Source organism: Camelus ferus, chromosome 11 (assembly GCF_009834535.1).
Source record: "Camelus ferus isolate YT-003-E chromosome 11, BCGSAC_Cfer_1.0, whole genome shotgun sequence".
NCBI classification, from domain to species: Eukaryota; Metazoa; Chordata; class Mammalia; order Artiodactyla; family Camelidae; genus Camelus; species Camelus ferus.
In genome coordinates, this window is record NC_045706.1 from 73,080,248 (window position 1) to 73,151,754 (window position 71,507).

Below are 71,507 nucleotides of genomic sequence, written 5' to 3' on the forward strand. Positions count from 1 at the left end.
TGATGTTTAAATTCTTTCATTTGTCCATGAACTTGAAAAAGTGATCTTCAAATTTTCATGCTCAGTAGACAGTACTGGTTTGTCCATCTGCCCTTGCTCCTGGTTAACCAAAGAACATTGTTTATTAACTTTAATTTTGAAAAGTGACTTTCACATAAAGCAATAGATACACAGTTATGAAAACTCTTAATATATATATAGCAAAGATTCACAAAAATTCAATTTCACAATAAATTCTAAAAATTGCGATTCTGCCCATATCTTTGTTTCCCCAGGGTCCATTCCATCATCTTTCAAATGTCTCTGTACCTGAAAAATTTTAAACACAAATTTAAAACTCCAAGTTTGACAGAACAGATTGACACAATGGAAGTAATTCAAGTTTCATAGAAAGACACACAAAGAGAAATAATAACATAATAAATATATAGAAATAAAGAAAATTTATAGCAAGGGAAAAAGGAAATAAGAAGGAAAAGTCCAGCCAGGGAGGAAAAGTCACCTTCAGTCTCAATGCACTGAAGTATTTTCCAACATTAAAATGTAAATTTCACTCTACACTCTGAGCTTCCTGGCAGCCAAAGGGAAAAGGGAGATGTGGCCAGTCATGGCATTCACACTGACATAAGAGAAACCGCTGTGGGAGAGCCTTGACTCTCCTTGTGAACCCCATCAGAGGATTCCACTCAGGGGCCGGCCAAGTCTACCGAGGGAGATAATGAGTTACAGGACACTTTGAATCTGCTTTTGTTTTCCTCCCATATACGTTTCAGACTAGGAATGAATGAACTTGAGAAAGACGGAGCAGGGGTCCCAGAGGCTCTGTGAGCAAACTTCAGAAAGTAAGTGATCCAAAAAGATTAATTTTATTAAGCCTTGAGGAAATTTGTGTTTAGCGCGTTTTAAAACTGAGGTTAGAAAAACGGCAACGCTTAATCCAAAGGACTAGAGCAAGAATAATGAGGAAGATGAATGAGAGAACAGGGTAGCAAGGTTGGCTTAACATTCCCTTTGAACTCTGCCTTTGCCCCTCCCCCAGCGGCTCCACCTGCCAGGAGGCAGCTTCAACCCTGGGTCTGGACATGCGCGGACCTGCGCCCACATGCTGCCTCCAGGGCATCTTCTCTGGTGGTAACAGCAGACAGGCTTATCTTAGACTACCCTCCTGGTGAAAACACTGGAGAACGTGGACAGGATAGTTTTGTTTCAGTCTAGCTGAAGCCGTCCAAAAATTACCAATGTGGTGAGAAAGTAAGGAGCTGCGATTCCAGAAAGAAGGCATGAGCAGAGAGACAAGTCTCAGCCTCTTGTCTCCTTGGCATTGTCAGTTCCCAAGCAGTGGCTGAGAAGTTGAGTAGAACTTCCAGGATTCTTATGGAGCTGGGGTGACAAAAAAGGAATTCAGGGTCCAGCAAGGGGGGAGGGCCAAGGTAAATACCTCAGACTCTCAATTAAGAGTCCCACAAAGGGCCATCCAGAAGGAGACCAGCCTGCAGGAAGCCCAAATCATCTTTAAGGAGCTCATTCCTTGACTGGAGCAACATGATGTAAAACAAAGCGATACCTTTCTAAATAAGCCATGAGTCAGCATAGAAATCACAATGGAAGTTAGAAAATAGTTTAATGAAAAGCTAATATAACTCAAACATAGCAAAACTCAGGGGATGCACCCAAAGCATGCTTAAGAGAAATTTATAGCCTGAAATGCATCATTAGAAAAGAAGGGTGAAGCAACAATGAACCAAGTTTCTGTCTTAAGATTTCAGTGAAAGAACAGCGAATGAAACCCTAAGATAATACAAGGATGGAAACAGTCGCAGCAGGAAGCAATGAAGTAGAAAACAATAACACAACAAAGAAAGCCAACAAAGCCAAAAGTTGTCTTTTAAAAAAACTAATAAAATTGATAAACTCCTGACAAAACTGATTTCTTCATAAAAGGATGAAGCACAAATAACCAACATTAGGAATGAAAAAGAAGACACACGGCGGCCTACAGCTATTAAATAAGAGGCTGTTCTGAACCAATTTATAGTCTTGTATCTGTTAAATAAATGAAATCCGTGATGAGAAATCTTTCCACAAAGAAAACCCCAGGACTAGATGGCTTCACCAGCGCTTCCTTCTAAATACTTAAGGACGAAATAACATTAATCTTACACAAACTCTTCTAGAGAATAGCAAATGGGTGACCCCTCAACTCATGTTTGAGAGCAATATTACCTTAATATCAAAACCTGACTGGGAAAGAAAATTGCAGACCATAACTTTCTACTGAACGTGGTTGCGAACCCTACACAAGGTATTATTAAACTGGATCCAACAATATATATAAAAAGGGTAAAACTTCACAACCAAGATAGGTTTTATTTCAGGAAGGCAAAATTATCTCAATGTTCAGAAGTCAATTAACATAATTTACCCTACTAATAGAATAAAGAAGAAAATCATTGATTAACTCAGTAGATTCAGAAAAAAATCGTTTGATCAAAGTAAACTCCTAGTGATAGTAAAAGGGAAAAAAGAAGTCTCTTAGGAAACTAGAAATAGAAGGGCAATACCTTAATACAATGGTGTAGCTACAAAAATATCTCTAGTATATGTCATATTTAATGCCCAAAATATTGATACCTTTCCCTCCAATACTAGGAATAAAAGAAGGATGGTCCCTGTCTTCATCTCTATTCATTATTGTACTGGAGGTTCTAGCCTTTGCAATAAAGCAAGACAAAGAAATAAAATTTTAAAAATTGGAAAGAAAAAATAAAACACTGACATCATTTGCAGACCACAAGATTACATATGTAGAAAATACAAAATAATTTGTAGAAATGCTGTCAGAATTAATAAGTAAATCAAAATAGGTTGTTGGATAAAAAATGTCAACTCTTGCTTGATTTACATGCTAATTCTGACAGTTTTTCTACAAATTATTTTGTATTTTCTACATATGCAATCATGTAGTCTGTATCTTTATATAACAGAAACAGCAGAATCTAAAAAGGAAACATTTTAAATTAGACTACATTAAAATTTGGACCTTCTTTTCATCAAAAAACAAAATTAAGAGTGAGAAGGGAAACCACAGAGTAGATATTTTCAATCATGTAAGTGACAAAGTACTCATACCCTGAAAATATAAAAAACTCCCATGTATCACCAAGAAAGACAGGCACCCCAATTTAAAAATGGGCAAAAGACTTGAACAGGCCAATAGACATCCAAATGACAAACAACACTTGCAAATGTATTCAATTTAATTAGTCATCAGGGAAATGCAGACTAAAGTATGTTCACCAGAATGACAAAAATAAAAAAGACCAACAATATCAAGTATTGGTGAGAATGTGGATCCCCCCCCCCCCCAGCCTCTCATAACTGTTTGTTAGGAGTTTGAACTGGTGCAGCCACTTTGCAAAAGTATTTACCAATATCTGTTAAAGCTGAACATCTACATACCCTATGACTCAGCAGTTCCATTCCCTGGTGCTTACCACACAGAAATGGCATATACAGGAATCTTCCGAGCAGCCTTATTTGTAATAGGCCCAAATTTGCATCTACCCAATGACCGGCAGCAGAGGAATGTATAAATAAATTGTGGTAGAGTTCTACTAAGGAAATTTTTACAGCATTAAAAATGAGGAGTTGGGGAGGGTATAGCTCAAGTGGTAGAGGGCGTGCTTAGCACACAGAAGGTCCTGGGTTCAATCCCCAGTCCCTCCTCTAAAAATAAATAATGAAGTAAACCTAATTACCTCCCGCCTAAAAATATTTTAAAGATAAATAAAAATGAGGAAATTACTTGTATCCTTAACCACATTAGATCAACTTTACAGACATAATACTGAGTGGGGAAAAAAGACAGATAGAAAGAATGTATGATGTACAATTCCATTTTCACAAAATGAACTGATTAGCAATCCAATCTTTGGAGACAAAAATGGTTGCCACTGGGGAAGAGGTGATTATTGAAGAGGGCGTGGAAGCATTTCTCCAATGCTTGTTTTGGGTGACGGTTGCATAGACGAGTTCCCATTTGTGATTATCCACTGAGTAGCACATTATAGTTTCTCTATGGACATTATGCTTCAGTCTTACAAAGTTTATTCCCTGGCTGTGTGACAGTGGCGAGTTACTTAACTCTGTCGAGCTTCTGTCCACCTCTGTGAAATGGGTGTAAAAGCAAGCACTCAAAGGACTGCTCTGAAATACAAGGGAAAGGATGCAGGCAAAAAGGCAGCAGAGGACGGGCTGGGTGAACGGTAGCTACTTTGTTATCGCCCTGCGGGATTTCAGTCACTTCACTGTTTGCTTCTGGGATTATCTGGGCTTGGCTGCTCGCAGCCAGCAGCCAGCTCCCTTCCTGGGCACATGAGTCAGCAGCAAGTCTGGGATTTTCTGAAGCTTCCAGGGCTACCATCCCGAACTGTTTAGAGCCCCTCGGGGGCGGTGTCGAGATGGGGGTGGAGTTTAAGCTTCTGTCCTCCCAGACCAGCTCAGACCTCTGGCTTCTCCACAGGAAGCCCAGAGCCGGGCCTCCAGGGAGCCCCAAGACAGGGAAATGTGGTCACTGGATCTGGAGGAAACCCATGGAGCTGGGACTTTAAGGAAAGAGGAAGGGAGTGCAGGCAGCAGACCTTGCAGACTGTCGGTCCCCAAGAAGGGAGAAAGAAGAATCCAAGAAAAACCCTACCTTGACTTTGGGTGACAGGGGGTGCACAGGGACTGGCTCGCTGAAGCACCCTGATAACATCATGTGTACGGTGATGGCGTCCAAAGGAGCACACAGAGCCCACTCACCCTGGGTACCAACAGGGATCTGCAGACTCAGCTGTTTTCTGGACGGCGTGGGAAATCCTGGAATACGGACGGCAACTGCATTTCACCAATTCACATTTTCTTGAAAGTTCACATTCTCTTGGTTCTTGCCTTTTTGGGGTGCGGACACCCCTCCTCTGAGACCTAGCTTTGTCAAGTTGCTTCTTCACTTAAAGAGACAGCCCCTCCCAACCCAGAGTTTACCTAAATTTTCCCTGATTATGAAAAAAATCACTGGGGGTTCTGCTACAGGTGCCGATTCCTTGGGCTCAACCCAGACCCACTGAATCAGATCTTCAAGGAGGGAGAGCCCAGGACTCTGCAGTTGTAACAATAACCCCAAGGGATGCTGATAAACATTCAAATTGGGAAGACCATCCTCCAGCTGGGTGATTCCTTTAAAATTCCTAAGAACTTTTTCTGGTAAGTCTTCCCACGTGGGATCCCCTCCTCTTTTACCCAGGTTTCTCTCTTTCTGTGGCATAAGCTCTTCTAACGGCAGCTCTAAGCTCTGTCCGCCCCAGGTTATCAACCAAGCCTTCCTTTCTGTTCAGGTCCAGAGCCTGGAAGTGTGTAGCTGTGCACCGTGCCTAAGTTCCCGTGATGCTGAGATCACGTCCCCTACCACAGCTTCATGCCCCTACCTGGGGGAGATCTAGCTAAATGATGGACTACCTAATTCAAACTAAAATGGATTTTTTTGGAGAATTTTGGGATGATTGATAACACCATGAAGTAACTCAAAGGCAGCCTGCAAAATTGCTGTGAACTTTCAAAATAGTATTTTGAGAGTTACAAACACTAACCTTGCTCTAAAATAACATTATATGCCAGGTAAGAGTCCTTCTCCTGGTCAGTATTTCTCAATAGTCATTTGTCCAGGAGCTACTGCTCAGAATTCTGAGTTAGAATATCCAAGTCTTAGATAAGTTCTAGTATCGATGGACCGTGGGAGATGGCTGTGTCTAATGGGGTTTATCCATCGTTCAGATGCACTGGTGAGAGTGGTTTACCTGCTTTCCGGAGTTCTTATCATCCAGTGGGGCCAGAGAAAGGGCCCAGCACACAGATGAGAAAGGTTTAATTAAATGAAGGAATAAATGAAGGGGCAAGCGAGTGAGTGAATAAATAGTGCGACACTGCGAAAGAGTTTTATTAAGAATAACTAAGAACAAATCTTAGATCTTAAAAAAAAAAAAAAAAAAACCCATAGGGTCTGAGGCTGAGAGTCTCTGAAGTGGTGCCTAATTTGGAGCTGGGGTCCTGCCAGGAGAGCGCTCCCGCCAGGGTCTGTGCGGACCCTCTGTGCGATCTGCTGGCTGCCCGAGAAGACACGCCATCCATCCCTGCTTGGAATTCTACTTCTTTTGTCTCTCGGCACATTGTTGCATTGGGGCTGCCAGGGAGCAGGATTTGGTGACAGCTTTCAGGTTTGATGTGCCAACGGGAACGTTTGGCTGAGCATGGGGTTTCCGTGGTGGAGCTGGCCCATGGCCTTGAATTTCTTCCGGTTTCAGTGGGCCCACTGGATTACCCAAATGGCCTCTTGCAAATGGTGTCTCATAAATGAGAATGCACGCATGTGTGAGTGTGCACAGACGCACGTGTAGAGAAGACGGTCCTCCAACACCCAACCTCTTGGATGCTCGGCCTTGAAATGGACAGTAAATCATCCTCATCACCATCTGCAAACATGCCCTGAGCATCCATTAGTTGCAAAGTCCCATTCTGTATAGCAGTGGGATGTGGCACCTCCCACGGCCTTCAGACATTCACGGTCTCAGTTAGGCAGATGAAATATACTTGCATGGTTAGTCAGCTCTATCCGGTGGACATCAGTCAGGTTTCCTGGTTGCATGCCTTAGAAACCAACTCTGGATAACGTAAGCAGAAATGGAATTATTGAGAAGGTTAAAGGACCAGGCTTAGTACATGGGTTTAAGACAAGGAATCCAGGAAGCAGAAATGACTTTCTGTGATGACTTTATGCCCTCAGCGGGCACGGGTGGCCATCTCTGCCACCGCTGGCCACTCTCAATTCTAATCTCATCATCTTTGCATCGTTGGTTTATTCACTGCATAGACAACTTAGTTGGAGGCTGGCACTGTTCTAGACCTCACGATTCAGGCATGAATCCAAAAGATAACACTCAGAGCTCGTGTCCCAGTGGGGTCATCTCTCAGCCTTGACCACCTGCTTTTGCTCAGGCTGCTCTGTGTCCCACAGTGAGTCCCTGCAACCTAGGAAGAGGATGGAGATACTGACAGCTTGAAAATGACAGTTTTCTGCTATACCGTATATTCCGATGGAAGTCTAGATCATGGCTGTCGAGGTGTTCAGAAGAGGTCAGACTCTCTCCCAAGGTCAAACGCACAGGGTGGCCATGCATCTAGAATGAGCCTTGGAGAAGTTAGTTATCTGGGGGGAAGCGGTGTGTCTAGGGCCCAGTTGGGAAAGTGTGTGCCAACCTCACTGTATTAGAAGAATTTCATGGAGTGTGACGGTAAGAAAGATCTAGAACCAAGTAAATGCCCATCCTTGAGGGACTGGGAAGGAGAGTGTTTTGCCAGCAGCTGCTTGAGCTCCTGCAGTTGGAAGAGCAGTTCTAAGTAGACATGAAGGAACTATTCAGTCGCTTCCTCCTCTCAAGGAAGGAGCAGGAACTAGCCAGTGTGAGCCTCTGTTGGACGCGGAGACCAAACTGGAGCCAAATGACCATCATGGCAGTGACAGTGACAGTGGAGATTCTGGACTCTGAGAGCAGGAATTAGTCTGCAGAGGAATTCTTTGCCCTTCAACAAGAAAGGGACAGAATACCACCAGAAACAGAGAGGCGGGAGCCAGAAAGTTTAATTACAGCTTTGTGCCAATTTGTTCCTCTGCAAAATGGAGATACTAGGCTCTTTCCTGCCAGAAGCAAATGGATGTTGATAATAAACTGAGATAAGAGTAACATCGTGAAAGGGACACAGGATATGGACAGACGTGGGAGGTGCTGGTGCCTCCAAGATTTACTCGCCGTGTGACCTTGGGCAAGCTGCTTAATTGTTCTGAATCTGTTTGCCCACCAATAAAATGAAGCTAGTAATTCTTGACAGGTGTGTAACGAGCAAACAAGGAAGGTGCTGTACGCGAGAGCCCTTGGATAAGGAGAAAGTGCACTGCCAGTGGAAGGAGCTGTAATTATCAGCCTTGAATAAATGCATGTGGCCGTGATCGGGAAAGTGCCATGAAGGGTTCTGAAGACGTTCATTAAAGAGCTGATTCCCACCGTTCCTCCCCCTGCCCGGCGCGTAAGCTGCCGGCCTGCCCTGCATGGGCCTGCTAAGACCTCGCTCACTTCCAGAACAAGCCAGCGGCCAGAGGGCACGGGGACCCCGTGAGCCCACATGCTCCCCGGGCGGGCATCGCAGTGATAAATCTCGTGTACTGACCCAGGAAAAAGCCCTGACAACAAAGCCCCAATTTATTATCTTAATAAATCACGAATTGTTCCTGCAGCAAATTCCTAAGACTCTGCAAAGCGTCACAGTCCCTGGGAAGAAAAGGGGGGGCCTGGCTGGACCAGAGCGGAGCTGTGCCCCCGGGCCCTGGCCGAGGCAGAGTGCACCCGGCTGCCCCCCGGGAAACCGTGCCTACGAAACGCAGGTGTCTGGAGGGCCTGGGCTGCTTTCCTCCATAATCTAAAAGCCTTCCCTGTGTGCTGCTAACACCCGGGCTCCTTCCTCCCCAGACTGGCTCAGTGGGTTGGAGAGAGTGCTAAGGGGTATTTGGGTACCAGCACATCTTTAGCGAATAGCAACTATTTAGTGTATCATTTAGCGGCTTAATTTTTTTTAACATCATCCATTCTCCTCTATTCCTGCAAAGGACTGCCTGCATAGCCCATATTTAATGCTTAAATTAAAGTGAATTAAAATGAATCCTCTTGGGGGAATTGCACAGCTCCCTCTTGAGATAAGTGGAAACACCCCAGGGTGATATAAAATTGAGGTTGGGAATTGCTGAGTTGGAGTGCTGTGCTAATGAGGTGAAGGTCAGCGGTTCAGTCCCCATGTGACGGAAGCAGTTAATTTCACTCCGCCTCATGGCCTCAGATTCCACCCTTAACCCTGGCCATCTGCCTCCAAGATGAACCACTGGTCACCAGCAGGACAGAGCCACGCAAATCCATCAGCCCTGTAGAAAGACAACCCAAAGCATGACCCATGGATAGTGTTCCAGGATCTTTAATTTTGCAGATGAGAGCTCTGTTCCATTATTACTCTGTGTGAGAGTAAACACATAGAAATACAGAAGGGTCCAATGAGTCAGATGTCAGGGGGTCCATGATCTCTGAGGCATCACCCTACATTCCCAAGAGATTAGCTAACCTGTTGGAGAGACAGCTTAATAAGTGTGATGTGTATTTGCTGGTCACATAGGCAATGTCTGTTCATCCTGAAGAGGGGGAGAAGGGATGGGGGTCTCCACGAACAGAAACTGATACGAACATCACTCCTGTTTAGTTTGGAATAGACGATACCGTTTAGGGACAACAGATTGCCCGCCTCTCAATTTTATTTTTCCTTAGCTAATAGTAACACTAGCTTGCCTTCCCTGAACACACTAACTGATGGCATGAAAAAGAGCCCAACTGCTCAGCTGGATGAGGAAAGGGCATTCATCCCAGAGAAATGAAAACTTCTGTTCACACAGAAACCTGTCCATGAAGGTCCGTGAGCAGCTTTCTTTGTGACGCTCCCGACCTGGAAGCAACCCGGATGTCCTTCAGCAGGTGCCACTGTCCCTCTGTCTCGTGGCGTCCCACTCAGCCATAAAAAAGGCACAGACTCTTGACACAGAGAGCAACTCGGTCGAATCTGCCGGCAATTGTGCCGAGGGAGAGAGTCAAGGTTACATGCCGCAAGATTCCTTTTTTCTTAAATTCTTGACATGACAAAATTGCAGACGTGGAGGGCAGGTTAGCTGTTGTCAGGAGTTCAGGATGTGGGATGGCGGGGGTGAGGGGTGAGTAAAAGGAAGTAAGTGTGGCCGTAAAAGACCAGCGTGAGAGACCTCTGCAGGGTGGAAGGTTCGATGTCTTGACCGTCTCAGTGTCAGTATCCCCGTGTGACATTGTACAATAGTTCTGTAGACGTTACCAATAGGGGAACGTGAGTAAAAGAGACACAGATCTCTCTGTGTTATTTCTTACCACTGTGTGTGAATGTGTAAGAACCTCAAAATGAAAAGTTTAGTTTTTAAACCAGTCACCCTTCAGCTGTCTATGGTGGCGGGAGATGTGGTGCACACAGAGGTTCAAATCTGTTCGAACCCCAGGATCCGACCTTACTCTCATCCTCACGATGTGCCCCCTCTTGCCCTCCTCAGACGGAACCCACGTGTACCTAGGAGCAGGCAGGCTGCGCCAGGAGCTGCACCGGAGCGGCCGCACTCCAGACGGGAGGGCTGTGGCTGCCCTGAGAGTATGGATTTAGGGCAAGGAGAGGTAACGTGGTGCCGAGGCCCAGCGGGGAGATCAGAGGGCCGGACTGACTAGGGATGGAGCAGCAAACAAGGAAATAATCAGGCATCTAAAAGTACTTTTCACCAATAATGAGGCTGGAAACCTCACTGGGGGCCAGGCCACGGCTTGGCCACACAACAAGGATGGCATTAAGGTCCCAGTAGGCAAGAGGGACACTGATGTATCTCCTCCTTTGTTCAACAAATATTTAGTGAGAAACTCCCAGGAGCCAGGCATCGAGGCAGGTGACCAGGACGCACACCTGGTCCCTGGAGCTCACTGTCTAATAGAGGAGACAGGCTCGCGAGAGCACTCTGAGTTACCTCAGACCACGCAGCCAGTCCACGGCCAAGGCTGACAGCTTTCCTCCCCTGCGAGGTTCACTTCCGCTCAACCCGCCTCTTGTTCCAACCACTGTGCTTCGGAGATTCCTCCTCCAGGGCCGTGCGCTGTGCTGAATGGTGATTTTCTAGTACAGGTCAAATCCCAGGGCAGGTGAACTCCATTCGTTATCTGTAAACCCTAACTGGCAAAAGAAAGAAATCAGAGGGTGACAATTCTCTTAAAAAGAGGCCAGGTTTGCGAAAGTCTTCCCTGAAGGTCCTCTAGGGCAATTACAACGTAACAGCCCCAGGAGAACTCCTTTTCCACCCCACGTCCAGGCAGGCACCTGCCGCGGGGCAGGAAGGACATCACCTCGAGACCCCGAAGGGAGCCCTGCAGAGCCTGGGGTACGCCCAGCAGTTTAGAGAAACCGAGTGTTAAGTAACCAGACTGTGACTGGAGCTTGTGATCTGTTTGTTTGTTTTAGTTTTCAGCCTCTGTCGTCGGTCAAATACTGAGGGACCAAGCAGCACACGGTATGCTGGGGCTGCTTGGAGCTGGGCTGACTCTCAGTCCTCATCTTACGTGACCTCCTGGCATCATCTGACCCAGCTGACTAGTCTCTCCTCCTGAAACAGCTCCTGCCCCTCCTCCCCCTCCCCCTCCTCCTCCTGGCCACAGCACACCTGTCTGGTTTCCCTCCAGCGCCAACGATCTCACCCAGAGTCATGATTGTAAATACCTTTCTTACACTGATGGTACCAAAGTCCTATCCCCAGCCCAGATCTCTCCCCTCAGCTCCGGCCTCAGAGATCCAACCATCCCGAACATCCGACTGGCATCTCCACCGTCGCGTTTCCAAAAGAGAACTCCTGACTCTCTCTCCCACGTACGGCTTCCCCAGTCACCCCGTCTTAGGGACCGGCGGCTGCGTTTTCCCAGGGTGGTTGGGTCTCTGAGTAAGTCAGACGGAGAAAGAAAACTACCATATGATGTCACTTATATGTGGAATCTAAAAAAATGGCACAAATGAACTTATTTACAAAACTGAGACAGACTCACAGACATAGAAAACAAACTCATGGTTGCCAAGGTGGTGGGGAGAGGGGGTGGGAAGGGATAAATTGGGAGTTCAAGATTTGCAGATACAAACTACTCTATATAAAATAGATAAATAACAAGGTCCTACTGTAGAGCACAGGGAACTATATTCAATACCTTTGAGTAACCTATGATGAAAAAGAATCTGAAAAAGAATATATGTATGTGTATGTATGACTGAAACACTATGCTGTCACCAGAAATTGACACAACGTTGTAAACTGACTATAACTCAATTTAAAAAATGCAAAAAAAAAATTGAAACGCCAGCCCAGTAGATCTCAGCACCCTCTTGACCCAGTAGACTTCAAGATCGGTGTTTACTACTGTCGTGGGAGGGATCCAAGTGAGGGTGGAGCCCCGTGACCACTCGAGCACCAAGGGCTGAGCGTCTCCAAGTCAGGGCCTTGTCCCACTGGCCACCGCCTGGCAGCGAGGTAAGCTGGTCCACAGTGGGATGCAGACCATGAGGACTGACTCCACGTGGGCCTCTCTGGACCAACCCAGCAACTGAAGGGAGCCTAAACAAAGAGCGGGGGAGCTCCTGGAGGGGCTCGCCTCCCCAGGTGAATGGGAGGCGCCCAGTGCCTCCTGGCCTTTCCTGGACACAACATCCTTCCCTTGGGCCTCCTTGGGGGGAGCTTCCTGCCTGGTGGCCGAGGAATGTGGTTCAGGATGGTGAAGTAAGGCTGGTGGGGGGGTGCCCACCCCACATTCCTTGGCGCTGCTCCAGAACAGGCTTCCACCCCTGCCCTTCTCAGCAGCCATGTCCCCGGGGGCCAAGGGCTTCCCTCCCATGGGTGCCCAGGGGAGTGACCCACCGGGAGGGTGTGGAAGAGGGACCTTCAGTGGGTCCCCTGTAAATACTTGAGCAAGAAGTGCTGTCAAGAGGCCGTAGCCAGGGGCCAACTTCCCTCAGAGCCAGAGCTCTAGAGAGCTTTTGTCTGACGAGGGTGTTTCCCCCACAGTGGCGGAGATGCCAGCCGCTCGACAAGATTCCACTTGATAAGGCAGGGCTGGCGAGAGTAGGTGCAGGGGAGCTCGGGGTTTCTGGCTGGCAGGTGGCAAGTGGCAGCCTGCAGAAGCTTCTGGCACCCAGGCCTGCCTTCCTACTGCCGAGCTCAAGCGACTCGGCTCCTAGAGGAGGCCCCCATGAGCACATCCAGAGAGCACGTGTCCGGCCCCACAGCACTGCAAGGGGAGAGATCCCTGTGCTCAGCAGGCGCTGGCTTAACCTCGGCTTTCCCGGGTGGCCCCTAAAAACGGTGGGCCCTCCCAGGCGCCAACTTGCACTCAGGGCCTGCTCTGGGGGCCATGAGGCGGAAAACCTCAGGTGTGGATGTGTTGCGGGGAGGGCGGGAGGAGGAACCCCCATCACTCTCTCTTCCACAGATCTATCATCGGCATCTTCCCGAGAGCCCGGGTGTGATTGTAAGTGGGTGGCGCCCAGATCTGAGCGGCTGTTGAGGTTGGAGGGGTAGTTATCACACCTCTGAGGCTCACCTGCAAGGACGGGAGTGAGGATGTCGGTGATGTAATGGGGGGTGCTGTTGTGAGGACGGAGGAAGAGGTGGCGTGTGTCCATCTTCTAGCCAGTCGGCCACATAGGAAACACTCAAGAAATGGTCCCCGCTGTCCTCGCTGGTTTGAGGAGAAAAGGGAGGAGGCGGGAAGCCATGTCCCCAATGGTCCAGAGCCCTGAAGTGTGGGGAGGCTTCGCTCTCGCTGCCCCACCCCCAGTGTCTTCTCCTCTTCGTTTACCAGACTCCGAGCTCCTTCCAGGCCCCTCGGTGCTCTCCTGCGCTCCTCAGAGTTTGCTGAGTCTCACTTCTTGCTTCCATGATAACACTCCAGGGTTTGTATTCTGAGCATTTGCATTCGCCTCTCCCGCCCATCACCAACACCTGGGTGCAGGGATTCTGCCGTGTTCAGTGTCATGTCCCCAGCTCTGTCCCTTTCCCTGCGCCGAGATGCCCAGTGAGCACAAATCTAGCCCTGGGCTCCAGCTCCACTTCAGAAAGTGCCTGCGGCCCCAACAGCCAGGACAAGGCTCACCCGTGTCTTGTGATGGCAGTGGAAATGGGGCAGTGGTCCCTTCTCCCATCCCTGCAGAGTGTTGATGCGACCACCATTCATCAGGCGGAACGCGAACGGCGTGCAGGGAGCCAGGAGATGGATGGGAGGGCGCTCTGCATTAACGGCAGAACGACTGCAAACGTCGTCATCCCCCCTTCAAGCTCAGAGCCAGGCTTAGCCCTCATCACGTTTCCTCCAGGAACAAATGGCAGCCTCCCACCGTTAAGACAACGGTGAACACCAGGAGAGCTCCAATCAGGTCGCCTCCTGGTGCAGAGAGAGTTTCTGTCATTGGAGCTGGAACCGAGAGAAGGTGTGTCCAGTCCTCATTTCGACTGTGCGCCCAGGGGGCTTTGCCCGACCGCCGGATCTGATTCAGGTCCCTGTTGCTCTCTCTGCCAGCATTCCCCAGAGTGCACTGTCGTGGCCTCATCACATCATCTATGTACACTTTGTACAAGTATCTGTTCAGCATTCACTTCTCCTCTGTTCTACAGGTGCGAAGGCAGTGATGAATCCAAAGGGCGGATACAATCAACAACGTACACAATCAGCTCTCAGTGTTCTCATCCAGCAGGCAGTTCTTGCGTGTCCTCCACCTGCAGCGTGCTCCTCCAGATGTCAGCCAGCCAAGACAAGTGATGGATGGATAGTTTGTTAAATTAATACAAGACACTGAGCCGGGCTGCATGACTGTATTAGTTTCTCACTGCTGCTGTGACAAAGCGCCACCAACTCCGTGGCTTAAAACAAGAGAAATGTATTTGCCGGAAGTGGAAAACCCATCTCACAGGGCAAAGAGTAAGGTGTCAGCAGGACTGTTTGCTCCTGGGGGCCATTTCCATGCCTTTTCCAGCTTCTAAAGGCTGCTTGCCTTTCCTGGCCTCTTGCCCCTTCCTCCATCCCCCAAGCCAGAGTGGAATATCTTCAGACCCCTCCGTTTCTTTCCTTTTATTCCAACTAAAAAAAAAAAAAAAAAAGTTGTTATGGGGAGGTAATTAGGTATTTATTTATTATTTTTAATGGAGGGGCTGGGGATTGAACCCAGGACCTCGTGCATGCTAGGCACCTGCTCTGCCGCTGAGCTATATATACCCTCCCCCCAAATCCCTCTGTTTCTGACCTTGCTCCGATGGTCGCATCTCCCTCTCTGACCTCGACCCACCTGCCTCCCTCTTATAAGGACCCTTATGATGACGCTGGACCCACTCATATAATCCAGAATCATCTCACTTCAAAATCCTCAACTTAGTCACATCTGCCAACTCCCCCTTGCCGTGTAAGCTAACATTCACAGGCCCCCGGGATCAGGATGTGAACAGCTTCGAGGGAGCACTGTTCAGCCTGCCGCAGTGAGCTAGGTGACACGCATCTGGAAATCTTTGAAGGAAGGAGGTTTCCTAAATCGCAGCAGTCTCTCCGAACTTCAAGATGCTTTTTATAAAGTACACATCCTCTGCTTTGAAATCACATCTTCCTTACTCAGATTGGAGGGGATGTTTTCTCATCAGCTCCGTGTGTTTGTGAAACATGCACAGGCTGTGACCACCCGTGTAGGAGCAAGGGGACCGCCTCCCGTGCTGGACTGAATTGTGTCCCCCTGCAAAAGATACATCGAAGTCCTCACGCCAGTACCTGGGAAGAGGGCGCTATTTGGAAATACGGTCTCTGCAGGTGTAATCAAGTTGACGCGATCCTAATGGACCGGGTGGGCCCTAAACTTAATGACTTGTGTTCTTATGAGGAGAGTGAGAGCTGGACACAGAGGCAGAGGCAGCGGAAAGGAGGCCGTGCGATGACCAGGCGTGCGCACGGAAGGGGTGTGCTCCCGCGACGCACTCATTTCAGACTTCCAGCCTCTAGAAGAAGGAAAGAAAAACACTATTTCTTTGCTTTCAACCACCCAGTTTGTGGTACCTTGTTACAGGGCCCTAGGAAACGCAGACAGCCCCCTCCCCAGCGCCTGCCCCAGGGGCTCCCAGGAGCAACGCCCAGGATGCAGCAGGAGCAGCTGTGAAGCACGCCGCCGGCCCCCCCCTCCCTCCCAGGCCGCGCCGTGTCCCTGCCGGCGCACACACCACCGACAAGAAGGAAAGGCTTTGCTGTCAGGAATGTGCCATTGACTCCCCCTTCCCTCCGACCGCCCTTACCCAAACAGACTCAAAGTCACCACTGTGAATTCACTTTTTTTCCCTTGTTTCTTGGAAAGCACCTCTCAGGACCATTTCAAGAAAAACAAATTGTGAGGTTTGCTTAGGATCTATTTAAAGGGAAGCATCGGGGCGACTTCCAATAACAAACCAGAGGCCAGTCGGAGCTTGAGGACAAGACTGGAGCCACTATAAGGGTGCGCGCGCTGCTGGCTGGGCTGGGGCAAGGCCCCCGCACACCCATCGCCTGGCACGCGCCCTGGTTCACTGGCAGCTCTGTCCCAGCCCTCCGCCCAAATGGACACAAAACTGCATGGTCACCAGAAAGAACTGCCAAGCAGTACTGCTGTAAGGGTTACCACCTTGGCAAGTTTTACAGGAACATTTTGAACCTGTAGGGCCCCTTTCACCCAGAAATCCCAAACCGCTTAGTTATGACTGGTTCTGTGTGTCCGAGGCCTCTTGCCAGCCCTCTGGGGTCTCCATCAAGGGAGCAGGAACTGTTCCCTTGAGAAGGATACACTCAAGCTGAGACCTAAAGGAAATGAAAGAATCAGAAGATGCAAAAAAGAAAAAGAAAGAAAGAAAGAAAAACACCCACAGCATTCTTGGAAGCGGGGAGAACATGTGCAAAGGTCCTGGGGCAGCAAAGCGGCTAGCCAGTGCCCAAGGAACTGAAAGAAGACCAATGTGACAGGAGTGGTGTGAGTACAGAGAAGCAGGGAGGAAGACGGCTGGACAGGACGGGCCGGGGCCAGGGCACAGAGTTTTACTCCAGGTTTGGATTTTATTCTAAGTACAATGGGGTGCTGCTACTGAGGGGTTTTAATGAGATATGGGGGATGAAGGATGTAATACCATCTCCTCCTTCACCCCCAGCTCCACCTCCTCCTCTCTCCTCTTCCCCTTCCCTTGTACTAAATCTCTCCTCCTCCCCCTCCCCCACCACTCCTCTTCTTTTTCTCTTTCTTTTCCTTCTTCTAAGATCATCACTTTTGGTGCTACATAAAGAGCAGACTGGAGGTGGCCAGAAGTTCCAGGAAGGAGGCATTTCAGGAGCAATGTCACGGGGACCTGCACTTGGGTGCGGGCAGGTGTCAGGAGATGAGGGCACAATCAGATGTGTACTGGAGTTGGGTGGACAGGCTTCACTGATGGGTGGGGGGAGTGCCTCCTGTGCCTGCCCTTCCTGGGGGCCTCTGCCCCACCACACAGTGGCACCCCCAGCTCACGGGCTCGCAGGTGGCCCTAGGGAAGGCCCTTCCTGGGAACATCCTCAGGGACTTAGTGCACTCAGTTCAGCTTCTCCCCACTGCTGATGGAGAACAGTCTGGGAGAACATTCCCCATGAGTAGGTCTAGGGGAGAGGATGGGGAGTCAGAAAATCTGGTGCCAGCTCTAGCTCTGCTGCCAATTTGCTGAACGACTTCAGGCCAGTCACCTAACCTCGCCACGTCTCAGCCTCCGTGTCTGCAAAACGAAAGTCAGTGAGCTGTATTCCTCAGTCACTGATGGTGTTCCCCGGCCCACAGACTCAGCATGTCACCGCATTTCCTGGAGAATCTGCTTCGGATCCGGGTAACTGTGGGCCGAGGGGTTGGAAGAGATCGTTGGACACAGAGATCTAGACCAGCAGTCGTGCAGTGTTGAGTGAAAACTAGCTCCCACAGGCTGGCACTCTCTGCTTAAACGCCATATTCCCGGACCTGGGTAAGAGACACGGGGATGGAAAGGGAGAGTAGCTAGAGACGAGCCAGGGAGGAGTGATGGGACTTGGCCATTGGATGGACATGAGAAATGCAGACGAGCAAAGACTCCAAGATGGCGCCCAAGGCTGGGCCGCACGACAGTCTGCCACGCTACTCGGCGCACTGTGTGCGGCGCCTTTTGGATTTCTCTGGACATAAAGCCAAAGCCAGTGACTGCAGAGTCTGCACCTTCCCAAGCTGGTGAAGAACTTCCTGGAATGTCTGTCCCCCAGTGTCCCTCCTATGAAATGGTGCCAACACGGCTCTGTGACCTCGCCCAAGGGCTGGTGTGGTGACGACAGTCTACTGCATGAGCTGTGGGAAGCCGTGAAGGGATGCATGCTGAGTCCCCTCACTCAAGATCACTGGACCACCCCTCGCAGACGAACTCTCCGTCCTGCATCCATTCCACGTCCTCCCCAGGCGCTTCCTGAGACGCCTTCCTCCTCCCATAACCAGCACCCCAATACCGTCCTCTTCTCCCACCTGAGTTCTCTCCCTTCAAAGCCGCAGAAACGGAAGGCACGCAGAGAGGTCAGGAGAGGGGACCGAGAGGTGTTTACACACCTGGAGGGCAAGGACTGAGCCTTTTCCTTCCTTTCTTGTTCTCAAACTTCTCTGCACGTACTGGGAATTTTGGCTGTTGACGCATGAAATATTGACTTGTTTATGCTCTTGGCACCTTATTTGGGTGAATGTGCCTTTTCAAAATCAAGATGTTCTGGGTTTTTTCTAAAAAAATATAAAAATATCCCAAAACAGAAAGGAGGACTGAGGGTAACCATATAAAAACAGTTTAAGCTGAGAAAAATAACCCAGTCCCACCAAGTCCCAAAGAGAACCTTGGTTTCCATGGGCGAGTCACAGCGGACAGGGCTCCTAGCGGTGGGTGGGATGGGGGCGCCTGCTCTCAGTCCAAACAAGCAAATATCCTCCCCAGACCCAGCCACCTTGCCCCACATGTTGTGGCTCCAATTTGCTTCCTGTTTTCGGCCCTCCCACAAATACATCTCACAGACTTTTTTTATTTTCATCTCCTCACCTTGAAAAGCACAGATTTGCAAGTGCGAGTATCTTAGCAGAGAGACAAATCCAGCAGGCATTCAAGACATTCAGGCGAGAAGAAATGCATCTCATCGGAAAATTTCCATTGCCAGCACTTTTTAAAAAAAATATTCCCAAGATAAATGGGTTTTTACTTGGAGGACTAAGGGCTCTGTGATTTTTCAAATCTTTTGCTGCTTCCACGAAGCCAAGAACATTGGTCACGCACTTGGCCAGCTGATCCGAACTCCAAAATCTTCTGCCCTTAATGAAAAGGCCTGAATTTTTCCTCCCCTTTGATAAATGTGTCTTTTCCCCTTCCTTGCAGTATTCAGCATGTGGGGTGGGCAGGCATGGTGCCTGGTTTATGCAAATGGGCGGAAGCACCTGGTTTACCAAGATTCTTCCCACTGCCTCCAAGAACCCTGCTCGGGACGACCCCAGAAGGGGGAAGCCGATGACCCAGGGACACAGTATCTAGGGGACTCAGAGAGCAAGTACATGCTGATGTGGATTTTAATGTTTATACATGTAGGTGGGACTGAGTGTGGACGGCGGGGGGAGGGGCCGTTAAAAGACCAAAATCTTAAGAGACTGCTTGACGATGTTATAAAAGTGAAATTAGGTGCAGAACTTCCCCTGGAAAAAAAAATTCCCCAGCTCTATAGCTGCCTCTCTCTGCCTTCCAGAAGCTGGAAGAGGGTGGCAAGGATTTGGATGGAGGCCCAGAGGTGGAATTTGCAGCTCTCTTTCCCAAGGAAAGAATTGCAGCCCCTCAGGCTGGTACGGCAGGTGCTGTGAAATCGGCTGACAGGTCAACTTCAAGGTGATCTGCATGCTGGGGCTCCTCTCTGTGCAGCTAATCTCCCATCACACCTCTGGTGCCTGGTAAAGGCAAATAATTATGACTAAGTGTATAAAGTGGGAGGGTCTTGGCACATCTGTAATTATTACCTGGCAAGTCTCTGCGGAACCAGGGAGTTTCCCAGAGGGCCAGTGGGGCCATGTCTGCAGAGGGTAAGTCAGGGTGGGTCCTTCCAGGCAGCATCTGGCTGGAGGAGCCAGAATTCAAACTTCCGGACCTGGATGCTTGTTTTGTGGCATGGCTAGAGGACTCAGAGTCAAAGTTGCCAGGTTCCTCGGCTGTGAGAAACCTGGTTGAGATGCTCACAGACCTCCGTTAAGCGTCTCAAAGTAAACTGAGCATAATTCCCTTCCAGCAGTGCCGTCCCACAGAAATATAATGTGAGCCCTGGGTGTCATTGTTAATTTCCAGCAGCCTTGTTTAAGACGAAGAAATAGGGAAAGATTAGTTGTAATAATCTAACTCAGATGGCCAAAAATATCATCATTTCATCATTAAATATAAAAAGTTTCATATAAATATAAAAATGATTCATGAGATCTTTTTTAAAAATTTTCATTCTTTACCAAAGTGTAGTCGGTTTACAATGTTAGTTCCAGGTGTAAGGGCAAAGCGATTCATTTATATGTATACATACATATATATTTTTTTCAGATTCTTTTCCATTACAGTTCATGATCTTTTTTTAAAAAAAGAAAAGCTTTATGAAGATATAATTCACATCCTATACAATTTACCATTTTAAAGTATACAATTCCATGGATTCTCGTACAGTAACCGAGTTGGGTAATCATCGCCACCATCAATTTTGGAACATTTGCATCATCCCAAAAAGAAATTCCATACCTATTACTAGTCATTCCTAGTGAGTGGGTGTTTTTTTGGTTTTTGGTTTGTTTGTTTTTTCACATTAAAGCATTCACAGTATAAGTGAATGTGGACCAGTCCCATTCAAGCTCCCAAGTGCTGTAAAGACGACACAGACCTGGGTTTCCACTTCACAACATCCTGGCTTCCCAGAAACGTGTCACAGAGAGTAAATGAAATTGTGACCCATGACTTTTACTTGACCTAAAATGCTCACACTCTTAATAAAATGAGAATGCCTAAAAGTGTCTTTTGAATAGTCCCAAACATGTCCGAAGGCCAGATTTGGCTCATTCCTTCAAGGGCCAACAGCTACAACCAAAGCATTGTGACTTCGGTGAGTCCGTTTTTGCCCCTCACAATGGAAAAATAAATAAAACTGGATTCCAATGGCTCCACTCCTTCGGGTTGCTCACCAGCCTTTGGTTGAGCGCACACACGTGTTCACGGGCTGTGTGCCAGGGAAGCTGGGCACAAAGACTGCCCTCGAGGACTGCCTAGTGACAGTCGAGCAGGCCGAGGATGCAGGCGGCATGAGCTGGGGCAGCGATGGCTATGCAGCCGGGGGCCACCCCATCCAGAGGCTGCCTGGATGAAAGGCTCTAAGCTTGCATCCTGGACGATGGCTGGAAATTCTTCAGGGAAGCCGGCAGGAAGGCAGGAAGGGGAGGGACAGGAAGGAAGTAGCAGGTACAGAGCCTCCAGCCGCCCAGCTGTTAGGGAAATGCAGAATATTAGCATGGAAGGAACCACCCTTGGTGGACGGTCTAGAGCTGTATGGTCCAGCTGTGATGCAGTGCAAAGCTTACATGTGGTTTTTTTTAGTAGTCACTTTCAAAGATGTGAAAAGAAACAGATAAAATTAATTTTAATAACACATTTTTATTTAACCCACTTTTCCCAAAATCCTTTCAAAACATGATACCTTCCGTTCTTTTTTTTAACCTAAGTCCTCAAAATGCAGCTTGTGACTTCCACTCACAGCACATCGCAATTTGGAGCAGCTCCGTTTCCACTGCTCCGTAGTCACGCCCGGCGGGTGGCTGCCATATATGGCTGCACAAATCTAGCTGTGGGTGTGTGTATAGGAATCATAACTTCTCAGATTCTTGAGTCCCAAAGGGAAATCAGACCAGCTTAAAAAGAGAGAGCTAGGGATGAAGAGGGAGGCAGAGTCCTCCAGCCCCTTTTGGGGGGCCAGCATCCCTCGCTGGGCGCTATAATCTGTGTGAACAAGAGGCAGCAGCTTCTCTCGGGCGTCCCCAGGGGTGTCTGCCCAAACAGCGTAGAGATATAGAGCCAGGCACGGGGCACTGAAGAAGGCTGGCTAAATTTTGCCAAGGGTCTGGACCCCGGATCACAAGGGTGACCCAGAACACTGGCGAGTGCACCTGCGGTGGGGGGTGCTTGGCACTGAGCCAGCGCAGAGGTCACCCCGGGTCACGGGCGGAGGCTGCCTAATGTGGAAATGTTTGGATCCGGAGCGGGGCCAGCGGGGCCAGCGCTGCGGGCAGCCAGGTGGCCGGCAGGGAGGAGGAGGCGGCCAGGCGGCGAGGCCAGGAGTGCAGCCGCTGACAGTAAGCAGGCGCGCTGAGGACCACGTGGACCGCAGCGCCGGGCTCGCCAAGACCCCGACTGCGCCTTTCCTAATAAGTCTGGCAGCGCCTCTGTCCTCTCTCCCAGGTCTTATTTAAGAAGGAGGGGTGGGGTGCTGCAGGGGAGAAAGACCAAGCCAAACGCAGCGGGGGTTTGGAAGGCAGTCCTCCTCTGCCTGGGCCTCTCCTCTCCAACAGATCGGCTTTGTGAATGAATGGAGAGGGCGCTCTCTCCAAGACGGCTCCCCACCCTTTGGGCACCCACCGCACTCCAGATGTTGGGCTGGTCTCAGCTGCTTCAGCCCCTCTCCCTGGGGGGAAGCGGGGAGCCCCCGAGCTTCCCTCCCCCTCCCTGGACGGGCACCACCCACCTAACTTCAGAAGGCAGTCCACCCTCCCAGCATCTGGGTCTGGCTGGGGGATCTGCGCGCTGCCTGGCTGCCTCTCGGCCCCACACAATCCCCGCGGGCAGGATTACAACACGTGTGTGTTTGGGTCAGGAGCACTTTTGAACTATGGCTCCAAGAAAGAACAGCTTGTACGGCGGCTCTGAGTCTCCCAGCAACAAAGAATGTACAACAAAGAACGATTAGCCCTCGCTGGCAAAACAATTTTTTTAAAACAGTGCGGCAAGGTCTCTTTATAGGGTCCTGGAGCGAGAGCAGCTGGATGGAGCGGCGCCCTCCCTGCCTGGACACCCAGCACCCAGGCACTCCCGCTAGGGGCTTCATGACCTTGGCTTACTAACAGGCCCTGTAACGCGATTACCGGGGGGGGGGCTTCCAGGGCCAGGTGTGGTTGAAGGTCAGCTGCTGGGGGACGGGGGCTCTCCTGCCATTGGAAGCAGGTTACAAAGAATAACTTTCCTGCCCGAGGGTTTGTAGATGATTAACCTGTGTCTGTCTGTTAACTGGAGAGTTAATAGTTATTCAAAGCCCTCTTTGATAATGAGGGCGGAGGGGAGAAAATGAATATGTTAACCATTAATCGAGGGAAATGCCATAAAAGTTAGGATGGAAAACACTGCAGCTTGGGAGAGGAATTCACAGGCTAGCCCGGTGGGGACCGAGGAGGGGAGAGAGCAGAGTGAGGCCATAAAGTTCACGCATACTTAGAGCAGGGTTGGCTTTTTGGGTTTTTTAAATCCTTTTCCTTGTTACGTTGCTCGGAGGAAACAGAATAGGGATAACAAAATAACAAACATGGGAACGTTATAAATAAAGCGGGTTTTACTAGCTTTCTTGCTCCAGCCTCCCACAGCTGCGACTGTCCCCTGTATGACTCCTTCTCTGGGCCTCTTTGGGGAGAAAGAGAGGAGTCCAGGCAGTTCCTGCTTAAGAAAGCCAGGGTGTCCAGGAAGCTGGCGCCGAGAGGTGTGTGTGCAGCCACACTGGCCTCTCCCCGGGGCCACCCTGGCCAGCGCCTCGGTCGCTGACCCGAGACAGCCCGCTGGGCCCCAGAGCGGCCTCACCCGGGGAGGGGCTGCCTGTTGGCTGTCCTGGGCCTTAGCCTTGGTTTCCTGCAGCCGGGTTGTGACACCAGGTCCCCTGGGTGTCCTCACAGCAGGGCCAGCCCAGGAAACAGGAAGACACCGGGTGCAAAACTCTTGCTTTACACAGACAGCTCCCAGATACCCCACCACCCCTCAGAAAATTTCTGAGTGTCAGCCCAAGCCCGTGTGTTTTTTAAAAGCTAGTTTTAATGTGCATCCAGGGTTGAATTGCCCTTGAGAGGCTGAAGGAGCTGAGGCCACCCAGGAGGCCAGGCTGGGAAGGGGGACCTTGGGTGCAGGGCTCACTGGGTAAGGTGACGTATGACTTGGTGGTCCAGGAGCATGATGGCAAAGGGAAGGGTGTGTGACAATTGTGGACAGTCAAGAGGTCTGAGCAGCACTGCAGTGATGCTGTGGGGACCACAATGGAGGGACCCCCACCCTCCTCCCCTCTGGAGACACTTAGAAAGACATGGGTGATGCTATGGGTGCCTTCGGATCCCCCCCCACCCCGCCCTGTCCATCTGGATCCTGGAGGGACACAGACCAGGGAGACTGACTTCAGGAAGGCATGCCCAAGAGCACGTGACAGAGGACATTCGTATGATAACTCATCCACCTGTGCAGGCAGAGAGAGAGACAGCTCCTCTCCCAGCTGTGTTCTCAACCCGCTCAGTGAATGAGAGCCTCAAATCCTCCATCTGTTAAATGGAATAATAATTCTACTTGCCGCACTATGAATAGAAAGTTTTCCCCAAGTGCTTTGGGCTCACCTTTAAAGGAATTACCTAAACCTTAGCACACTCACTGCTGGGTTTTCTTGGCCACTGATCAACATAAATGGGTAATAATAAATTCCGCTATCTATCTTTGTTGAGAGATTAAAAGAGAGAGAGAATCCCACAGGACCTTGGTTCTAAAGTCCTCTGCTCTAGAAAATCTCTTCTGGGGAAAGGGTCTGAGGATTCACCCAGGGCTGACAGATGGCAAGAGATGTCTCTAGAATATTTTGGTTTTAAAAACCCCCTTCCCCGAACCATCTAGACTACTGCATTCTGCACAGAGGGTGAGAACAGAGTTGAGTTATTTCTTGGCTTTGGGACCCTGTACAAACATGGGGTGGATCCCAGGTGCATTTACTCACTCACTTATTCCTTTATTCCATAGCACCATACAGAGCATTCCTCACAGGCTCCCTACGAAGCATCCAGCCACCAACCCCAGGTGGTTTGCCACTGTCTGACCCCACACCAGCTCTCCCTGGCTGGGCTGCCCTCGGAGTCCGGTGGCCTGCCTGGCACCCTGACCCCCGCTCACATCTCTCACTTCCTCTGGTGCCTGGGATGAGGGGGCTGCCAGGCAAATGAAAGTTTTTTTCTGGTCTGTGTGTGTGTGTGTGTGTGTGTGTGTGTGTATGACACCCAAAGACCAAAAGCGAGAGAAAGAACAGAGGCTCCAGCAGTCACTCCGGTACCCTAACATGGGACCCTTCCTGGGGGTGAGGTCGACAGTGCTCCCGTCCAGGTAAAACCTCCCATCTCCCTAAGGAGTTTGTAAGTTTCTCAGGCAGAAGGACCTGAATTCCCTATCCTGCAGGGCTGTTTACACGACAGGGTTCTGTTGAATGGCAACTGAATAAATGATTGACTCAGGGGATCTGAGACACAGACCATTCACTCTGAGCTCCTGCTGACGTGGACAGATGCTGAAAGAGGCAGCCCTTGTCCTGCATAACGCGGGGCTGCTGTCTCCCACCTGGACTGAAGGTAGCAGGCGCCGAGTCAGAACAGCAGCGAAGACGCCGCCCCTGGAGCTTCAACGCCTATAAATTAACCTGAAGCGTTGGCTCATGGGACTGGGCCGCCACTTGCCACGGTTTGTAAAGCCAGATCCAGGAAGAACCAGACTGGAGGTGCCCTCTTGTTCCTGCTTAGGGGCTTAAAAGGCCCCCGGGGTCACCAGGGCATTCTCTCCCTTTCCTGCATCTTCCGTGGCCAGCCGGGAAACCAGCGCTCCCTGGGACTCACCTGAGCAGAGCCAACCTGTCTGTTCACCTTAAGGAAGAGCGTTTTACAAGCAGCTCCGTCCAACCATAGCGTGGGCTGCCTCCCACCACAGGGAGGGTAGGCCCCCTGTCTGCTAGCAAAGACCACACCACATGCCTGCGATGCCGTGAAAGGCCCCCCCACCCCTCCCCCGCCGGGTGAGCATTTGCACCTGCCAACCGGCCTCTAGGGTCTCTTCCAAACTGAAGATCCTTTGGTCCTGCGGTTTCAGGTCACGGGGCTCTGGACAGAATAGTCGTGAGACACAGACTCTGACCCCGCAAGAAAGAGCAATGGTTGAGAAACGCAACTGATGTGGTGTTGGAACCATCCTAACTAGCAGACCCAACGTGTGCCCGCTCGTCCGCTCCACGGGCGTGGAAGCTGGTCACAGGGTAGGCTGAGCCAGCTCGACCCCGCAGGTCTCCCTGACACTGTGTAGCGATGGCTTCCCTCCGGCCGGACTTCTGTTCTGCTGTCACCACCTGCCTCCCCGCCGAGCACCTTCCGCATTATCTGAAATGTGCCTTCGGTACACCATGTGTGTGAAAGGCGCTCACATAAAAGTGATTTTATGGCTCTGGCTTGGGTTTGTCAGCCAAGCAAACAGAAAGATCTCAGGAATAAAAGGGGCAATAAAATAATTACACGATGCTTTGAACTCATACTAAACGCCATCTGTATTTCAAAGTCCTCAATGGGTTTTACAAACAAGTTCAGAACTGTCTTTCCAGCCCCATAGTATCGGTGGGGAAACTGAGTCACAGCACCAGGAGGGCTGGAGAGCGCATAGGGTTAGTTCGGTGGGAGCGCACACCCCCTCCCTGACCAGATCTTTGCTCTGAGCGTAAATGTACAGACTCGGATCCGCAGGGGTGAATTCTACCCACACAGCACGGCTGAGCTCCAGCGGTGGCTCGTGGCCTCTGGAGCTGATAATGGTAATAAGGGTGTAGAGCAGTCTCCACGCTGACTGTACATCAGGCAGCACCGCCCCTGCGTCTCACTGCAGTCCGGTGAGCTTGGTATTGTCACCCTCCTGTGCACGTGGGGACAACATAGTGTAAGGAGGCGAATGCATTTGAACGGACTCCCCCCCACCTTGGAGGACGAGATGCCAGGATCTGGTCCCAGAACCTGCCTGTGAGCAATGAGGGATGCTGACTTCTGAGGAAAAGGACCCAGGCCACCAAGTTTTAGTTCATCACTCCAGTCCTCATTCCAAGGACAGATTCTGACAGGTTTCCCTTAGAGGTTAAGGAAACCGTTTAGGAGATAAACAGCTAATGAAGAAAACCAGGAGGCGAGCCAGAGCAGCATTGCTAAAGTCGTAAATATAAAGAGCTCCAAAAATTACAGGAGATTGTTAAGATGATGCAGGATATTCTCAAGCACTCATTGTTCTTGTTATCGTGCTATATAAAATTTGAAAACTGTCCCATGGAATGTATTTCAATTGTCTATGATGGGAGGAACTTCAGAGTCCAAAAGGGGACCCGGCTGGCTGAAGCACCCCCCACCCTGGCTGCCATGGCACCTAGCTGCTCCTTCCCGGGGGCACACATAGCCCCTCCCGGCTCCCAGCGGGACTCTGGCTAGCTGCCCACCCACCCACCTCCCCTTCCTCCTGGGCAGGCGGGGCTCCGCTTCCCAGCCTCCCTTGCAGCTAAGTAAAGCCAGGTAACCGGGTTCTGGCCAGCGGAACGGATTCCGGCCAATGTGACTTCTGACCAATGGGCATTTCTCAGCTGTCTTTCACTAACGTCAGTCTCCTGGATGTGAGCACCTGGGTGGCGGGTCTCGGATGCCCCGTACTGAGGATGCCTGAGGTTCCACCAGCCTGGAATCTAAAGGACTGGATGGAACAGAACCCCTTTCCCACGACCTGCCGCTTTTCAGGCACAGATGATTTGCTGTTTAGAGCCATCCTAACGAACAGGTCCACCGGGAGCAAGCAAATTCAATTCATGCAAAAGCTGGTCATGTGGATAGCTTAAAAAAAAAACTCGGAACCGTTTCGGGGACAGTTATAATATGTTCTCAAATGTCATACAATGTTAAAATAGCTAGCATTACCTTAACTAATAGAGCAATTTAGAGATAAGAATCCATCGTCTCGGGCTGAAAGTGAGAAATTCTATAGCCATCACCCCCCAACACAGTGGAAAGAAACCCGAGGCACAGAAATACCCCATTATTTCCCTTCTTTGTTGAGTTAGTGGCCTGTGACAAAACGCAACTCCTTCAGTTCCCTTCCCGGACACTCTAGGTTGAGGATGACAAATTGGCTCTGTCCTGAAGCCACCTCCAAGACCTGCACTGAGAAGGATTCTGGGGCCAAGTCAGGAAAGGGTATGGTGGTCAACAGACGTTCTCGGCCAAGTGTGGAGAGAGGCTGTGTGTGCCCGCCTGTCCCCAGACAGATTCCTTCAGAATCACTCAGGATGCCTGTTTGCAATTCAATCTCCAAGCCCCAACCCTCATCTTCCTAAAATTTACTGAGTTAAAATCTCAGGGTGTGGGCCCTGGAAAGCTCTATTTTTATCATGTTTCCATGGAATTGCGATAAAGAGCTTTGGAAGTCACCCACGAGAATGCAGGCTCCTACACAAGGCACTGTAGCACAGGAGAAAAAGTTCCAGGCAATCTTCACCCCCTGGAGCTGGGTGACCCCGGCTGAGTCACTTAACCTCTCTGTGCCTCAGTTACCTCATATTTAAATTAGGGATAATAATAGCCCCTTCATCGTAGGAATGTTAGGAAGATTAAATGAGATTTTACATAATAAACACTCAACAAATATTAGCTTTTATTGTATGATCTTCTTCTAAGCATCTAGAAGACGTATTTTGCCCACTGGTGTTGACACAGGTAAAAACACTGTTTTCTGAGATTTCCAGGTGCCCTGGGCAGCACAACTTTCCCCAAACAGTGTGAAAGATGGAAGCACTCAGGGCTCCGGGCAGCATGCTCTTTGCTCCCCACTCACTGCTGCCTCAATTCCACATCCGAGCTGGGTAAGGACCTTGGATAGGGAGCAGCATGTTGAGAGGAGCCTAGAGGAGAGGGGTGCGTGTGGATGCTGACTTGGTCGTGACGGGGAGGGTCTGAGTGCCCGGGACAGTAATGCCAGTGACCATGCTGGTCATGGCCATGGCAGGAAGACCTGTCACAGTGGCACATGATGGCGGCATGGTGGCATGCTGGCGGACAGTGTGACATGGGTGTCAGAGAACCACAGGCTAGGTCTTCCTCAAGCAAGAACTCCTCGCCTTAAGAGCTCGTCTGGATCGTGGCAGACTTACTATCTCTGCTTTATCGAGAGTCACACCCCAGCTCTTGGAAGCCATCTTTGAATAATACGATGATGCAGAAAGGAAAAGGAAAACTGCCCTCCTTGTGCCCCTCAAGACACAAGCAGACCGAACTCTTGGTTCTAGTTAACTTCATCAGGGAAGGAACCAGCTGAAGGATAACTGGTAACTCCCAAATCAATGCAGAGGTTTCCAGGAAGGAGCAGGAAGCAAACCACACCAGGATGTCAGCTGGTGGTCCAAGTCAGACGCGACCACAATTTGATGACAGCCGTGGCTCCTCCGGACCCCGAGCACCCTGCTGGTACCAGGGCACCCCTGCGCACAGTGGCTGGAGGCTGGGACGTCCATCCACCCCCTGGCGAAGTCTGCAAACCCCCAGGACGTCTCCTCAACCCACACTCAGAGTCCTGGGGGTGCTTCCCACTGGCCAGGCTTGGGTCCTGTGGCCGTACCCTCCTGCCAGGGGTCCAGGAGAGCAAGGAGCCAGCATTTTCTGTTTCCTGGCTGGTGATGGAGCCCAAATAGAAGTGGGTTCCAAGGCAGGGCAGCCAAAAACCAGGAAACGTTTACTGCATCCAGCTAATCCTGGCTCTTTGCCGCCATGAACACATGGAAAAGCAGAAAACTGACGTCTAACTGCTGGGCTTCTGTGTCCCTGGGCCCTTATAAGCAGGATGAGAGCGTAGAGGAGACCAGGCTGCCAGGGAGGAAAGGACATGGTGGTTGTCTGGTACGTGATCGCCTTTTCAGCGATGTGTCTAGAGCCCAGGGGACCTCAGCCAGTCCCAGGCAACAGGCTTGAGTACAAAGCTGCTGACTGGGAAGCCAGTGTGACCGCGGGACCCCGGGTGGTCGGGAGCCCAGGTGTCCCAGCCCCAACGCCCCGTGGAACCGCTCCCCAAACGAGGAGTCAGGAAGTCTGAGCTCTGGCCTGGTCCTGCCTTTAGCTCCTGGCACAGCTTTGAGCAGGCCTTTCAACTCCTGTGACTCAGTTTACTCAATTGCCAAATGAGATAATCACGTGGAGCTCAAAGGGCTTTGGAAATACTCTAATGAGTGTTTATAAAGCACTTTGTAGGAGTTTATAGTTACTTGAGCTGGGAAAGGAATTACAAATTATTCTGGAGTAAACAGTATTTACGATCCGGATTTTCACCAGTCAACAGGTTTTGCTGGATGTTGACAAGAACCATTGTAACAGGACACCCCGAGGTTCCATCAGTGCAAACTGGTTTCATGCGAAGCACCTCTCCTCCCTGAAAAGCGAATTACATGCTTCAGGGGGTCATTTGTGCATCTAATGTCCATTTCATGACTAATGAGCTAACGGAACAACTGAAGTCAGAAATAGAAGCCTGACACTCAGCTTTCTTCCTTTCTTTCTTTCTTTCTTTCTTTCTTTCAGGGCTTGGGGATGAAGAGAATAGGGATGTTTCAAAAGCCAGATAAACCTGATTTCTCTCCAGCTACATCGTCCAAGGCACACACTTCTGCTGGAACTTGCACTGCCAATGATGTTAAAGATAATCATTCACGAAGAAATACACACGTATTTCCTTTGGAAAGTTGGAATGAAAAAGGAGAGTACTTGTGTGTAGGGAGGGAAAGAATGAAACGGGGTGAGTCCCTGCACCAAGCTCTGGGCTTCCCCTCGCCCTGTTCCCCCGCCATTTGCACAACCCCATGGGTGCAGACATTCTAAGCGAGGTCAGCTGCCCGCTAGCGAAGTCACCCACGGCCAGGGCACAGCCGATCATGCTTATGCCAGCTGTACCCATCTCTGATTCTGTGTTGTCACTGCCACTGCTACACCACCATCCACCTGGTTACAAAGTACACAAGGGCTGTACAAGTATCCCAAACGCTCTTCTGTTCCGGTACCCAACAATCAGCACCCTCAGCCACCAGCCGAAGGATGCAGGCAGGATGTGGAGGATGAGTGAGAAAGGGAGTTTTGGGGGCAGAAGTTGGGGCTCTCTGGCTTTTCTTGGGTTGGCAGGAGGAGAAGGGGGTGGGGCGGCAGGAAAAGAGGGACTCTTCCAACTGTATTGCCCTTTGTTTTAAAGACCAGCCTGATTCTGCAGAATCATTTAACGTGAGCCATGAAACCTCTTCCCCCGAATCATTGCCCGGAGGAGGGGCTGGGCTTCCTACCTCCGACCCACAGTTAGAAGGAAGAAGATGGAAAAATGGAACCTGGCATCTTAGAAGACAGTGTCCCTGTCCACAAAGCCACAAAGCGTTTGCCTAGAAGAGAGAGAACACACCCACAGAACGAGTCGGGTCCAGAGCATTTCCCACACACCCCCCGCCTGGCCCTCACGACCCCCATGGTCTGACGGCCAATCTCCATTCCCATCACAGACTGTCCCTTCCAACTCACTCAGTGCACTTCCGCTGGAATCCCCACCCTGTGCTACGTGTGATGTTTATCAAAGGATGCGAAGGACTCATCCCTGGCCTCAAGGAGTTTATCGTCCAGAGGGGAAGCAGAAAAAAAAACATGATATTCATTCCAGAAAAGTGTTTTAGAGGGGACATGAGTGGAAGTGCCCTGGAAGAACATTCCATCCTGCTCAATTCAAGCAGACGCCTTGCCGTGCAAAAAAAGCCTTATGTTTGCAGCTCCAGGCGTGGGCTGTCACGTCCTCTCTGTCCTCATTGTCTTCCAGGCCTCAGCTCCCTTTGGGTGAAGTCTTTGTCCCCTGGTGTGTCATCGATGCTGCCTCATCCAGGAAGTTTCCCTCAATGCCCCCCACTCTCTCTCCTTGGAGCTCTTATAACTCTGCTTGGTGTCTCCTTTTTGGCCCTTCTTCTTTTCTGCCCAGTTATTCACACATTTGTCTTTCTGCCCAGATAGCACTGCCCCGCCCCACCAAGGGCGGGGACCATGCCTCGCACAGGGGAGGTGTTCAGTAAATACTTGAGGGCTTCAGTCAAACCCTACTGAAAATCTTATCAAGTGAAATAATGAGGGGACGTAATTCTACCTACTGACGTTAAAAGATTCCTGTAAGAAAGTACTGACTTTAAAAATAACTGAATCACCATGCTGTACACCAGAAACTAACACAACATTGTACATCAGCTCTGCTTCTATAAACAATTTTTTTCAATTTAAAAAGTTTTAAGGGGGACGGTAGAGCTCAGTGGTAGAGTGTGGCCTAAGCATGCATGAGGTCCTGGGTTCAATTCCCCGTCCCTCCGTTGAAAAACAAACAAATAAATAAATAAACCTAATTACCTCCCCCTAAAAAAATTTTTTTTAATTTTAGAAAGTTAAAAAAAATTTTTTAATTAAAAAAAAATTTTATTGAGGTATAGTTGATTTACAATGTATAGCACAGGGAACTATACTCATATCTTATAATAACTTATAATAAAAAAGAATATGAAAGAATATAAGTATAAAACTGAATCACCATGCTGTACACCAGAAACTAACACAACATTGTAAATCAACTATGCTTCAACACATTTTTTTTAATTTAAAACATTTTTTAAAATTTTTGTTGAATTATAGTTGATTTACAGTGTATAACACAGGGAACTATGTTCAGTATTTTATAATAACTTATAATGAAAAAGAATATGAAAGAATATAGATGTATAACTGAATCACCATGCTGTACACCAGAAACTAACACAACATTGTAAATCAACTATACTTTAACAAACTTTTTTTTTAATTAAAATTTTTTTTTATCGAAGTATAGTTGATTTACAATGTACAGCATGGGAAATTATATTCAATATCTTATAGTAATTTATAATGAAAAAGGATATGAAAGAATATATAAATGTATAACTGAATCACTATGCTGTACACCAGAATTAACACAACATGGTAAATCAACTTCAATAAATATTTTTTAAAAATTAAAAAAAAAATTTTTTTTGGAAGCAGATAGTAAGTTAGACCATGCAGTCTGATGGCACGTCCGTAAATGTAGGTGTGTGTGGTTTCAGTCGGGTCCCAGCAGGACGCAGTGTCCATCCATGCGATTCCCATGAAGCAGCCGTAGTGAAGGGCCCACACGGGGAGCCGTGGGCACAGGTCAGTGGGCAGACAGGAGGGGGACGCCCAGACCAGCGCCAGGGAAGCCGTCACGGCCGTGTGCACGAAGAATGAGGAGGAGATGCTGTGTCCCGGGCCTGGTCAGGACTGGAACCTCTCAGGAGGGGCCGGGAGTAGAAAGTGAAGTCCACTGGGATGTGGTGGAGAAAAGAGCAGGGTCCCGGCTTCACTGCCTTCTACAGGCCTTGTTCTGGCCGGTGCGTCCCACTGGCTGGACGTGACAGGGAGCCAGGGCGGGGAGTGCGAGGGAGCCCGGGCTATGCCACGCCGGGCAGGGCTCCGGGGCACGGGGCAGGGCAGGGAGGCAGGAGGCGGTCTGGAGCTCTGCGGAGGCTGCGCAGGACACACGCAGGACAGGGAGCCAAGGGTGTTCCGGGAGCTGCGTGGCAGTGCGGTTATGAAGGCCGGTCACCTTGGTCCTCGTTCCTTTTCTTCACTTAGTTTTTTCACGATGAGCATACCCTGTCTCCATGACCAACGGGAAAAATCAGGACTTTTCATGGAGCACTCTGACCTCTAGAAATCCGTGCGGGCCCAAAAGAGAACAAAATGAAAGGCATATTTAATAAATCGCCATCTGGACTTTGAAAATCTCCTCAAAATGTTTTCAGTCTCTAAACTTGTAAAGTCGAAGTCATACTCAGCCGTTCATGCATTTATCCGCTCATCGATTATTCATTCCACAAACATGTCCCACGCTGGGCCCGGGCAGACGCAGCCCTGGACGCACGAAGCCTCAGCTCTGGCAGAGAAGAGAAGCAGGGAGCACAGAGCTGCGTGCCCAGTGGGGACGGGGTAGCCCCGCGGTAGAGCAGGTGCCCAGCACGCACGAGGCCCTGAGTTCAAGCCCCCGTCCCTCCATTAAAATAAGTGAGTAGATAAATCTAATTACTCCTCCCCCCCGAAACCCCCAAGCAAATAAAAAAAGCTAAAAACAACTATGTGCCCAGGTGAAGGTGAGGGGGCCCTGTCCCACCAGGAGCAGGTGACGCTGCCCAGACACCCAGCATCGTGGCCTCGTCCCTGGCCCAGAGAAGGGCCCGGGGAGCCCCCTCCGGCCGTCTTGCCAGGCGGTATCACTCCTTCTCCCTGGAAGGCCAGAGTCAGGTCGGTGTCTCCGTTTCTCCTGGGCTAACTGTTCAAACCCAGACTGGGGCTAGGCAATGGGACAATGGATTTAGTTTTAAAACTCGCTTTAAAAATCAACAAACTAAGGGGTGGGGTACAGCTCAGTGGTAGAACACATGCTTAGCATGCACGAGGTCCTGGGTTCAATCCCCAGGACCTCCAGTAAAAAAATTAAAGAATCAGCAGACTAAGCGGGAATTTCATAAACACCAGCCAAGCCGTGAAGCTCTGTGAGTCGGCTGTCTCCAGGTCCCATCCTTGGTTCTGTCTTTTTGCTCTGTAACCCACCCAGGATGCAGGCCTCTGTTCTGCTGGGCCTGATGTTTAAAGGGTTCATCCCCGCACTGGCCTTGGCCGTCCTCTTTGTTAGCAGCTCCTATGTTCTCAAATGTGAGGACCCTTTTTGAACCCCCAAAGTTTGGCACACTCTCATGGGATAGTGGTTGCATGTCTAAAATTTCTTGATTAAGAAAATAAATAATGACAAAAGTCTGTAACGAATGTAGGTATGCTTTCAAATAAATAAATGTGCATTTTATTAATTATAACCATCTACATATATTTGAAAAATGAAAGCTCATATGGGTGGGAGCTGTTAGTTATTTAGTCACTCTAAACACTGACCCTCTTCTGCAAAGCCCTTTCCAATCTTCAAAGGGAAGAGCCCTGAAGCCCTGAGACCTCAGACACATCCCTCCTCTGTTCTTCAGCCCCTTGATGCACCACACGGCAGAGAAAAGGACCAGCTGAGACAGTGAGGTTCATCTGGGGGTGGAGACCCTTGGTCTGCAGGAGACATCCTTCTATCAAAATCTGATGTCATGAGAGCAGCACCAACAAGTCGCTTCATTGGTTAAGAAACTCAATTCCAATGGCAAATGGAAGGATGGATGCGTGCAGAAGAGAGAGGGATGTTTGGTGATTCATTTCAAATACATGGAAGCCCATTGGGAGCTTGAATAAATCTTTTAAAAATAATTGATAGGAACCAAGCCTCTCGTTCAGTGTTTATAAGTCAGAGATTAAACTCCATGGCCACCTGTATCCAGAGGGAACTCTAATTTGAAAAGATACGTGCACCCCAAAGTTCACAGCAGCACTATTGACAATAGCCAAGACGTGGAAACAACCTACATGTCCATCCACAGATGACTGGATAAAGAAGCTGTGGTATATTCTACTGAGCCATAAAAAAGAATAAGATAATGCCATTTGCAGCAACATGGATGAAACTGGAGATTGTCACTCTAAGTGAAGTAAGTCAGACAGAGAAAGACAAATGCCATAGGATATCACTTACGTGTGGAATCTAAAAAAAAAGACACAAATGAACTTATTTACAAAACAGAAACAGACTCATGGTTACCAGGGGGGTGGAGAAGGGGAAGGGTAAAATGGGAGCTGGAGATTTGCAGATGCTAACTACTGTATATAAAATAGACAAACAGCAAGTTTCTTCTGTACAGCACAGGGAACTATGTCCGGTATCTTGTAGTAACCTATGATGAAAAAGAATGTAAAAAGGAATATATGTATGTATACGGATGACTGAGGCATGATGCTGCACCCCAGAGATTGACACAACATTGCAAACTGACTCTATTTCAATTAAAAAATAAAAGTAGAAATAAAAATTTTACTCATGCCCATGATCACTTCACCCCTTTCCTCCTATAGTTTCCCAGGTCAACTATAATTCTCAAGGCAGTAAACGCTCAAAATTGTGAGCTAGGAAAAGAATCAACTCCTTGGAAGAAATAGGAAATCCTCTATCTAGACCAAACCACACATATTAGCGAATTAAACGTCATCATTTAGAGATGATGAAAACTCAAGTGACTTCCTAGAGCCTTGTTGTAGGACTTTAGAGCTGTTGGTGGCTCAAGTGAATTCAGGTGAGACAAACAGGGTTTTCGGATGGCCATCTGTCCGAAGGCCACTTGCTACTTAACTGTTGGGCACCCCAATCATTTAATTCAGGATGAGAGAAATGACTTTTCTTCCTGGGATGGGCGCTGCACTTCCATAGGTCACGGGCTACAGAAAAGTCAAGACCATCATCAGAAGTGGGCTTGGAAGACGCAGGGAGGGCGGCTGGTCCTTCAACACACATCATCTACACCATCCCCAAGGAGCGGCCAGGCTGAACTGTCCCTCGGACCAGAACGACCTCAGATGCCTTTTCCCATTAGTCTTTTCCTCTCAGAGCCAGCAGGATTCATGACCAATATGGTTTGTCCCATCTGTCAGTTCGGAGATGCGGTAAGAGACAAGTGAGTTGTAAGACAGCTGAGAGTCAGCCCTTTCTGAAGGACATCCCAGAACGTATTTGGGCAACATAAGTTCTCAACTCCAAAAGTTAAAATTACCCGAGTTTGACATTGTTGTTGAATGCCACACATGGAAATAATAAAATTAACTCTTGGTTGAAAAGAACTGAAAAATACAAACTTCCAATTAAAAAATAAATAAGTCTTGGGGATGTAATGTACTGCATGGCAACTATAACTCATAAAACTGCATTGAATATTTGGAAGTTGCTAAGACAGTAAATCTTAAAAGTTCCCACCACAAGAAAAAATATTCTGTAACTATATGTGGTGATGGATGTTAACTAGACGTATTATGGTGGTGATTGCACAGTATATACAAATACAAAATCATTGTGTTGTATGCCTGAAATGAATATAATGTTGTATGTCAATTATACATTAACTTAAAAAAACAAAAAGGTAACTCTCTGTAATCTCACTGATGAATAGAAGCCCAAATAATCCGAAGGGCAGATAATAATAGTAAAATTTGTCTGACCTGAAAATGAAGTTATTGTATTTTATACAGAAGCTTCAGTTTTCAAATACACTTTGATCTAGGTAAACACATATATTAAATTGTGTCCTGGTACAAAGCCTTTGATGTGGAGGGGATGTGACCATCCCCTCCGTGTGCATCCTGGATGACAAGGATGCTCCAGAGGGAAAAGCTGGCTTCCTGGGTAATGCACCAGGTTGGAGAGAACACGGATAAATCCCAGCTGTCTGACTGGCAAGATTTAGAGTCGCTCACTTGAGTGAGTAACTCACCAGAAAGCGGGCTGATGCTTGCTTGGAGGATGAACGGGGCGGAAGTTTCGTCTTGTCCTCCATCACTCCCCACTGGCTGAGACTCTGCTGGGAGTCAGTCAATTGCTCCCTCAAGACTTCAGTACACGATCTAGACACAGTCACTTCCCCCTGCTTACTTTGCTCCCTGAAGATACGGATGGCTGCCTGGACCGGACCCTAGCTTGCTGCTGGTTCTCTGCAGTACAAGGACTGGCAGCCAATCCTTCTAAGGTTGTCTGCAACATCTGTGCTTCCCTGAGGTCCGGACGGACAACATCTCCTGCTGTTGCGTGTGCAGACTCACCTTCCCATTGTTTTATATTGTCACACTGAGAAAACTGGACCCAGATTCCACATGAGGCCAAAGGGGAAAAATAGAGCCTCTTAAGGGAAAGTCTGTAGAACATAAAATTAAAATGCCTTTGGAGTCCCGGACATATGGCAATACTTCAAGGTGTGGCCAAGAGAGGGGAAGGGGTGGGCAGACCCCTGGAATAATGGAGCTTGTGAGTACGTTAATACATAGGGGAAATGTTTCTAAATATCATCCAGTAACGCAGCCCTCGCCTCCAACCACCGAGATAATAAATATCAGTGCCTGCATGTAACTGACTGCAGAGCCAAGATCCCGGAATTCTCAGCGTAACTGCCAAGGACGCCGAGTGTGCATCCAAGCGCTTCAGTAAATCCATCTAGAATAGTCTGTCCTCTGATGTCCCAGCCAAAGAGAAAACCTGTTCCCAGACCCCGCAGAGGTTTTAGAAACTGCGTAACAATTCACCAAGGAGACATCGAGTGTATTTGCCTGCACGTGAAATAATTGTGACAGAAAGGAACCAATTACGGGCCCATCTGCAGTTCATTAATATGATCTGTTGAAAAGGAGGCCAAATTCACCAAGTCAGCCCGAAAGTCTAAAAATAGGACGAATGTGAGCTTGGCCCAGGGCATGTGAAGCAGTAAAAGATCCTTCCATCTGCTGGAGCAAGGGTCCCTGGATGCGTCCTCACACTTCACTCCTTATCCTCGGTGGTGGCTGAAAAAATGGAAGCATTTCTTTCCTTTCTGGAAAAAGAGAAGAACATTCCATGAGGATCACTGTGGCCAAAAATGCCATTGTGTCCTGGTGCAGAATAAACAGATGTGGTTGCCTGATATCACAAATCCTACATGTCCCAGAGGTCTCTCAAGGGGCCTCCTCTCAAATGCTTCAAAGGGCCACATCTCGCTTGAAGAGATGCAGAAGGTACCAGGGCAGGAATTGCCAAAGTGCGGTGTAGACCGTGATGTTAGGCAGTACCTAGACGAATAATTTTTTCAGAGTTGGATTTCTTGTGATGTTAGGGGGAAAAAGTGTAGCTTACACAACCAACCTGTAACTCCAAGACGTTCCTTAGGGTTAAGACAGAGCTAAAATAGATTGTAAATTTCTAAGGGCAATTATTCAAATCTATAGAGACTAAATAAATTGGTAAAGGTGGTGTGCAAAGATGCAGAAAAGGAAAGCAGAAGGTGGCACACGGATGGCTAGAAACTGGAAAATACTATTCTAGGGCTGGAGCCAGGTGGTTCCCCCGGCTTGGGCCAGTTGTATGGTGCACACACACACAAAATATATGTAAATGTGTGTGTGTGTGTGTGTGTGTGTATAACTGACTCATTTGCCTGTACACCTGAAACTAACATTGTAAATCAACTACACATCAATACATTTTTTTAAAGCATTTTCATTATTTGAATGCAGACTCACCAAGATCTCTGAAGTCTCAGTGGCCTTCCTCCCCATCTGGGACCGCAGCAAAGTTGAAAGAACCACTTGGTTTTCTCACGACATTGAGAAGCCTTAATCCAAAGGGACTGAGCAACAGACGGAAACTCCTTTTCTGATCTACCATCTCTAGGCCCAAATCCCTGACGTTGAACCGAGTGTCCTCAGTGGCCTGGAGGACATAACAAAGACAACTTGGCTCTGTTGAACCAGCCTGAAGCTACAGGTACAGGGAAGGGGTCCCTGTGGGTTTTCAACACAGAACAAACAAGAGCCCTGGAACCAGCCTGTCCACTTCCCAGGATGGTGAGGGCTGCCCAGTAGGAGGCAGGAGGATGTAGCCAGATGGAATTGTGATTTCGGCGAGAAGGAAAGAGGGGACTGCAATTTGATGGGGAGGGGACTGGGGAGTTTAGACAGCTCACACGGCGAAAAGAAGAGTCTGGCGCCTTTTCACTTACCACTAAAGCTCTCGTCTCTGGTTAAATAAACTGTGGCCACGATGGGAGACCACGTGGCTGTGAAAAGGAAAGCGTCAGAGCACAGCTCAGCCTGATTTTGCTTTTGTGGAAAAAGAAAGGATTTGTACACGCTGGGAAATAAACAGAGTATTCTTGAACAGATTTACCAAAACTGGTAACGACGGTTGCTGATCTAAGCTGGGCTGGTAGGGGAGGGGGCACCCAGCCTGGAGAGGAAGTTTTTAAGCTCCGCTGTATAGGTGTCGGTGGGTTGGCAAGTTTTGCAATGACCTATGTTGCTTTGATAACAAAAGCCTTTTGAATGATAGCAGACAATGGGGAAATATTTTAAAGCCTAGGTCAGGGCCCCGGGAATATTAGGCCGTGAACATATATCAGAGTGAGATGTTCATTTGCATCGACCGAATAATCACAACACACATTACGTGATGATCATCACGACATACACTTGCGTTTACACAATAATTATAATACAGAATGCTGATTGCTTCACATCGTCATGGAACCTTGGGCAGAAGCCCAGGCATGGACAAAGCCCTCCCAGTAGCCAGGGGGGACGAGACTGGATAACCCCCAATCCCACCCATGAGAGAGCCCCTCTCTCGCGGGCTGTCAGCACGGCCAAGGGTTATGTATGGTGCTAGACTAGTTGCACCACATACACTAGCTCTGATCCTCACAGAACTCTCGGAGGTGGCTTCTACATGCCTGTTTTACAGATGAGGAAATTGAGGCTTGAGAAGTTGACCCCTTATTGTGATGGATTGACTAATGGTCCAGCAGCACTCCGCTCCCCTCCCACACGAGAGAATCCTCACTGGGGTCTCACTTCGCAGTCCTCCAACTCAAGGAAATGTGAACAGAAGCGACTTGTGTGGTTCACGTGGTAAGAGGTGTCCTCTCCCTCACCTCCTCCCTCCACGCAGAGGTCCCCAAGCCCCCAGGGGATGGCTGAGCAATGAGCCGGAAGGAGCCTGGCTCCCCGAGTCAGCACCTGAGGGGAGTCGCCCACTGCCCTGAACAAGATGTAAATATCAGTGCTCAGACTCTGAAATTCGAGGGTTTATTTGTTACCTCTCCAAGTGTTACCCCACATCATGCAACAACTAAAAGGTAGCATCAGAATGTCATTAGATTACAAAGCATGAAGTGCAGGGCTGGGAGGCCAGGGCCATTAGTCTTCCAGCCCATGCCCTTCCTTCCATGCTGAAATGCCCCCTAAACCACACCATAGATCTGCCAGGGCCAGGGCCAGCAAGCAGCCCAGAGGGGGGCCCTGGATGGAAGCCGAGCAGAAAAACAAGAGTTGTCAGTGCAGACAGCACTCCCAGCCCTGCAGCACCTCCTCAGATGAGCTGAGGGTGGAGGTGGCCTCCCAGACAGGCTGTCACGGCCACCAGCTGATCAGCAATGTCACCGAGAATCTCTATACCAGGGAAGGCTCTGATCTCAGCTTCACCTCAGTTCTCTTCCAGCACCCTAGCATGTGCTCTGCACAACCAAACATGAACCACACCCTGCTTCCAACCTGCCTACCTCTGGGGGAGCCTGCTGGGTGGCAGGCAGCCTCCCTCACTGACTCGTACCCCAGTTCTTGTCAAGTCACACTGCGGATGGGGAGGATGAGCCCCCCAAGAATCCAAAGAGGTGGCTGTCTAGCCCAAAGAGGGGCTGGAGGTGGGGCTTAGGATGGGAGCTGCAAAATACTCTGTATCCTAGAAGATGTTCTATCCCCTACAAAGTTCCCAGTGTTTTGTAGATTTGACCGTGTCGTGGTGATTGGTAGAACTGGATCTGACCAATGTGGTTTATATACAGAGTGGAATACTACTCGGTCATGAAAAAGAATGAACTATCACCACTTGCAACAACATGGCTGGACCTAGAGATGATCATACTAAGTGAAGTAAGTCAGACCAAGACAAATATACATGATACTACTTATATGTGGAATCTAAAAAAATGATACAAATGACCTTATTTACAAAACAAAAATAGACTCACAGACATAGAAAACAAACATGGTTACCAAAGGGGAAAGGGTGGAGGGAGAGATAAATTAGGAGTTTGGGAATTAACAGATACACACTACTATATACAGAATAGATAAACAACAAGATCGTACTGTATAGCACAGGGAACTACATTCAATATCTTGTAATAACCTATATTGAAAAAGAATACATACATATATATATATAAAACCAAATAACTGCTGTATACCAGAAACTAAGACAACATTGTAAATCAACTAAATTTCAATTAAGAAAAAAAAAGGATTCAATCTGACCAAAAATTTAAAAATTAGCCACTCCAATACATTGTGGTCCATCTTCTGTGAGCACAAGACACATGGAAATACTGATCTGTGTTCACTCATTTGCCAGGTGTGGGCCCGTGAGAGCAGAGACAGGGTCTGGGTTTGTATACCACGGCACCACTGGACCCCAGAAGGCTCCCTGGAACGTGGTGGGTACCCCACAAAGAGCTGTCCTCTAGCGAGGGGTCCTCTTAATGAGCTGCAGATAATCAGAAGCCCTTCATCTTTGGGGAATGTTGGATGTTGCTTCAATCATGAGTGTAGCCTTGGACTGATTTGTACAGAGATAGCCCTCCCAATGAAAAGGATGTCTACTGGTAACCCTTCATGCAAGGGGAAGGAAGCAAGGCAAGAGGACTTGTTCCAATGGTCCCCTCCTCCACCAGTGACACTGGGGATACACGGAAAGGAAGCCTTCATCCCTGAGCTGATCATTAACCCCGGCTCTGCTGGACCACATGGCTTCCCGACACCGTGTCTGGGAGAAGAGCCTGCCAGCAACAGACTTGGCATCTGTGTGAGGCCCCAGAGCCTGAGTGACAGCCACATCACCTCCCACTGCATGACTCCTGTGACAACCACAGGGCTGGCCGGTGGTCAGAAAACAGAAGTGAGGCCCAAAGCCCAGCGACAAATGAGGAACTGCCCATCAAAACCGGTCATGGTCCACAGGGGAGCGAAAGCTCTGGGCTTACATGGTAGGCCTGGAGAGAGGCGCTTTTCTAATATTTTCCAAGACCTAAGCCTTTTTTTCTTCTTCTTCTTCTTCTTCTCCTTCTCCTTCTCCTTCTCCTTCTCCTTCTTCTTCTTTTTTTCTCAAAAGCCTACACGAGGAACTGTTACACAGAGGCCATGTTACAGCAATTGCTTCATGAAAGTTGCATCAGTTTTCAGAGACAATAGTAGCATTTAATTACACCAGAGACCCAGGAGATACAAACATTCTGAAAACGCAAACCAGTAAGTTCCCTTTTCAATTCTAGGTATTTCATTGATGCAACCATAAGAAGCTATGAAATTTCTTAAGAAAAAAAGGTCATCAGTAATATTATCTTAGGGTAAAACAACTAATTACAGTTTTTTTAAAGAAAAAGAATTTTTAAAAAATATTTACTTACTACTGTATTATTTAATTATTTTATTTTGTCAGGTAGGGGGAGGTAATTAGGTTTATCGCCTTTTAGGGGAGGGACTGGGGACTGAACCCAGGACCTTGCGCATGCTAAGCACGCACTCTACCACTGAGCCATACCCTCTCCTTGAGAGTGTTTTTTTCTATTCTGGCTTTTTAAAGAAACAGAATAGTTGGAAATATTTCTTGACTAAGTAGCGTGTGTGCATTTATCAGTGGTATCATTTTCTGGCTTCTAACAACACTATTTTCTGTATGTTGACGTAGTAAATAATCTGACAACAGGAAGCTTCCTCCCATGTGGAGGAAACATTTGCTCCAGGCCCTCTTCTGGGCTGAGGGCAGAGCAGTGACCAGAGCAGCCCTCTAGGGGCTTGTATTTTGGTGGAATGAGAAGTGGACTCCAAGAAAACGGCTCTTCTGTTTGTGGCAGTTAGACTCCCGGAGCTGACTCAGGCTCAGCCAACCGCACTCACCGTAAAGTCCACACGTCACTGCACGTCCAGGTGCCCCAGAAACACAGCGGGAAACCTGGCCCGGGCCTCCTCCTGACGCCGGGTCTCTCCCTGACCCCGGCGAGGGCCCAGCACACGGCAGAGCTCAGCTACAGCAAGGGCTCAAAGGCAGTCGGTGCGATGGTGCCCCTTCGGCGGGTGTCTGATCGGCCCTGGAAGAAAGACGTTCGGCGGCCCAGCGCAGAGCGCGCGTCCGGGAGGGGGTCCGCGGGGCCAGGGGGTCTGGCGGGCAGCTGGGCTGAGGACTTCCTGCTCACACGCATGATGCGCTGGGGAAGGTGACTCCTAAGGGCAGGGGCTATTTGTAGTTTCTCTTTTAGGCTCACGGCACCTAGCACAAAACCCTCTACGATGTGATGCTGGGTAAGTGATCCCTGAACAGAAGAAATAAACGGACCGGTGGGCCCAGAATTCCCTCACTGGCAAAGGCCGGGCCACTGCACCACATTCTTTTTAAAAACATGTTAACAGAATTGTAACAACAACGAAAAACAATGAACATTATGTGGCTTTGCATTCAGAGTAAATAAGGTTTACGATCCAAAAAAAAAAAAAAAAAAAAAACACCCACAAACACCCTCACACGAGTGAAGAACAGGTACTAGTCACCCTGAAAGTCCCCTTCCCAAACTCACCACACAGCCCTCTCCTCACTCTGAGAAGGCAGGGTGATGGATGGACGAATAAGGGAATGGCTTTCCACTGGCCCACAGGGCTGTGTGCTCCCCGTCTGGATATCAGAACAGTCCCTCCCGGGAGCCTGGCAGGTCCCTGGAGAGGTGCGGGAACCCCCGAGAATCCTTGCAGCAAAGATACCCCTTTCCTGGGCTGCCCCTCCTCCAGGGTGAGACAGGAAGTAACCACCAGCTCCCCTCCTGCTGGCTCAGCCGTGAAACCTTTTACAGTAATCTGACTTCATTTCTCTGGTGCCTCTTTGGGTGAAGACTTTCTCATTTTCTGGTAAAACAGATCTTTAAGGGGCAGGAAATTCAACAGCCAAAGGAAGGAACAGCAGAGATGAATCTTCACATTATTCGAGGCTAGGAACATGCACGCCTCATGAAACCGACATACTTTCCTCCCTCTGTTTTCCCTCCAGAGCCCAGCAACCCTCCCCTAGTCCTCGGATTCCTAAGATTTTTTTAAAACAGCTCAAATTTTGGTACTAAATAAATCCAGCCATTTGTGCGCCCCAGTCATTTTTAGCAAAGAGTACATTAGCTGTTTTCTTTGCAGAACAAAACCACAGTCTCATGGAAATCAGGAGTACTTTCTGATGAGCACAACAGAGGTGCCATGAGCTTGGTCAGGGTGCCCAGCCTGCTTCCTGAGAGGTTTCTGACATCTAGAGCGATGTCAAAATACGTAATCAGCGAGAAAGCGTTTTCTGAGCACAGAACTTCAGAATGACAGGGACTATCATTTGTGGCAATATCATGAAGGGAATCTGAAAAACCTCCGGCCACAAAATACCTAGATATGCCTACAAAAATAACAAACATGGTTTTAAGAGCAAAGCTGAGATCAGTAAAGGAAATCCCTGAGACTGGAGCTGGCTGAACACCAGGCCAGGTGCTGACACTGGCTGTCTGGGCAGTGGGGGCTCTGGCAGGGAAAAAAGTCACCTTGAGTTTCATAACCACAGGCCTGAGTTTAAATTTCCTCACCTGTATGGTCTAGGAGCCCCAAGCCAATTAAGTAACACAAAAGAGTCCTAATTTCCAGGGGAGGGTATAGCTCAGTGGTAAAGCATGTGCTCAGTATGTCCTAGGTCCTGGGTTCAATCAGAAAATAAATAAAAGTAAATCTAATTACCTCCCCCTACCAAAAAAAAAATTTTTTTTAAGAGTCTCAGTCTCATAATATCAAAGGGGCACTTGCTAAAGCAAATGAAAAACTTCCCTATACAGATTCTCAACTTCTGCCACACAAGGTTCCCACAGTGAACATTCTCTGAAAGAGAAGCTCACAATTAAAAACTACAAGATGCGTTAGGAGATGTAAGCAAGAGTCGACGAAGAACCAGAGGCAACAGGTAGAACAAGCAGCGTGGGTTCCCACCCGCAGGGGCTCTGAGAACATCAGAGAAGGAAACGATCAGAAAGAGGCTATAAATTAGGGCCAAAATGATTAAAATGTAAAAGTGGAGGTCAAAATTGTGAGACGTAATCAGAATCTTTTAAAAAATAAAAACAGACATATTTGAAAAAGGACCAAAGAGAACGTCCAGAAATGAAATGTGGTCATCAAAGAATAAACACTTTATGGGCTTAAAGATGAGATGAGACAGCTGCAGAGAGGACTGGTGATCCAGGAAGTGGTTCAGAAGGAGACGACCTGGAGTGCGTCACAGAAAGACAAAGTGGTTTTCAAAATGGGGGAGGGGGGAGGAGTTAAAGACATGGAAAGTTCTAGCATGCATCACACTGAACCTCCAGAAAGAAGAAAACAGGGCAAGAGACAATATTCTTAAGGTCAGTGGCTGCAAATTTTCTAAAACAGAGAGAAAATTCAATTCAGGAAGCAAAATTAGGTCAAAGCAAGATACCCAAAACTAGATACATTGTAAGGAAACACCCCCGCAAGGCAAAATAAATCAGGGAGGAAAATCCTTCCGAAGAAGCAACAGTTAGCTTGACAGCAGACTTTCTGACAGCAACAATAGAAATCCGAAGTCAGTGGAAGATTTTCAAGGCTCTGAGAGTGACAGAATTATCTTATTTAGCCTTAGTTTGCTTCCTTGCTATTTTTAATTTGCAAACTGCCAAGATCATGCCCAAGTAGTTATTTATGTAGGAATAACAGATTTCATGGAGGTAAGCTCTTGGTCCAATGCTCTGCTGTCACCAACTTGAAACTCTGAGTAACTACTGAGCAAGGATCCCTGCAGTTCTGTTTTTCATTGAGCCCTACAAATTACGCGGTTGCCTGTGGATGCAGGCCCTGAGCACCTAGCACCATTCAGAAGCAAGTAAGCAGCATTCTATACAATCTGTGATCAAGTTCATTTAAACAAAGCAAACATGCAGAGAAACGTAGGTCTTGTAGCTTTAAAGACAGAAAGAAGAATTTATGCAAATGTATTTGACAGGGTTTATCGATTACAAGTGCTCAAGTCTCTTGCCCGTGGGGAGGGGAGAGGGAACCAGGCTCCATCAGGGGCAGTACCAGGAAGGCGTGAAAAAGTCACCAAAAAGTGAACATCTGTTAAGCCAGGTAATTTGCACAAGGCACCAAGGAGCTGAACAAAAAAAGGAGACGTGGATAAAGTTAGAGCTGCTGTCAGTGGAAAGGAAGTTATCTTTCTCAAACACAGTGATAGAAACACTCATCAGCTTCACTGGTGAAGTCTTGGTACAAATCAGACACTAGAAACATAATGACACCGATGAAAAAGCTCTAGAGGAAGTCACTCCCCTAGTCCTTCAAACTAGACAAGGACCTTGTAACAGGTGGTGATGAGGAAAAGCTGCTGTAAAAGGTATCATGATGTCAGACTTGCCACATGACCCAGCAATCCCACTCCTGGGCACATATGCAGAAAAGACAGAAACTAATTTGAAAAGACACATGCACCCTAATGTTCACAGCAGCACTATTTACAACAGCCAAGTCATGGAAGCAGCCTAAATGTCCATCAAAAGATGACTGGATAAAGAAGATGTGGTGTATATAAATATACAATGGAGTACTCTCAGCCATAAAAAAAAAAATGAAATAATACCATTTGCAGCAACATGGATGGACCTAGAGATCATCATACTAAGTGAAGTAAGTCAGACAGAGAAAGACAAATACCATATGATGGCACTTATACATGTGTTGTCGAGGGGAAAGGGAGGGAGGGATAAATGGAGCGTTTGGCATTTGCAGATGCACACTACTATATATAAAATAGATAAACAACAAGGTCCTAACTGTACAGCATAGGGAACTATATTCAGTATCTTGTAGTAACCTACAATGAAAAAGTATGTGTGTGTGTGTGTGTGTGTAACTGAATCACTGTGCTGTACACCAGAAAGTAACACAACGGTGTACGTGGACCATACTTCAGTTTTTTAAAAAGGGTATCATGATGAATTTTACTGTTTAATTCTTTTGTTCTCAGAAAATTCTGGTAACATTAGAAGATGCCTTAAAAGGCAGGAAAAAGTAGCAGTACGACTATGAAACTATAAGATTTACTATTTTTTTCAAAGATGTAAGTTTATAAATGATAATGGGTTCTATCCATTAAAATAGCTTTCACTTTTACCCTGACTTTTGAAGCAGTGCAGAGCTAATTGGTCTATTTGTACTATATTTGCAGCCATCTTGGTCCATTAGATGAAAAAAAGTCTCAAACATCTATGTGAAAGTACCATTTTTAGGACTAAAAATTTGGAGTTGCAGAATAGACAGCCCTGTAATATCGGAATTAAAATGGAAACTTCATCTGCAGATTCTGAGGTTATGCGGGGTAGGACGGAACTAGATGGTGAGCCAAAGCGAAGTGGAAAATGACAGAAAGAGAGAGGCAGAGGAAGACAGAGACAGAGGAAGAGAGACAGAGGCAGAACGAAAAAGATGGTTTCCAGTCTACACTGGGTCACGGGCCCGAATTTGTAGTCGATTGGAAGACAGCTCTTTAGGAATCACCTTCGATCGATCGCTGTAGTTGAGGTGAAAAGTAAGGATTTCCTAGGAAGTGAAGTTAACGCGCGTTTGTAAAGAAACCCGCTGAATACAAGTAATGGTTTCCTTTAGTGAGTCATTCTCGTATTAGGAGAATGTGGAGTCTCCTTTGGAAGTCTCCTTTCAAAATAATTTAACTCTGCGGGAGGGCGAGACACTATTCCCAAGCTAGGATTTATATTCTGTGTGGCTCAGTGTGAGGGGTGGAAATTGGGGGCAGGAAGGATGAGTTCAAATCTTGCTGCACACGAACGTCTCCCTCCCTCCACTCCCCCCTCCCTCCCTTCCCCAGAGAACTCCCTGCAGGTGGCTGTCTTGGCCAGTTCCTTCCCCTCCCAGGACAAGCCATGGTGGGAGGTGGACAAGACGCTAGTGCATGGAAGCCTCAAACAGGTGATGTCAAGGATCGGAATTTGCCCAAAGACACAAAGGAAGTTCTTCTCACTCTGGCCCAGTTCTTAGACGCTTCCTCCTTCGAAGTTTCCGCCAGATTGGCGTTGCTGGTCAAAGGTCCACTACTTCCTCTTTCTGCCTTTGTAGGGCATCTTGAATAAACAATGACACTTCTAGCCAGCATGTGCTTCTCTGTGTGCTTTGGGGATGTACATTTTGTGGAAATAAAAAAGAGAATGTGTTTCTGCCACTTTCCCACGCAAGGAAGCCTAAGGTTTGGCAGTGGCTTGCTTGTTGGTTTTCAGTCAGATGCCCTGGATAAACCCCCTGGATGTGTCTCACTGAAATGAGTGCATCACCATGGCCAGTCCGATGAACTGGACCTAAATAAAGTTCAAAGGAAGCACACCGCACAAATGCTAAGGGGAAGAGGACAAGATGAGGTTAGTGATGGGTCAACAGGGCAATGAAGACAGAGGGAAGAAAAGAGAGTGATTTCAGAGTACTGGTGGTGCATTCTGGAAGAGTCACTGGCTAATATCCTTCTCCCATACTGGGTCTAGCTGGTGAGGACAGTGAGCCAAGGACAAGCAGCCCAGCTTTCCCAGTCAAGACCTTTAAAAGTTACTGGGAGCTGCTGCCCACTGGGCAGAGAGGCTCATTTCTCAGATGTGATTCAGGTATACAGGAAATGTTTGAACACTTCCAGAATGTTGCAGGTGGTACAAATCACAAAGCAATCCAACTCTTGAGGTCATTGCTTCTTTAGCATCCTCACTGGGAATGCCCGCTGTATGACTAACCGCATTTAGGCAGCTCTCTACGTGACGGAGGAGGTGTGTCTACGCAGCCACGGGCACAGCAAGCCGAGGGACAAGTACGTTGTCAATATTCTTTGAAAGCTAAACAGAAAATGCCCAGTTTGAGAAACTTGGTACCAAGATTCAAAGCCAGAAGACTTACATTTTCTTAAATACATAGGCGATGACAAAGTAGAAAAACATACGTATTTAGTGTTCTGCTGGAAGATATTCGAGGACAGAACACCTGAAGGGAGTCCATGCGGCTCCAGCCTGAGCATGGTGGGCTCGCGGGGGCCCACCGCCCAGAGGAATTGTCCCGGAAAAGAACTGTCCCCCCGTCCCTGTTGGGTTCCCTTCCTGTTCCGGCTACCCCATCTCTTCTACCAGGTTTCTCCAGGAAGCACTTCATGACACATCACCTGTGCACGAATCCTCAGCTCGGGGTCTGCTACTGGGAGCCTGACTTAAGACGCGGTCTTGGACATGCTACCAGAACTCCTTTAAGCCTCAATCTCCTTCATCTGTAACGATGGGGGGAAATAGACTGCCTTGTAGAGCTGCTGGGAGAATCACGTGATGTGACACATGCAAAGTGCTTTGGACCACATCAAGCTTGGAATGAGTGCCCAGTGATGCTAGTTAACATCGTTCCTATTATAATTACCAACGAAAGTAAGTATCCCGCCTTCCCAAGGGGACCAGGAGGAAAGACAATCCCGCCCGTGCCCTCTTTGGGAAGCCCATACCTGAGCCTCTCGTCCAAGTTTTGTCACTAAGAGTTGACAAAAATAGAGATCTCTGAGAAAGAAGCAGAGAAATCTCTTAGACAAAATAATTATGAGTGAGTCTGACTCAAGGGTACTTACAGACCTACTTTCCTTGGCCAGAACGGACCAAGTTTGTGAGACTACTTGATGAGCTACGTACAGAACCGCGTCGACGTCGGAAGCTCGTAAACAGAGAGACAAACGCGTGGCCACCACGGCTAAGGCGGGTACAGGAAGAGGGCAGTGGTGCTTAGTGTCCTCTCCATTGTCGTCTGCACCCCTGCGCTGTCCGCCAAATGTGAGCAGATGTCCCCCTTGGCATCCCACGCCTCCTGCCTCTGTTCTCCTAACACAGGGTTGGCCCTGACCTGAAGAGTTTCCCGGAGGCTGAGATCGGCCTCCCTTCCCAGCCTCTCGGGCTGCCCCAGGCCAAGGCAGGGCGCAGGCCTTGAGCTCTCTGGGCAAGAACACCCTCACACCATTCGCTGGAGAGCAGCTCCCTAAAATACACAGTCAATCCCAAGATCCTGGTTGGAACCAAGACTCTAACGGAGCCAAGGCTTTGTTAGCCACTGAGAACCAAATCAAAAAGAAAGCAGGTGCAGCAGAGCAGACGCTGGTTTCATTCTATGAAGCCCAGATCGATTTAGCTGCTCGGTCCTCAACTGTGAAGGGGACCGAGCTCCCCCAAAATGTCTAAGACAGACATGCCTTCAAAGAGCTGAGGGTCTGAGAGGCAGGGGAGCCCAACCCTCTCTGACTTGGGAAGACTTGCTTTCTGGCTGATCTTCCCATTTCAAGGGGCATGTGAGTAAGGAATCCCTCCTGTCCTTTGCCCTTTGCCTCTGGACCTGATACGACACATGCAAATGACCGGCTGGAGCGTGGTCCTCGAGTGAGCATCTCGGGTCCCTCTTCCCTGCTTCCCACCAAGGCATCGCTCGCTGTGGCTAGCTGAATCCCAAGAAGGGTCTTGGCATTCCTGGTTACTCTCATCTGGTCCACGAACCAACCAACCCAGGCATGCGGAGTGCATTTTCCCAAAGAAGCCACGCTTTGAGGAGTGAGTGGGTCCCAAGGCAGCCCCGTCAGGGAATGCTGCTGAGGGCAGAGCTAGGAGCCACTGAACCGTTTCAGCTCTACCTGTATTCCTCTCAGTGAAGCCCGGGGGCCCAGCTCCGTCATGGGTTTTGCAGATGGGCTTCACTCGAGGGCCACAACTTTTCCTGGCCATGGCGTAAGCAGAAGGAAATACAGCGCGTTTAATCAGGAAGGCTTCAAATCTTCTGCTAAGGTGCTTCCAAAGCATAGCCAGGGGCCCGTGGGGACAGCCAGGCTCACTGAGTGACAGGTCTGTTACATGGAACAGCCTCGTTGGGAGGCAAATTTTTGGTTTCTTTTGACTTTCACTTCAAATAAGGTCCAAGTGCTTCTCACCATAATATGGTGCTAAAAAACACTGTCCCCATTTTGTAAAAGCTATTTTTTCCCTCTTGATTTGCATCACAGGACGGGCTGGTGTTGTACTATTTCGGGGTGAGTTGTGGCCAAGGCTATTTGCAGGTTTCTCTCACCAGGCACCCTGAGACCCCAGCAGAATCCCTCGGGGCCATTTCTGTCCCTGGGAGTACTTTCAGCTGTGTCGACCAGTACCCACACCGGTCCCCCATTAGCAATTTCTACATCTTGCTCATCTGATCAGAAGAATGGGAGAGGACCCCTCCCCACCCCTGCAGATGGGGGCAACCATCTCTGCAGCTAGAAATAGCTAAGAGCCAGCTCTTGGCTGTGACGCTTTAGAAAATGTGCAAATTGAAACCACTATGCCTGCCCTTCAGAGCTATTGCCAGAATCATCACATGTGAACTCCCAGCCCCATCCCTTGTGTGTGGAGATGTTTCATATGTGTACATTTGGAGAGAGGCCTTCAACTGCTTAGATGTGGCCCACCCACATTATGGTGGGTAATGTGCTTTCTGCAAAGTCTACTGATTTAAATGTTACTCGTATCTGAAAAAACCCTTCTAGGTGACATCTAAACTGATATTTGACCCAAATCTGGGTACTATAGCCTATCCCAGTTTACAGGTAAAATTAACCATCACTTCCCTGTAGTACTTGTAATCCCTATAGCTGCGTGAGGCTGGTGCAGCTGCGGAGAGGAATGAGGTCTAGGAGATGAGATCTAGAACTTTTCAGGGCAAAATGTCTCTCAAAATGTGAGCTCCTCATCCACAATAAGCTGCTAGAGGGAAGGGACCAGGTTGGATTGGATTCTGATCTCCAAGGCCCAGCACCGCCTGGCAGAGCGTGTGAGAGATGCTTCATGAATAGTGAGTGCATCGTGGGCTCTGAATCCATACGGCCTGGGCTCCCATCCCAGCTCTGCAAAAGACTGACTGTGATCTCGGTCTAGTTCCTTAGCCTCTCTGTGCCTCAGTTTTCCCATCTGAAACTAGGAATAATAAAGTGGGAACAATAACTGTTAGGATTAAATGAATTGATATGTGTACAGTGCTGAGACCACCATCCAGGTGTTCATTAAGTTGAGAGAATAAGCATCTTCCCCAGCCGTGGACCATGGATGACATATCCTTGGTCATTTTGTTACACCTCTGTTGTCCCCCAAAGTTGAACCCTTTCCCATTAAGCCTGGTGGAAGGTCATTGCATTCCCCTGGAAATGCGATCTGTGAAAGGAGACAGTGAGCTCAAGCCCCTTTAAAAGTTCTTCGGCTTGGTTTGCGTAATCCCTAAGTTTCTAATTCTTACCAAAGACACCACTGAGTAACTGGCAGTGTTGGATGGAGATTCCTTTTGTTGTGATGTGGGGAGGCGGGGAGTGGGGAGGGGGTGGCTGGGGGCAGGTTGTCCCCATGACAGCACTTGAGAAAAACATCGTCTCAGTGCCATCGCGGGGGCTGCAGCACGAAGCTGGCAGTGGCAGTGGATTGGAGGAGGACCAGGGCGGGGCTGGGCAGGTGGAGGGGTTGCTCCCTCCCAGCCCTGAGCCTCCTCTGAGCTTCCCCCCAGTAATGCCCCTCAGTGGGCTGGGACCCCTCAGATCAGCTGGACAAGAGGCGAGCGACAGTCATGGCACGGAAGTAGAGGCAGGGATAGGAGAGGGGTGGTGCTGCCAGTACAAAACCCAGCGCTGAGAACACAGACTCTTTAGCGGCAGGTCCGTTCTTCTTCAAACCAAAGCTTAATGAGAAATCCAGAAGCAAAACTGATAAAGGCAGAGTTGATTTCATTGACAAAGAGGAAAGGACCGTCCACAGACACTCTTCCATCCTCCTCCCGGGAACCTGCATCGGCTACCGACCCACTGAAGGGCGTCAGGCAAGCCCGTGGGCTGTCTGAGCCTCCATCTCTTCGCCCATCAAAGCAGAGAGGATGCTTTGGAGGACTGTCCAGAGGATTGACTAAGAATGGAACCAAGCACAATGCATACTGACCGATAACAGCTTCTCCCCTTCCTCTTACTTACAGTGGGTCAAGGTGAAGACGAAACTGAACTTGGCCCCATGGAAGGTCCCTGAGATCCCCAAGTCTTTGGTTGACTCAACTCTATGGGAGACATCAAAGGTATTGGGGTGCTGGAGCTGAGCCCACCCACTCATCCTCAGACCACAACCAAGACAGAGCAGACCGGGGTAACTGTCTCTTCCTGGGTCATCACAGCCCACCCCCCCCAATTCCAACCTTCCTTCTGTCTCCAAGGGAACGGATGAGCGATGGATCTCTGTTCCTTTTCCAGTGTTCTAAGATCATTCCACGGTTTGGTTCTTAGGAGTAGTTCTGAAGTTGAGGACCCTGACCCAAGGTGGCCCGTGCCCCTGGAAATCTCCTTTCTGCAGGCATTAGTTTTGTAGCCAACAAGAACCATGCCTCCTGTCACAATCAGCCGTGGGCATTTCCCTTCTGTGTTTTGAGACCACCTAAAACTTTTTTTCACTTCCACACACACACACACACCATAAGCAAAATCAAAAGACAATAATGTGGGGTAAGCATCTGCAACTCCTTTCTTCCCTGAACAGAGAAAGAGCTCCCAGAAATTATTAAGAAAAACGGATCAAGCCAACTCTCCAGGGCAAAGAATAGGCAGAGGTGACTCATTCATTCAGAAGGAAATGAAAACGGTCCCTAACAGAACCGAGGGGTGCTCGACCTCACGTTGCACGAGAGAAGCCACAGCGACACTGCGACGACCCGCCTCTGCGGCAAGGCTGCGGGGAAGGAGGGTCTTGAACTGTCCCCAGGTGGTTGTGCGTGTTGCACTGTCCCACGGATGGTGCCTGGAAAGCCTTATAAATGTTTCAAACACACTTACCCTTTGACCCAACAATCCTCCTTGCCAGAATTTATCCTACAGAGGTCCCAGCGCGTACAGGACACCCTTTATGCACCAATTTGAAAGATCTACAAGGTACACGATTAAGTGGAAAGACCCAAGTCCCAAACAGCCCGCACAGAACACTAACATCTGTTGGCCCTGCAGCACTTGCGTTTCATTGTCATTTCAGTTTGCGTTTATCTTAACGTCAGTGAGATTGAGGACATCCCCGTTCTTCTGTAGACTACTGGCCTTTCATTTTCTGTGAAACAGGGAAAGAAAAAGGAAAAACAATGTTTTTGACACATAAATACACACACTTGCTTGTTTTTGCCAAAGACACCCAGGAAACCGAGATCAGCGTTCACCTGCGTTGGGGTTGATACGAGCAAATGTGGAAGTGGGGCTTTTTATCGTTTTAACTTATGAACCAAGAAAATGAATGATCTTGTCCAAAAAGAAAAGTAAACTAAATGAAGCTTTTCCCCACCAATTCCTCAGATTCCCATTAAACCTACTGCTTTTGCAGTTGCCGAGTATTTTTCAAAGGCAAAATTTGACTTCGGAGGGACGGGTCCAGGTCAAGAACGGACGGGCAGCCGGGTGCCGAGAGGGCCCGTGAGGAGGCCACGTGCGGACGGCCTCTCTTGCCTGTTTGTAAAGGGTGGCATCAAAGAGGGGCTGCTGGTGTTTCAGCAAGGAGCCGACGCCTGCTTTGGAGCAAATGCGGCCACGGAGGCAGGGCGTCTAGGAACCGCCTTCAACGACCGACAGGCGGTCCCTGCAGTTCGCTGAAGGCAGAGGAGAAGGCGGCTCCCAGGCCCAGAAGAGTCCCTCGCTAGCCTTCAGGGCTGCAGCCGGAGCGCGGGCCCCAGGCCCGGCCTGACTTAACTCCGTGTCAGAATGACACACATGCAACAACTCTTCATTAGTTACCTGCACGTCTCTTGGAGCCCCTGGGATGGTCCCGTCACCCCTGCTTTAAACATTTGCGCAGCCTCGGGGGGCCCTGGCCGCAGTTTCGTGTTACCTTCCCCCACGTATGGGCAAGAGCTGGTCCGGGCGCTGCAAGACGAGGGGCGCATCCGACGCACGTGGAAAGAACAAAGCCTGCTGGAGCCTCGGAAGCTTCCTATCCCCGTGGGCTGAGCGCTGGCAGCTTCTCCCTTGATTCCTCTGATCTGATGAGCGCAGAGCACAGCACGTTGGAAGTTCCCAGAGCAGCCGCCCCAGGAAAGAAGCCGCCTGTTCCGCTCTTTCGGACTTCAAGGAAAAGCACTGAGGAGTGTGGTGAGGTGCCAGGAGGGGGCGGACGCCAGTGTCTCCACAAAGTGTCCAGTTCCCACCCGCCTGAGCTCTGCTCACATCAGCCAGCTGATTGCTCTGGGGAGGTGCCAGTTCCTGGGCTTTGGGAGCAGACAGGGAGAAGGCATTTGTCCTGTTACTGATGCATGGAACAGATTTCGCCCCAGCCTGGTGCTGCCAGGGCCAGGGGACAATCTGGCCTGATGGGGATGGGGGGGGACACGGAGCAGTTCTGAGACGAGACAGGAGGCTGCAGGCTAGACTTCCACGTCCCTGGCATGAAACCGAGCCGTGGCCCTCTGGCCCCCTCCCCGCCCCTGCTGCCCACAACCAAGTCCAGGGTCCCTCCCTGTCCACAGTCACAGGGCCAGTTTCTGCAAGGCCACGTTTTCCCCTTGATTAAAAACTGCAGAAGGAAGGATGACTCAGTCCTGCTTCACAGGCTCGATGTCTGAGCAAAGGATGTTGGATCCCCTGGAGTTGATGGCTGCTCCACTCTTCAGAGTGGACAGCCAGCTGATTTGCTCTGGGGAGGTGCCAGGCACTGTGGCGTGTTTTCTCCTCTCTCCACGGAAGTGCAAAAGGGGCAAGGGACAAATATGCCACTACTGTCTGGAGTAGCCAGACCACACACCGGCAGGTTGTGGGCAGGCCCAGGAGGACGGGCCCTTCCTCCGTCACCCAGGGACGGTCCAGCAGCAGGCAAGTAGCAGAATGGCTGCCTCCAAAGCATTCCTCAGAGCATGGGCTAGGGCCCAGGGGACTCCCCTTCTCCAGGAGAGGCTGGTCCTCCCCTGACCCCCACCCTTTAACTCCTGCGAGGGGCAGCTCATCCCACCCCCCCGCCACCTCCGCCCACCTGGATGTGCCTTGAGCAACGTGATGTCCTTCTTCTCGACGCATCTGCCCACAGGCCCCTCCCACCCACCTCACCCCCCACCCCTAGAGGTCAGGCTGCACCCTCCAGCACAAGATGCCCCCAGATGATGCACCCAGGAGCCCTCACCCTGCAGAGTGATGGTCCTCAGTTCCTACGTCCTTTCCTCCCTTGTCATGAATTTGAAGCCCGTCACCGACCTTGCCATCCACTTCCCCGGTCCTGCTCTGGCTTTCCCGTGTGCCTCTGAAAGCGTCAGCCCCGTGGAGCAAACCCCTCCCCAGGTTTCCCTGAGGAGGGCAGAGGACCACGGCCTCTCAGTCGTGCACTGGTTCAACCGCTATCCATCCAGTGCCTCCTGTGGGCTGCGCCCTGGGCTCACAGGGCTCTGCCCGTGACCCACAACGTCGCCTACGACCGGTGACATTGAAAGAAATGGGGTGAATGACACTTGAGATTATAATCCTTAAGGAAGAGAGACCGGTGTTTGATAGCAGGGTCTGAGCTGTTGGACCTGGGAGAGGGGCTGCCTTCTCTTCCCATCAGGCAGCGCTGGACGGTGGAGCGATGAGGTCAACACCAGGAAGACGGGAAGAGAGATCTCAGTGTGGCAGCGGCTCATCTCAGGGTCATATCCAAGCCAGCCTACACCAGGAGGACAGGAGCCCAGTGACACAGGGGAGGCCAGGACAGACCAGCCAAGGACTCTGGAGTGGCAGCTGTCGTGCAAAACTGTGCCCCACCCAGGAGACTCTCTGAGTCCTCTTGGGACCCTTACCTTCCAGAGAAAGGAAGGCTTCAGTTCCAGGAGTTATGCAGGTGGGACTCCAAGCCGGAGCCCACTGCTGTTGGCTCCACCGTCATCCCCAGATGGGGACAGCTGTGCGCTGGGGGAACATAAGTTATCACGGCCACCTTCCGAGTCTAGAAGCAGCAGCATGAAGCTGAGCGGGAGACACTTCGCTTTCCCCACCTGCAAACAGGAAACAAAAGGTTACAACCAACTGTTTCCATGTGGAGAAGCCACATGTCCCCATGTCCAGTAGGGGGTCCCAGCTCACGGTGGCCACACCCATTGTGTGAGCCATCTTAGGGAGTTACACAAAATTCTCCACACTATGCAGACGTTTTATTTTTAATCCACTTAAATTTCAAAATAGTGTGTTGTGATGGAAAGAGTATTGATAAATTGGGAGTTTGGGATTCACAGATACAAACTACTATCTATGAAAGAGATAAAGAACAAGGACCTACTGTACGGCACAGGGAACTGTAGTCAATACCTTATAATTACCTATAATGAAAAAGAGTATGAAAAGGAATATATGTATGTGTATGTGAGGCAGAAACATGATGCTGTACACCATACATTAACACAACATTGTAAACTGACTATACTTCAATTTAAAAAAAAGAAAAAAAAAGAGTATTGAAGTTAGAGTATTTAAGCGTCTGGTTCAAATTGCAGCTCTGTCGTGGACTGGCTGTGTGAACTTGGTCAAGCTTCTGCACCTCAAATTTCTTGGCTGTACAAACAGGGTATAGTACCCAGCTCACGCATTCACGCGTAAGCAGTCTGCAGTCTATGCATTTGTATGTCACTGTTAATTATTCTGGGCACGGCGAGAGTCACACGGCCCGCACGCTGTGGACAGCTGCAATGCCAATGGTCAGGATCTCTGACGCTTAGGACTCAGCCGTCAGAGGTCAGCGCAGCACAGGAACGACTTAGGGGCTCAGGGGCTGAGAGGGCAGAAGGGACACCAGGCACCACCCATTCCAAATGCCCCTCTTCACAGATGGGGAGTCTGGTTGCTCAAAATGACGTGACCAAGAGCCGCAAACTCTCCATCTCTTCACTGCTTCCAGGTCTGGGCTCCAGGAGGCAGCCCGGAGAACAGAACGGCGCCCTGCTGCTTCTCCTTGGAGCAAGACGATGTCTTCTCACTTCTGACACTTTGCAGGAATTCTTAAGACTAGATGTCACTGTTGACACCCCCATACCTTGAGGGCTTCCCTCCTGCCAGCCCCACTTCCCCCCGCAACTCACCTAGGCTGTGCCTTCTTCACCCCCACCCTGGGCCCCTCCGCAGCCTCCGACCCCTCCTTCGCCCCCGACTCCCCCAGCACAGCCCCGGCTTGCGACCTCCTCTGGTCCTTCTCCCACTCCGCTCTTCCCTTCACCAGCTCGGGCCCCCCAGGTGCTCTGCGCCTGACCTCCATCCCCTAAGCTTTCCTCTCTCTCTGCTCACTCTCCAGAGCCAAGAAACCCCGCTGAGCTCAGCAGATGGCATCCCAAATCTTCACCCCCGGCCCTGACCCACCTCCCAAGGGGACCCTCAGTGGCCACTTCCTCCCTCTCTCCAAAAACCGATACACCCTCTTCCCTCTGGACCCGCTCCTCCCGGGCTGGCAACGACGCCCGCCTCTGGCCATCACCTCGCTCGGCCCCTCAAAGTCACCCCGCGCTCCTCCTCCCCCATCCAATTAGCCCAAGGTCCTGAAGGGCCTTCCTCCGTAACGGCCTCATATGTATTTATTTCTTTCCATTCCCACTGTCACTAAAGAGCCTCCAAAAATACTTCTTTCCTACTGTCTTTCCCTCTCGGGAAACGTTCAGAAGCTCCCCACTCAATGGCACATCACTCAGGAAGCGGTTGAAACCCGTGCGCTTGCCATTGCGATGGCTCTCCCATCAACCCCAATCCGCTTTTCCACCCTCGCCTCCTCCTCCCCGAACCCCCCGCTGCAGATCGACTGTCTGCTCAACTGTGGGTCTGAACGTGTTTTGTAAATGTTTGTTTCTTCCCTTCCCTCCCCTAGAGATGACAGGGGCTGACGTCTCCACGACAGTTTCCATATTTCAGGCACCATTTGAACCATTTTACACACAGCAAGTTGTGTGATCCTCACGACGACCCTAGGAAGCACACACTGTTATTGGATGAGGAAACTGAGATACAGAGAGGTTAAGTAAGTTGCCCAAGGCCACACAGCCAGCAAGCGGTGGAGCCAACATTCAGTCCTACGCCATCTGGCTCCGAGGTCACTGAACTGAGAGGCCCACATTGACAAAACCCGTTTGTGCAGACGGGTTCCTTACAGCTCAGGGCTGTAGCGTTAACCAAGATTGGCACAGTGTTACGGGGATTTTGGAGTGCAATTCCAGGAGGAAAGAGTTTTCCCACTGACCTTCAGGCCTCGGAGAGGATGATGAAACAGTAAGTCTTCCTGCCATTAAAATTAAGTTCAATCACCCCTAATGGAATGTCACCTCTAAGATAGCCATTAAAGGCACCCGCCTCATGGGCTGGCGGGGTTCTGCATAGATCACCATTACCTTGTCCCTCTAACTATCATTGTGTCCGAGGAGTCGGAGACCTTGAGGGACGCTCAGATCCGCCCTGCAGGTACCACCCAGAGGAGGGGGGCCTGCTGCTCAGTCCCACCAGCGAGACCGTTGTGTTTCAGTGTGGCGGAGGCTCGATGGAAGGTGGAAGCCTGCATCAGACACGCAGACCCTGACCTGCACGCAGCTGGCCCGCGTGCTCACTGCTGACCAGGTGCCATCAGGCTCTGGCACCCAGAGGCTTTGTCTGGTCACCGGGCAGCATCTTGGAGCCTGCTCTGCACAGCGACATAGCAGCCATGCCTTCTCCAGGGCACGTGGCTCCCTGCCACACTGTGGTCACTGGCTCAGTACCCCAGGGGTCCAGCTCCCTCCTGGGCCCCCCAGGCCCTCCAGGAGTGCTCACTCTGCCTCAGATTCAATTCCTCTAACATTTTTGGCACCAAGAATCTTCACATGTGCAATGAGATGAGGTTGTTACTTTTATCTGCCTTTTAAGATGATACAGGACTGGGGGAGGGGAAGTGACGAGGTGGAAGAACTGGGGTGGCGGGAGGGGCTGGGCTGGGGTCCCTGAGCACCTGCACAGGCCTTGTTTCTTTGATGGCAATACTTTGCCCCGTAAAGCAGAGTCTCATCCTCAGCGAATAGATGGGAAGACTGAGACTCCAGGGGGCTGAAGGGCATCCACCTACATGTTCATCTAACAAGTGGAGGAGCTGGATGTGTGCCTGGCCTCTGCCCCCAAGCTCAGTGCCCTTTTCATGCCATGTGGTCACAGCAGCAGCCAGCCCCTCTCTTGCCTGGACCCCCAACTGCAACCGCCAGAGCTGGAGATACCAGCCCCCCGCTACCGGCCCCCTCTGATGTGGGCCCATCCCGCAGTCTGGCTCTGCCCTTGTTTGTCTTCCTTGGCTTTGCCTGGGACCCACCTTCTCCTTGGGGCCCAGGCCTGTCTCCCCTCCGCCCTGGGAGTGTGGCTCTGCATCATCTTCCCTCGTGCCCAGTGCCACCTGCTTGCCTGCCCGGAGCTGCTCCCATTAACTGACTGGCCGCCGCCCCTGTCTGTTGTCTGCCTGCCCCGTGGGCCCTGCCTGGCTCTCTCAGCCACGCCAGGCCCCGGGTCCTGGTCTGCTCCTCATTTGGCAACACTGTCCCCTCAACACCCCAGCAGACAAGATCCCACTCGTGACACCAATTCCCGGGCACTGGAGCTTTTGATATGAGCCTTGTTTCGTGCTCTCTGGGGTCGGCTTTGATTTGTCCCATCACGCAGAGGTTTGCCATGATCTGAATCCCCTGGAACGTGTGAAAGTGTGGCGTCACTGAATTCAGAGAGGTTTTTCAACTTTCAATTATTTTCAAGAGCCTTGTCTCCAAAGCCCTCTGCTTTCCCATTGTTGGCCTCTCAGGTGGCTCCAGGGTCTAGCAGAGGCAGCGCAGCTCCTCCGGGGTCCTGGGGTCCCCACACACCAGCCAGGCCTCCCCAGCTGTGCGAGGAGAAGCCCAGGCCTGGCCGGCCCACTGCTTTCCTAACGGCTCAGCCCGAGCGAACTGTGCTGCCCTCAAAGAGATGCCAGCACACTGCGCTCTCCCCAAAGAAGACGAGTCATGGTGAGAAGCGAGCTTGATTTCACGCAGGAGTCCCTGGACTTGTGGTTAACATTCAAGGGGTGCTCGTTGGTGCCAAGCATTGCTTTGAGCCTTTTGCCTGAATTGGCTCCTGATTCTTTCTTATGAAAAAGTTACCCCTATTCTCCCATTTACAACTAGGAGACTGAAGCAAATGAGCCGAGTAACTTGTCCAGAGTAAGTAATTATTGGAGCCTGAGTTTGAACCCAGAGAGTCTGGCTCGAGAAGTCAATCTCAGGCACCACCTACCACGCATGAAGTATAACCTTAGCACTGAGGGGAGAGCAGATGTGGGGTCAGAATTCTAGTTTTGCTCCTTACTCCGCGACACTGACGAGTTATTTAAGCTCTCAGAGTTCGGGTTCCCTCCTGTGTCAGAACTGGGCTGATAGCAAGTGTATCTGACAGGATCGATGAGAATTCAAGAGGATGGTGTTGGAAGTTTCTAGAATAATGCCTGACATGCACTGGGGGCTGGGTCACTGTTAGCTCGCTTATTTCCTCTAATTAAGAGATCTTCAAAGGGAAGCGCCCACTGCTGCGCTGATGGCCTGAGAGCCAAAGCCTTCAGGGTCAAAAGGTTTCAAAAGAGATCATGAATCTACTTCTAATATTCTGAGGGATTTTAAAAAATCATCTGATGTGGAGAAGAGAAGAAAAACCTCAGTCTTTCTCAAGGCTGTTGTTGGATTAACCACACGTAGTAACATTTCATGTCTATATGGTGAACCATGCGTTTCATATAATCTTTAAACCATCAAATAATTTTTTTTCGGTCAGTAGCCTGGCATTGCTGGTTTGTCAGGAAGCCAACATAAAACAGTGTGTATCTACCTCAGGAGGAGAAAGGGCTCCATTCTCTGAGCTGGGTTTCCAGTCTCCAGGAGCGTCACGGGGATGCTATGAAGGGGCCACAGGTGATTCTGCCCACAGGTAGACCAGGCCTAACCCTTCTTCCCCAAATGCAGCAACTGTGTACTCCCTGAACCCTCCAGGCCAGCCCTTCCACGACTGGCTTAGAGGAGGGTTTTGTAGTTACCTAACGGAGGGACGGGTGTTACGTGGGCGTGGAATGAAGTCAGGATGCTGAACAGCTTTTCAGAGAAACTATGACCATAATTTTAAATACCCCGCCCTCCTCTCCACCCTTGGGCAAATCATTCAACCTCCATGAGGCTATTTTTAAAAAATATTTCTGAAATATGAATTACATGACAAGTGTTTCTTAAAATCCACAGTAAATTCAACTTCCCATCTGACATGCTGTTCCCTGGAATATATCTGCAATGTTCTTCCCTTTCTTCTTCCCCTTCTTCCAGCAAATTCCTACAGGTCCTTTAAGACTTAGCTTAGAAGCTGCCTCCTCCAGGAAGGCCTCCCACACCCAGCAGACTGAGATGGGTGTCTTTCTCTGTCTCCCATGGACCCTGGGCTCCCTTCTGCCACAGCACTGGTGATCTGTCGCTTTCTTTAAACAGTGAACTCCTTCCCAGCAAAGTGGGTCTCGACCACTTTTGGACCCCCAGAACCTAGGAAGACAGGCCATGGCACCTGGTCGATGCTCAAAAAAAGCTTGCTGAACAAATGAATCATAAAGCTAAATTCCATAATCCAAGCCCATGCCTTCTCACTGACTTGCAGTGCGGCACATAGATGACAACTTCAGAAATAACAGGTTGGAGGTTATGAGCTCAGACAGTCAGGTCAGAGTGCAGGGCAAGGGGCTGGAGGTGCCACCACCCCGACACACCAGGCCTTTGGCTCCAGGCAACGTCACTGAACGACTCGTAACACAGGGAAGGGAGAGTCACCTTCCTGCCCCTTGGCAAGCTGTAAAAAGTGGTGGCCAGAAAGCATGTCCTAATTTGCCTCCTCAGATCATGCCAGCTTGTGGAATCGAACCACGAGAATATTGATAAATCCCAGGACAAAGCTGGAGGACAAAGTCAGTGTCCTGCAGCTGCCAGGATCATAGAGTCAGCCTGGATCTTAAAGGTCACTGGTCTACCCTCTGCTCTGTGGACAATATCTCTGGATCCAACCAGTTACTCCCAGTCAGCAGGGAAGGGAGGGGGGTTCAAAATCTCAAGACTTTAAGTTTTAAACTGGCAAAGAAAAAAATTCGCTCGGAGCTTCCTCTGATACAGTAATGTTTTTGAGAATCAGTAGAACTCTCGTTACACACAATGCAGTTCCCTGGGAACCAGGAGGAACACAAAGGTGAAGAGGAGGTGGCACGCCTGCCCTCAGAAAGCTCACGAGGCAGAAGGTGCCAAAAGGCCAGTCCAGCCATGGACGTAACTGAGGACGCCTGTGGTCAGAGCTGCGAGGTGCGCATCAGAGGGGAGAGGGAGGTGGAGGCCATATGTGGGAGGTTCTTCCCAAACAGCTGGCCCCGTTCCTTTGAAAACTCAACCAATTCAAATGGTTGACTTGATTCGAAAGAATCGACTCTTAGAAAAACTTGGGACAACTGGAGAACTTCCTGTGTGGACTGGGTATTGGGTGATGGCAGGGGGATAGTGCCAGTGTTCAGGTCTAGAACTATCATACCGTTACGTCTGAAACGCCCATCTTTTTTAGAGATGCAAAATCTAGCATGTAGAAGGGAAATGAAACGATGTTTTGAAAAATTCAGAGACAGAAGCAAAGCAAGTATGCTGACATCTCGAGTCGGGGTGCCCCGCTGTCTACTTGGGGAAGTGTTTGAGATGTTCATAATCTGGAAAGGTTAAGAAGGAAAATACAGCAGCACGTGGCAGAAGAGACACTTTCAGCCGAGCCTTGAATGGCAAGTAGGGTGACCGAAGCAGGACCCTGGGGGCCTTCCCGGGACAGACCCCTCCGCCACACCCTCTGTGGTAGCTCCTCTCCGAAGGACCCAGATCGCAGTATCTCATGCATATTTCCTGAGTTTCTCATCCTAAAAGCCACCACTAAATACAAGAAATTAACTGATGACCATGAGCACATGGCCCCCAGACCTTCTGGCACCTAAGGACTGATCACCATCAACCAGTCAGACAATCGTGCACAGCTGATCACACACCCTGGGACCACCCCCCTCCCTCCGTCACCTTTCCAAGTGCTCAGTGGAAACCCTTCGGGGAGTTCAGGGCAGTGGAGAGGGTTGGGGTTTGGGGCACGAGCCGCCCGACCTCCTTGCTCGACCCTGCAATAACCCTTTCTCTGCTCCAAACTCCAGCGTTTCAGTTTGTTTGGCTTTACTGTGCATCGGGCACTCGAACTTGCATTTTCAGTAACAGTAGAATGCCACAGACGGAAATGGACAGGAGCGTCATTGGGGTGGCCCTGAGGCAGGAGGGCTGGCAGTGGCTCAGGAACCTGGTTGGTTTGCCTCTGTGCGGATCAGAGCTCCAAACCTTGGCCTGGTGGGTGAAGAGACCCACCTGTGTTGACCTGTTTCTCAAGGATATGGTAAATGCTGATCCAAGCAATAAGGCAAAAGACTCCACGAATACCAGGCCAGTGAATGCAGGCTGCTGGGGAGGGTGCCAGATAATTTTCCAAAACTATCTGTAGTCACAGGGCTGACTCTTGCCTCAAGGACAGTCCCCTGCCCCCTTCACCGCTTGTCCAATTGCCCCGACCTGGGGGCTCTCGGCTCTCTCTTCTTGGGAATAGAGGTTCCCTTGTCCCTTCCCCTCTGGATCCTCCAGCATCTCTGGAGAGAACAGATCAGAGGGGACCACTCAAGAGTGAGCCTTGAGGCCACTCGCCCAGGGGCACATCCACCTGCCTCTCCCTCGCCTCTCCTCCCGCCCCCGTCTGGATCCCGCCTCACCCAGCACTGTCTCTGGAAAGAAGTGGGCGGCCAGTGGGCCTCCATCTGCTGCTGCTGGCCTGTCAGTGGACTTCACCCCTGTCCGCCTCCCCGGGGCCCTTGGGGGCCTCCGCTGGGACAGGATGGGCTTGTAAGACTTGCCGCCACATCCTACCACCTCATCTCTGGGCCTGATTTGCCTCTGGCTAATAGGATTTTCTATGATTTTAGAACAATGAACCCGGTCCCATACACCAGTGGCCTCCTTGCTCATCTCCTGGGGTCATTGCAGAATGTCAGCAATCACCATGGTTCACCCTGGCCAGGAAGGAGTGTCCTCTCTTACAGTCTTATCTCCACGCTGCAGCCCTGGTAAGGAACTGCTGAGGGCTGCAAAATCCAAAAGAAAATATTTACAATGAGAGCTGACCTAGAAAAGACCCAGACAGGGGTCAGCGGACCTTCAGCTGGGCTTGGCTTCTTCCAGACGAAGAGCCTCAGGGGGAGGCGGGGCCGGGCGGTACCCAGAACGGGGCTTTCAGGGTCAGACTGAGGACTGAGTTCAAATCCTGCTTCCCCTACTTACCAGCTGGGGCAACAGAGTTGATTCTCAGGTTGTATTTCGCACCTCAGAAGTTTTTGCAGATTCACTGAAATTCGCGCAAGTGAGACGCTTGGCAGTTGGTAGGCACACTTGGCCGCCGCCTCCTCCTCCAGGCGTCAGGTCCTCTCTTTTAGATAAAGGACCTGGAGGAGATGACCACCAAGGCCACTCTCTGCCATCCCATGGCATCACAGGGGGAGTGAGTCACTCTCCCCGGAAGGCTTGGGAATTTAATACATCCTTCATCTAGCTGTCCCCACTCCTGGGGCTCTTAGCAGGGACAGGTCTTGGGCTCGGCTGCTACAGTAAGACCACGAGGGCACCCAGAGACCTGCGTGGATGGCTGAGCCCCACATCCAGACAGGCTTCTCTTTCCCTCTCCACCTGGAAGGGCTTCTCAGCTCCACAGCAAAGCAAGGCTTCTCCTGCCCCATTTGCTGCACCCTCTCAAAGGTTACTAGTCTGGTAGAAATGTGTTATGAGACCCTTGGACCTTACCACTCTCCTGGTGGTGGCGTGGTGAGAGAATATTTGATCAACCAGATACCGGGAAACAAATTCGCTCCTCGCAGGCCAATGGCTTTGAGCCCATCAGCAACTCGAGTTCTTCATTCCAACAATGAGCAGAGGCCCCGTCCACCCCGGCACTGTTGGGCGGGATTTTTCTGATCAAATTGTGGATCTTGTGAAAGTGTTTTTGAAAATATGATGTACCCAGATGTTCAACAGCACTATTTATGACAGCCAAGACAAGGAAACTACGTAAATGTCCATCAACAGATAACTAGAGAAAGAAGTTGCGGTATATTTATACAATGGAATACTACTCAGCCATTAAAAGGGATAAAATAATACCATTTGCAGCAACACAGATGGACCGAGAGAATATCATACTAATTGAAATAAATCAAAGATAAATATATGATATCACTTATATGTGGAATCTTAAAAAAATGACACAAATGAACTTATTTAAAAAATAGAAACAGACTCATAGGCATAGAAAACAAACTTATGGTTTCAGCGGGTATGGAGGAATAAACTGGAAGTTTGGGATTTGCAGATACAAACTACTATATATAAAATAGATTAAACAATGAGGTCCTACTGTATAGCACAGGGAACTGTATTCAATACTTTCCAATAGCTTATAATGAAAAAGCATATGAAAAGGAATATATATTTATAACTGAATGACTATGCTGTACACCAGAAATTAACACAACATTGTAAATCAACTATATTTTAGTTAAAAAAAAAAAAAGTCTGAAACCCTAGGAAAATGCGAAGTATTATAATGACACCAAACCAGACTTCCAAGAAGGCCTCCTTCATCAGTGGAGCGACCTCCTGTGGCCCTTCTCCCGAGATGTCCGCTGGCCAGCCCCTCCTCAGGCGGAAACACTGGGGCTCTTTCTCTAACCCTCGGGGAGTGGCTGGCCTCCTTCCCCTGGGAAGCCCCCTGGGGTAAGCTTCTCCACCTGGCCATCATGAGCTCCAGGTGGATGACCATATGTCCCCTCCACCCAGACTGTCTCAGTGTATTCCTGTGCCCCAGAGTCATTATTAATAGCACTTCCCTTCATTCTCAAAAAAGCATCCTGGTGGTAGAAGGAAAGACTTCCAGCCAAGTGGGACCCCTTCAGCTCTGCCATCCAGTCAAGCTGGGGTGAAGGTCATTTCAAGGTGGCCCAGACCTTTTAGACATCACCTCATGCAGGTGTTATCCCCCGTTCCACTGCTGCCAGGTGGGGCATGGCTTTCAAGACAAGAGAAGGGCGATCGGAGAGCGTGGGGCCCGGATGTGCTCACAAACCTTCCTCGGGTTGGGGACGCAACCCTGGGCTGCAGCCCTGGGGGAACATTTTCTTGCCTCTCCAATGTCTCCCTCGTCCAGCTCCATCCAAAGGCTCACCCCTGCGGACACCAGCGTGAGGGGGCCCGGCCCGCCCCCTCGCCCAGAGCTGCCCCCCGCTGGGGCGCCCACGACCTCAGAGCGGCTTCCGTCTGCGGAGGGGCACGGGAGAGCCAAGAACCCTCTGTCCCCAGCAGACGGAGGCTCTCAGCCCTGGGGCTGACTGTTCTCCGCTGCTATCACACCATGACGAGAGAAGCTTGCAAGAAGGCTCAGGATGCCACGGATAGTTGAGCTGCTGAGGTTTTGACGTTTTTTTCCCTTCCTGGCCAGCAATTCTGTGGTTTTTCTTATTGGAAAATAAGAAAAACATGCCTTCCAGAGCCCTTGATGTTTACAACGGTTTAGAATGATGTCACTTCCACCGCCGTGTGCCCAAGAGGGACACCAAGGACGCGAGCGCGGTCCCGCTGTACAGACAGTGCAACCAAGCTTGGAGAAGGGAAGAAAGGCCGGTCGTCCTCTTGACCTAGCCTCTTGGGCTTCCTTCTAGAGATGATCGTGCCTTTGGCCAAACCATGCGCACACACACACTCACACAAACGCGACCCGTCCCCCGGGACCTCGTATGGTTCCCCTGCTCTGGTTTTACTCATGACACTTCCTGGCTATAAATAGACCAAGGTCAAATGCATCTCTTAGTTTCACTCCATCAGCCAAAGAAGCAGTTACTCAGAAGCAGACAGCAGGGAGCAGCCACCAGGGAGAGGCCGCAGAGCTGCTCAGCCCGGGATGGAGGGGCACTTCCTTTGCATTCTGTTTTTCAGGTGCAGCCGCCAGAGTTCCGTCTGGGGAGGCAGAGCCCCACCACACACTCTCAGGCCCCCAAAGGCTTGGGCTAGGCAAGCAGCGGGGAAAAATCACTCTCGTTTTAAATCCCGCCTATACCAAGACTGGCCAAGGCGAGCCCCGTCCCTGCCCCCCTCAGGCAACCAGTGGCCCAGCTGTGAAGACCCACCTTCAGCCTTTCCAGATGGGGGTTCAAGGCCACGCCCCAGAGAAGCAATTTCTTCCAAGTACCACTGTCTTCCTCTTTGCTCACTTTCGGGGTAACCTCTTCCTCCATTTCTCATAGGCTTTGAGTCAACATTTCTTTTATTATGGATGTTGTTTTAAATTAAGATACAACTCTAGTAGGAACATTATTATATAGTAAGATTATATTGTATATTTACTATATAATATATAATTACTACTATGTAACACAAACTACAACTCTATTAGAAACAGAGTGGTAATATTAGAAAGTACTTCCTTACCGGGCGCTCTGCACGCAAGATCGCATGGCGTCTTCTCAGCAGACCTAGAGGGCTGGTGGTACCAGCAGAAGCCCTAGTGTATCATCACACACAGGAGGGGCCGCGGCCCCAAAGGTTAAGTCCTGTGCCCAGAGTCACACAGCCACTAAGCCACAGAGCCATGATCCGAACTCAGGTTCCCTGACTCTGTGCCCCAGATTATCCACTTCGATGTTCTGCCCTTCCCGCCCCAGAAGAGAGCATGGATTCCAATGCTTCCCAAATGGGACACCTCTGCCCACAGACGCTGACAATGGCTACCTGACCTCCAAGGGGTGACGGAGGGGGATTCTGGGCCCAGTATGTTTAAGAAGTACTTCATACCTGGAGCTCTCACACTTTGGGACCTCAAGGGCCCTTTACGCCCTTAAAAATCTCTATTATCGGGGGGAGGGTAGCGCTCAGTTGTGGAGCGTGTGCTCAGCATGTACGAAGTCCTGGGTTCAATCCCCGGTACCTCCATTAAAATAAGTAAACAAACAAATAAATAAACCTAATGACCTCTCCCCCTGAAAACACCTTTCAAAAAATTCTGCTATGGAGCTCCCCAACTAAGAGCTTCTGTTTATGCTTGTTATGTCTTTCAAAACGGACTGTCCTCGAAACTAAACTGACAAGACTTTAATATTTACTTATCCATTGAAAAATATCAATAATGAACTTACTACACGCATACACAAACACCATATTTTTCTAAAAGAAGACCATTTCTCCACCAAAACAAAGTGCGGAGAGTGGCACTGCTGGACGTTTTTCTGTCTCTGGCTCTATCGGAGCTTTAGAGCTCAGTTCTCATTTCTGCCCCGAAACTGAATCTGCTGCGCTGTCAGGAAGCCAGTGGGAAACTCCACCGCATGCTGGGTGGAGCGGAAGGGGGGCAACCATAGCAGCCGGGGGGCCGGCGAGGAGGCTGCTGCGACACCTGGGACGAAGACGGCGGGGGCCTGGGCGAGGATGCTGGCAGAGCAACGTTTGAGTCGCGAGAATGCCGGGGCGGCGCACTGAGGAGGGGGCGGCCCCAGTGCCACACGCAGAGGGGCCCACGCTGGACTTGAGCGGAAGTGCCTCCCTGATCACGTGGCCGGCCGAGCCGGCTGTGTCGGGGCAGCGACGGTGGGCTGGCTGGGGCCCGGGGCAGGGGCTGGCCCTTCACTGAACAAAAGCAGGACAAGCCAGGGCCCCACGCCCCACTGCCCCTGCCCACACGGCCTGCAGCATGCAGCCCCCTCTCCCCACACACTCCCTGGATGCTGGAGTTAACATGGCCACCAGCACACAGAGGCCCCAAAGCCGGGACCAGCACCTACACAGACCCTGCATGGCGAGCTGCTTTCTCCAGCCCCCGAAACTCGTGTAGTTAGTGCCTGCACCGACCTCCAACCTCTTGCCCCGTCCTAGTGCATCAGTGCACCTCGGTCTTGGCTTCCCCAGCCTCCAGAACTGTGAGGTATGAAATCCTGTTGTTTACGCCACCCAGTCTACCGGGATTTGTTCTGGCAGCCTGAACAGACTAAGACTTACGGATGCAAGTATTCCAGGAGGATCACATTGGTCCAAACAAAAGGAGGCGAGAAGACCCCACGAGGCCCTGCTGAGAAGCAGAGGGGGTCTGGACCGGTGGCTGGAACACCCTCAGCTCCCACTGATGTGGTAAATCTGCGGAGAGGTGAGGGGGCATCAGCACTGCTCAAGGACTTGACAAGAGATCCCACAGCCCCAGGGGTTTGGAAGTTGTAAGATCCCACCCCTGCAGGGGAAACCCCACGTCCTGAACCGCCGTGGACCTTGGTGGTGAGGCAAACTTGACCGTGAAATAGCCCCACTATTTTTGGAAACTAGTCTGGGGGGAAACCCTTATAAATTATGTCTCTATCACTTGAAAGACAACTCCAGATCTCTTTTAAAAGGTTGAGAAGTAACCACTGGCAGTTTCCTCCATGTCTGGGAGTTGTATCTCTATTTTAAGCAAATGAGCAGCACCACGTCTAATCTGGATCTACAGAGACGGAGCTGGCTGGTTTCGAATGATGCATGAGTCCCGTGGTTAGTGCGATACAGCTTCCTGGCAGGACCGGGAATTGGGGGACCCAAAGCCCATCTTCTGAGCCAACCCAGAGAGCTGTTGAACTAAGCTGACCATCTCACATAGACACAGCAGAGAAAGGCAGACCCCATCCCACGCTGGAAACAGAAAAGAATCCCTTTGCATTCAGCCTTGCTGAAAAGAGGATGCCACCCACAGCCTGGCCGCTCAACAGAAATGCTTTTCGTTTCAGCTGCAG

At 49.8% G+C, this 71,507-nt stretch overlaps 2 long non-coding RNA genes across 4 annotated transcripts; both read right to left on the reverse strand.

Moving 5' to 3' along the window:
• Positions 1-9,035: 9,035 nt before the first annotated feature.
• LOC116667281 lies at positions 9,036-20,112 on the reverse strand. 3 transcript variants are annotated; one of them, XR_004324125.1, is made up of 4 exons: positions 18,773-20,112; positions 15,468-15,691; positions 13,260-14,792; positions 9,036-10,853 (listed from the first exon to the last, which is right to left on the reverse strand). It is a non-coding gene; the product is annotated as an uncharacterized LOC116667281 (long non-coding RNA). The 3 variants fall into 3 exon arrangements; XR_004324123.1 differs by having other exon boundaries at positions 9,036-10,857; XR_004324124.1 differs by lacking the exon at positions 18,773-20,112 and adding an exon at positions 17,429-17,935 and having other exon boundaries at positions 9,036-10,857.
• Positions 20,113-35,587: 15,475 nt separating this feature from the next.
• LOC116667285 lies at positions 35,588-42,904 on the reverse strand. The gene is made up of 3 exons (XR_004324130.1): positions 42,531-42,904; positions 39,016-39,205; positions 35,588-38,330 (listed from the first exon to the last, which is right to left on the reverse strand). It is a non-coding gene; the product is annotated as an uncharacterized LOC116667285 (long non-coding RNA).
• Between the last annotated feature and the right edge of the window lie 28,603 nt (positions 42,905-71,507).